Source organism: Lactuca saligna, chromosome 9 (genome assembly GCF_052625555.1).
Source record: "Lactuca saligna cultivar CGN05327 chromosome 9, ASM5262555v1, whole genome shotgun sequence".
Classification (NCBI taxonomy): Eukaryota; Viridiplantae; Streptophyta; class Magnoliopsida; order Asterales; family Asteraceae; genus Lactuca; species Lactuca saligna.
Window position 1 is genome coordinate 48066442 of NC_136425.1, and position 72089 is coordinate 48138530.

General features: G+C 39.5%; 2 protein-coding genes and 1 non-coding gene across 3 annotated transcripts; 1 reads left to right on the top strand and 2 right to left on the bottom strand.

Annotated features, from left to right (window-relative positions):
* Positions 1–24896: 24896 nt before the first annotated feature.
* On the bottom strand, positions 24897–26356 carry LOC145015773 (Putative adipose-regulatory protein (Seipin)). Its single transcript, XM_078974247.1, has 2 exons — positions 25807–26356; positions 24897–25725 (listed from the first exon to the last, which is right to left on the bottom strand). The coding sequence occupies exons 1-2, from the start codon at positions 26323–26325 to the stop codon at positions 25069–25071; spliced, it is 1176 nt and encodes a 391-aa protein (XP_078830373.1). The 5' UTR covers positions 26326–26356; the 3' UTR covers positions 24897–25068.
* A 1466-nt stretch (positions 26357–27822) lies between these two features.
* LOC145015772 (WRKY transcription factor SUSIBA2-like) lies at positions 27823–30718 on the top strand. Its single transcript, XM_078974246.1, has 5 exons — positions 27823–28497; positions 28579–28743; positions 28837–29489; positions 29581–29739; positions 29924–30718. The coding sequence occupies exons 1-5, from the start codon at positions 28120–28122 to the stop codon at positions 30558–30560; spliced, it is 1992 nt and encodes a 663-aa protein (XP_078830372.1). The 5' UTR covers positions 27823–28119; the 3' UTR covers positions 30561–30718.
* Positions 30719–55113: 24395 nt separating this feature from the next.
* LOC145019074 (small nucleolar RNA R71) lies at positions 55114–55220 on the bottom strand. Its single transcript, XR_013667394.1, has one exon. It is a non-coding gene; the product is annotated as a small nucleolar RNA R71 (small nucleolar RNA).
* Positions 55221–72089: the final 16869 nt, after the last annotated feature.

Sequence of the window (72089 nt, forward strand, 5' to 3'; positions counted from 1 at the left end):
ATCAGAGTTAAGTTTACAAAATTGCGAAAAAGAACATCTTCGATGCGTGTGTACAGTCCCGTCGAGCTCTTCTCACGAACGACCTACAAAAATGTTTAATCCACAAATGTAAGTGCAAAACTTAGTGACTTCATCAGTATACCACATATTCCATCATACATACAATGCATCCATACAATATATCGGTTGTAGCTCCATGAAATCAAATTTCCTATCCACATACATATATCATGTGTAACGGGCCCAACCCTAGGGAGTGTACGGGCCCAACCTGACTCAGTACCAACCATGGTCTTTCATACCATTTCCTATCCGATCTGTGATCCAACCACAGTCTTTCTTATCGGTGCTGTAAGCTACCCATAGTCTTTCCTATCGTTGTTGTGATCTAACCACAATCTTTCCTATCGTTTCTGTGATCTAACCACAGTCTTTCCTATCGTTGCTGTGATCAAACCACAATCTTTCATATCGGTGTTGTGATCCAACCACAATCTTTCCTATCGATGTTGTGATCCAACCATAGTCTTTCCTATCAGTGTTGTGATCAAACCATAATCTTTCCTATCGATGATGTGATCCAACCACAGTCTTTCCATATAATCTATAAAGTCATAAGTAGTTAGGGAACATATAGATAATCGAACAGATGACTTACACGAGAGCGAAAAATCAGATAAGAACATTACAATCAGGTAATAGATCAAGAGTTCTCAGGCTATCTAACTTAAACTACATAGGACCCAAACTATCATTATCACATAATCATGTATCATATCAACATAGAAAAATACCAGTATGTTCATACCCTTAGCAACTAGCCTTCCCTAGTTACCTTTCCATTGACCACTTCTTAATAAGTCCTTCGTTGTTCAATCAACATAATCCTGATAACCGGTCTACCTAGTTACCCTAAACAACCGTAACCCTAACAATATTATATAATCAACAAGTAAGACCCTACCTATCTAGCATACAATAACACTAAGTGTCCCACACAATACATATACAAGGAGTTCTCCTAGCCACTAGCATACTTGTACTCTATCATTACCTCTATCCTACCATGCAAAGGATATACAGTTGGATACATATCATAATGAGAAACTCACCTGATTTGCAAAACCAAAGAAGCACAACAACACTCTAACTCCTTGTACTGATCAATCCCCCAAACCGACTAACACTAAAACAGATAAATCCTTAATTAACACCCAAATCCTGCAAGTTTGACCCAAAGTCAAATTGGTCAAAAGTCAACGGGCAAAGTTCCATAAGGTTAACGATCAACTTGGTTAAAGACAACGCCATGTTGTGGGCCCTCCTTAGCCACATTGTGGGAATGCAAGGTCAAACAGTCAACATACAACACATTGCTGCATTGTGGCAATGCTAGGACTAAATAATAACGATTCCGAGCACCGCCACGTCGTGGCAAACCCTATGCCACATCGTGGCTTCTGGTAGAATGTTAAAATCTCCATTAAGTGCTTAATTCCTTCATATTAGGGCTCATAATCTCAGATCTAATTCCTTTTAGTGACTTAATGGATAAAGTTTCCAACTTTACCCATTATGACTCTTTCACAAAGCTAAATCTATAACCCTAAGTACTTAATAACATAATACCTTCCTCAAAACATGCATGGCTTCAAGAACAAGATCAAGATGTAAACTTTCCTAATCCAACAAGATTATGAGATGATAAAATAAGCTCAAGAGGTGCTAGAGTTCACTTAACTCCAAAGCACAAGATGACAAGGAACAAAAGGGATGTGTAAGATCAAACTACAAGATCTAGCAAACTAAAGATCAATATGGAAGATTTTACTCATAATGCTCCATAAATGAAGTCCTTTTCCTAGATCTACACTTGAGATCTTCACCAACACAATTTGCAAGAGTTTGGTCTTCAAGCTCCACACCAAAATATGAGAAATGATCCTTCAAATGGCCATGCACACTAAAAACCCTCAAATGGGATATGGTTTTTGAAATGGAGAGGTTGGAGGCTGAAAAGAATGCCCTAACTTGAAGTTAAGGTGTTCAAGTATGGAAAAGACCCCTAAAAACTCATGGGCTTGGGCTGTTGCGACCTCCACATTGTGGCCACCCTTGTACCACGTCGTATCACCCATCAGAGACATGCAAACCTCAATTGTCATGCCACGTCCTGACACCCTTCATGTCACATCGTGGCAAATGTTTGTCCCACAAAGTCATGCCTTTGAATCCATTTTTATACCATCCACTGATTCATTATGGGGAACGGGTGTTACATCATAAGTGTTCTAGTTTAGAATGCTTCCGTTGTTATCTATTTGTTTATATGTTCTGTCAAGAACATTAATAGCACCTTATAATCCATATATACATACATATATATATATATATATATATATATATATATATTATAACAACAAAGTCAAACATACCACTGTTATTTCGAGTACTCTACTTCCTACCAAGTCATTTGATTAGGTATCTACGAAGCTTGCATACACTATATCAATCTCTCTAGACGACGTAGCTCAAATCGATGCCGACAGCTGGAGAAAATTTCCCAAATCTATATTGTAATGTTCGGAAAATTACAAAGAGACTTTTTCGATTTAAAATAAAGTAACCAATTAAAACCTTACACTTAATATCATTAAATGACATTCATTTGCTGAACAAATAGTTAGCATAGTTGAATTACAAAAAAAACATAAACCAATATCTTCGATGTGCGTGTACAGTCCTATCAAACTTGTAACAGCCGGATTTCCAGGTATATTATTTTATTTAATTATTTTGGAGTTTGTGGAGGAACTCGGCGAATTGGAGCCAAGACTCGCCGAGTAGGGTCGCGGGTGTTCATCCGGGTTCTCGTCCGGACTCAGCGAGTCCATGCTGTTTAATGAAACCCTAATCCCCCGGGTTTGGAGCCTATTTAAGGGCACTTATAGCCTCTCATTTCGGCTACCAATCCCTTGAGAGAACCCTAAGTGAGCCAAATCGTTTTGAGGAAGAAGAAGTCACTTTTGATCCTTGTACCTTTGGTTTAGCAAGAAGGAGGTGAACAAGAGCAAAGGGGAGGTGCGATTCTATCAGTTCCAGAGTTCAGAGACTCCATTTTGAGGTAATAGTTCGAACCTCCTTCAGTTTTGGTGTTGATCATTAGAGTTAGGGTTTTCTAACCCCTTTGGAGAGTGGTTATGTGGAGCAAATGGTCCCTCTTCGAGTTTGTGCCTTGGATCTGAACTCAAAGAGGTCTAGAGACCTTAACCCTTGGAGCTTTATGAATCAGTTTGGGGTTATTGGACTTAGGTTGCCATTTTTTAGACCAAATCTCCTTTTGATGACTTGTTGTTGTTATACAAGCATCTAGTTTCGAAATTTACGTGACATTCATGCTTGGGAAGGCCAGATCTTTGATTTATGGAAACAGATCTGACCTCAGGAGGCCAGTAGAGTTTGTGCATGGCATGAACTCGCCGAGTTGTTCCTGAGACTCGGCGAGTAGGGTTAGGGTTTCACGTAAAATGCTCAGTGAGTAGACTTGCCGAGTTGGGGGATGACTCAGTGAGTCAGAAGGGAGTTAGAGGACTGGAGTTCAAGACGGTACTCGCCGAGTTGTTCTTGAGACCCGACGAATTGAGTCGTGGTGGCCCCACGATACATACCTAGTATGAATTGTCAAGCATAGGGAGGGACTCGGCGTGCCAATCGGGATAAAGTGTTGGAGAGCATGTGTGAACTCGCCGAGTCACCAGGGTGCACTTGACGAGTAGGGTCAAAGTGTGGCCGTTGACTTTTAGGGTTTGGTCAATGGAGTACTTGTGTCGAGAGGGGGGTAAAATAGCCTTTTACCCTCCTGAGGGTGCCAATGGCAGGACGAGTCTTGTTTCGAGAGTTATATTTATAAGAGTATATACTTTATGTGAATAGGCGGAGACTAGGCAATATTTCTACCGAGTCAGAGATTTACCGAGACGCCTGAGGTGAGTCTTCTCACTATACTTTACCTAGTGTGGTAACAGAGTTGTGATAGAGTATTTTAGAGTTATATGCTAGTGTGATTGCATGTTATTTATGTGATATGATATATTGTGACATGTGCTACGTATGATTCAGAGTTAGGACCTTCGGGTCCACAAAGTTAGGGCTAGAGGGCCCATCGAGAGTTGGGGCTGGAGGGCCCCACTGAGACACATAGACCTGCGGGTCAACAGAGTTACATCCTTGAGTGGCTATTATGTGTTAGAGTGGTATTTTGGGGAACTCACTAAGCATTTATGCTTACAGTGTTATGTGTTATGTGTTATGTGTTTCAGGTACCAGTGATGATCACGGGAAGGTGCCGACATGATTCGTACACACGCACACCGCGGTTTATATATATATATATATATATATATATATATATATATATATATATATATATAGATCTGGGGTTTTGTACTAATATAATGTTGATACAATGTTTTATTTATGATTACAAATGATATTTTATGGGTTACAAAAGTGAAAAATTGTTCAAATTTTTACGGTGTTACAAGTTGGTATCAGAGCCTTGGTTTGAGGGATTCGGATATATCTTCGGGCATATCTGAACTCAAGCTGGGGATTTGAGGAAACTTTTAATAATAATAATAATAAAAAAGAAGAGTAAAAAGAGTCTTGAGACAAACAGAGCAGATCCGTGTGTACGATCAGCCAGCGCCTGAACGGTGATTTCCCAAAATACCCTCATAATAAGTGATTATCAGATATGTTATGTATGCTATATGTTGAGTTACGATATGCATGCTAGAATAGACTAGGTATTCTTATTAGGACTAGAGTGGCCTGATATATGATGCCTTAGTCTAGGGGTTTCGCTGCTAGAGATGCTTAAGAGCGATTTAGATAGCAGTGAGGTGCTTATGAGAGTTTTGTTAGTGAGTAGCACATGATAGAGAGAGTAGAGTACTTGGGATTTGAGGCCCAAGGAGGAGGACTTGGGATGAATGCTAACGCGGTATGAACGGTACTATTGGGCCCGTACTACTGAAGATACCGGGTTGGTACACAGTCCAAGTAAGAATCCTTTGGGCACCAAGAAACGAGTAGGGTGGAGTTATTGAGTGTGATTATACTCGAAAAGGGTCTCTAATATTCTTATGTTGTATTTAAGAAGGAGACCATGGTTGGGACGCGCCACACACCAGTGATCGGTAGTTCGGGTGATGAGGAGATTCGTAGGATCATCCAGGAGGAGGTGGCTGCGACCATCAGGGCAGATATACCAGAGATGTTCAGGTCTATCAAGACCAATCTGATGGAGACATTTGATGAGAGATACGCTGCTCTTTTCTGAGGCTGCTGTTGCTGCATCCACCACAACTATAGCTACAACTAGGCCGCAGGGTGGTGATGCGTTGTTGTTCCGAGAGTTCAGCAACATAAAACCACCGGAGTTTGACGGGACCCAGGACCCGATCACGGCAATGAGATGGATTTCAGACATAGAAGGGGTGTTTCTCTACTTGCTCATCTCCAGAGCATTTGAGAGTCCGGTTCGCATTGAACCAGCTTCGCTTGGGAGCGAAGGACAGGTGGAAGTTTGTGATTGCGCACTTTACGCCTGCTGAGCTTGCTGCGGTGACCTGGGAGAGGTTCACCGCTATGTTCTGAGATGAGTACGTTCCCCAGGTGGAGAGGGAACGTTTGGCTCAGGAGTTTCTGATCCTCAAACTGGGTACTGAGTCTGTTACGGTGACCACAAGGATGTTTCATGAGCAGGTGATGTTCTGCCCAGAGCACGTGTCCTCCGAGCAGGCACGCATGATCCGATATTTGAGCATTCTGAGGAGGGATATACATGAGTTTGTGGCGAACTCGACATACTGGATATTTTTCGAGCTTCAGGAAAATGTCCGGAAGAGGGATATAGAGTTGGAGAACCAAGCCAGGGAGGAGGCTGAGTCTCAGGGAAAGGATCGGCGGCCGGCTCAGTCTCAGTCGGCAGCCAAGCGTGTCAAACCCGCTGATTCGAGATTTGGTAACCAGTAGGGCCGCACTTGTGGCAAGTGCGGCAAGAGCCATGAAGGGATATGCAAAGCAGGGTCTTGCTACAAGTGTGGCGAGGAGGGGCACATGGCCAAGGATTTCCCCAAGGGTTTTTCAGTCTGTTTTCATTGCAACCAGACTGGACACCGGAAGGCAGAGTGTCCACAGTTGCGGGGGTCAACGCAGGGATCATTTTCGGGATCAGCCCATGCTGCGATGAGAGCTGCGAATGCTCAACCTGCGAAGGTTGAGGCACCGAAGGCACGCGGGAGAGCCTTCCAGTTGACTGCGGAGGAGGTCCGCACAGCACCCGATGTCGTGGCCGGCATGTACTTTTCATGTATTCTTTTGTATTTGTGATATTGTGCTCATATTATGTTATGCGTAGGTACCTTCCTTGTGAATTTTGTACCTGCTCTAGTGTTATTTGACTCGGGTGCGAGTTGATCTTTTGTATCGTTGGCCTTTAGCAGACACATAGATCTGCGGGTCAACAGAGTTATAGCCTTGAGTGGCTATTATGTGTTAGAGTGGTATTTTGGGGAACTCACTAAGCATTTATGCTTACAGTGTTATGTGTTATGTGTTTCATGTACCAATGATGATCGCGGGAAGGCGCTGACATGATTCGTACACACGCACATCGGAGTTTATATATATATATATATATATATATATATATATATTGATCTGGGGTTTTGTACTAATACAATGTTGATACAATGTTTTATTTATGATTACTAATGATATTTTATGGGTTACAAAAGTGAAAAATTGTTCAAATTTTTACGGTGTTACAAAACTCTTCTCATGTACAACGTGAAAAACTATTTATCCAAGGCTGTAAGCATAAAGCTTATTAAGTTCCCCAATATACCACATATTCCACCATACATACAATGCATCCAAGAAAAGCATCAACTCTATAGCCAAACAATCAGGTCTCCTATATGCATACATGTCGGGCGCTCCCTAGGGAGTATACAGACCCAACCTTGACTCCATTTCCAGGGGACCAACCCTGGCCTTGTATACAATTGTTGTGATCCGACCATAATCTTTTTATCAGTGTTGTGATCCAACCATAATCATTCATATCGATGTTGTGATGCAGCCACAATCTTTCATATCAGCGTTGTGATCTAATCACAGTCTTTCATATCACTTTACAAGGGTTAGATCCTGGTCTTTCTTACGATTCATAAAGTCATACGTAGTCAGGGATCAGATAGACAGTTGAACAGATGACCCATCCGAGAGCGAACAATCAGCCAAGAACATCACAATCAGGTATTAGACCAAGAGTTCTCAGGCTATCCAACTTAAACTACATATAACCCAAGCTATCACTATCACATAATCATGCACAAACTCATAGCAAATACTAACATATCCTTACCCTTAGCAACTAGCCTTCCCTAGTTACCCTGCCATTGACCACTTCTGAATTAAGTCTTTCGCTGGCCAGTCATACATAGTCTTGATAACTAGCTTACCCCAATTACCCTATCCAATCATAACTCCTATAATTACCGTACAATCAACATGCAAGACCCTAACAGTCTAGCATACCAAGACACCAATTATCCTAAAAGATACATACATACAAAGGAGTTATCATAGCCACTAATATACTTCTGCTCTAACAACACGTCTATCCTGTCATGCAAAGGACATACAATGAGATACATGACATAGTGAGAAACTCACATGAATTGTAGAACCAGAGAAGCATAGCCACACTCTAACTCCTTGAACTGTTCAATCCCGTGAACCGACTAATCACCACAAGAAACAAATCCTCAATCAACAACCCAAATCCTCCAAGTTTGACTCTAAGTCAAAATGGTCAAAAGTCAGTGGTCCACAAAGTCAACGATAAACTTAGCTAAAATTAATGTCACATCGTGACAATACATGTGCCACGTAGTGAGATAAAGGATAAAATAGTCGTGATTCCAAGCACTGCCACCTCGTGGCAAACCCTAGGCCACATCGTGGCTTCTAGAAAAATGCCAAAATCTCCATTTAGGGCTTAATTCCTTCAGATCAAGGCCCATAACTTCAGATCTAGTTATTTTTACTGGCTTAATGGATAAAGTTTCTAACTTTATCCATTAGGACTCCATCCCAAAGCTCGATATATAACCATAAGTCCTTAATATCATAAAACCTTTCCAAAACCTTCATGGATTCAAGAACAAGATCAAGATGCAAGCTTTCCTAATCCAACAAAATTGTGAGGTAATAAAATAAGCTTAAGAGGTGTTGGAGTTCACTTAACTCCAAAGCACAAGCTCATAAGAACCAAGGGGGAAAATATGATCCACTACAAGATCTAGTAAGCTAAAGATCAAGATGGAAGCTTTTTACTCACAATGGTCCAGGAATGAAGTCTATTTTCTAGATCTACACTTAAACTCTTCACCAAAACACTTTGCAAGAAACTTGGTCTTCAAGCTCCACACAAAAATATGATAAATGAGTCTTCATGTTGGGAATAAAACCCTAATTGAGATCTGATGAACAAGATGCGGAAAATAAGAAAAAACAAAAATATGAAGATTAGATCGAATGATCACTCGATTTATTCAAACAAGAAGAATAAATTACACTTTCAACATAGGCTAAAGAATCTAACACTACATAAGAAACCTCATGTGGCGGCTACATTTTGCCTCACTCTTAACCCTAATAATGAATAATACATGACTATTTATAGGGAAAAGACAAGTATTGGGCTTTTAACCTACACTTCATCAAAGGGGCCTATTGCCATCATCCATGGAGTGCTTTGAAACCCTACAATCTCCCCCTCAAAGTATGGAGTGGATGACAATGCTTTAACTTCCAAAACAAGCATCTAGCAAATAAAAAGATCTTGGAATGAGGAATAGATGAAGCAATCCACGAATCTTGATTCTTGAATAGTCTTCAAACACGGGCTCTAGGATATATAAATCAAGCACTGAAGTAATGTCTTTAAACTTCATTTTCGAGTGTAATCCCCAAAAAATCTTCATGAAAACCAAGCCCGCCATAAAAACTCATTTCAGAACAAAGAAACCGAATCACTTCTTGTCTTTGAAGAGCTCCCCCTTCAAGTCACAATGATCTTCAAATAAGCTAATAATATAAGCCATCAAAAATATCATGTAACAACCCAAACTTTAAGATTCATAATGCCACTTGATCGAGAAAATACTAGAAGTCGGAGATATAACAAGTCCTTAGCAGAGCTCGATAAAGAACTTCTGCTATAAAGGATACTTCTCTGTAAAAGCTTTAGCAGATCTCGATGAAGAACTTCCACTGTAAAAGCTACCTTCATAATTCTACCACAAACTTTATCAAAAATCTTCAACTTTGAAAAGTTACAAATCCAATTTCGAATGGCCATACCAAATTCTCCCCCGATTTATAATTGAAAACGTGATTATAAATCATTCTTATGGTCATGAGAATGATCTTTAACGGATAAAAAATATGTGCTCCCCCGCGACAAAATGATATATACAATGAAGTATAAATCTGAAAAAGTCATGAAAATTTGACGTTATCACGAAAAACGACTTTTCGAACCGCCAAGACTTGATGAAATCTTTATTTTTCTGTTCACGCAAAAAAATATGTGCGTTAAAAAAAGTCCAAAATTGTTCACCAACCGTCAAATTTGCAAACTTTTTGAAAAATAGGCTGAAACTGTCACTTTTTTCTAAAATTCAGGGGACAAAATTAATAATTCTGCACCATATTCCCCTTTATTTGTAACAAAATCTGGAATGGTCCAAGAATGCCAAACTTTGAAACAACAAGGATCAAAAGTGTCAAATCATTGAAGTTTCAGGGACCAATAACGTAACTTGATAACTTCATCCTCAACGTCTGATTAAAAAGAACCACTAGAACAGTGAATCAATTTATCGTTCGCGTACGAAACCTCAAGCCCAATTCCAATCAACCAATAACATCGTTCGACCCTTTCGTTCTGTTCTTGATGTTCGTGCCTACTGGGACTTCGAATCTGAGTCCAATAGTGTCACCGTTTCGTTCCAAATACACCCAAATCACAGTCAATTTTGACCTTTCGTTTTAGCCCATTGTTCATCCCAGTGAAATTTGATTTCAATCGTCCGCAAGTGAGATTTTCAAACCAATTTTGACTTTCATTCGTTCGTAGAAACTCATCATTGTCTCATTCTTCATCACAATCCTTCTTGTTCCGATTGAGATTGTTTTGCTAAATATGATTCTGAGACCAAGTTCTAAACTGAACACTTTATCAACTCTAAGTGCTGATTTCGATTAAGATATATTCAATTCCGAAACCATTTGCAAGGTTTGATTTTGTGTAAATTGCGATTAACTCCTTCCAGATGAACAATAGAAAACATCATAAATCTTCATGAACGAGCTCGAACAAAAATCTTGATTCCAAACTGCCAAAACACTAAAATCTTCAATAACTTGTGCAGAAAATCATCAAATCAAGAACTGATACTTCAAAAATCAATAGATTTTCAAAGACCCGCTTTGATACCACTTGTTGGGAATAAAACCCTAATTGAGATCTGATGAACAAGATGCGGAAAATAAGAACAAACACAAATATGAAGATTAGGTCGAATGATCACTTGATTTATTCAAACAAGAGGAATAAATTACACTTTCAACATAGACTAAAGAATCTAACACTACATAAGAAACCTCATGTGGTGGCTACATTTTGCCTCACTCTTAACCCTAATAATGAATAATACATGACTATTTATTGGGAAAAGACAAGTATTGGGCTTTTAACCTACACTTCATCAAAGGGGCCCATTGCAATCATCCATGGAGTGCTTTGAAACCCTACACTCCAAATGACCAAGAACACTAAGAACACTCAAATGGGGCTATGGTTTTCGAAATGGAAGATGGAGGCTGAAGAGAATCCCCTAAAGTGGGAATTAAGGTGCTTAAATATGGGATAAACCCTAAAAATCCAAGGGCTTCAGCTACAACTTTGTGAGCCCTTCCTTTGACATTTATGTGAGCATTAAATGTTTAGTTCAAATGCTACATTAGCAAATAAATTGTTAAAAATGAAAATCTTAAATTACTTACTGAAGTACTTAAAATAACATTTTCTCAAATATAATACTACCAAAACCGTAAAAATAACTACAAAATACATATAAAAAATAAAGGGTTATTGACATAAAATCACATTAAGGTTTTATGGTTAGTTTTAAATGTCTATTTACTTTTTTTTTTTTGTTTTGGATCTGTTAGACCATAAATTCGAATGTCTAAAATACCATTTTATTCAAAAAGTATCTAGTTTCCCAATTACATTCCTTATATGTACATTGAATTTGATAGTTAAATGTTTTTACTCATATATAGACCGATAGTCAGGTTTTCAAAGCTAGGAGAAATAGATCCATTGCCAATTGATGTATGATTGCTTAACCTCTTAAGAAAAACTCTACTTGGATCAATGGAAGGACTTCTATCTTCAATAGAAAACTCCGATGAAGACAATGTGTTATCTAAATCACACATCAACAACCATCTGAACCTCTCGTAAATAGTGGCGGTCGTGGATTTACTGAAGATGTTGATCGGAATTTTGATGGTCGAAGCAAGAAACAATGACTCTAATTAATATGAGTAAAAAATGGATGCAAATTTACGCGATTCAAATCTCAAAGGCCAGTTATGGGTTTGTTGTCGAAAGGTATCACCGATTTCACTTTTGACGATTTAGGTCGGTTTGAGGTGCACTTGGATCAAGCTGGTAATTCTAAGTTTGAGAATGAATTTCACTATGATCAACTCATCAGTCAAAGTGTGCCTAAGGTAAACATAACCAACTTATTTTTAACTTTCGTCTAATTTTGACCTTTTTGCTACAGAGTTTGATAATTTAACCACCGATTACAATTTATTTTCAAGAACTAGGAATCTATGTTGGGTAACATGTTCAATTTTGAAAATGCATTTTGATTAAATCTTTGTTGCCATGCGCTTGATTTTCTTGATTAGAATTGGGTGCCAAAAGAATCTTTAAAACATCTGTATTATTTGTTTATTATTAATCAATTAATTGGCTAATCAAAAGCTTGATTGACTTAGTATGCGAAATCTGAAAACCTTAAAAATTACACTTGAAGTAAAATTCTTATCGTGTTTATGATTTTATAAGGGTTATCAAGAAAACTGTGTTCTTGTTTCATTTTTGCAATCTCTAGAGCTCACCAAGCCTCCTTCCTCCACCACTCGATCCCTCTCTCGAAGAAATCCTACCATTTTTCATTTTGTAACTCATCACCAGATGTGGTGGCATCATTGTCATAACCACCGCTGGGGCTTCAACTGAAATCAGATTCACATGGTTATATTCCAGAGCTTCTAATTGACTAGATAAATGATCGATTTTTTTAGGTTTCGAAATCTGGCCTTCTTTGGTTAGCCGATGATACTTATATACGTGCTCAAATTTCTCTTTGCATAGTTTGGTCCATTGATATGCAAACCTTTGACTATCAGAAGTCAATATATACAGTTCTCAAATTTCTCTTTGCAATAGTTTGGTCTATTGCTATGCAAACCTTTGACTTTCAGAAGTCAATGTACATAGGAGGAATGTAAAGATCGTTTTTTGAAAACATAAGAAAAAAAATATATTTTCAAAGCCACAATTACCCGATAGCCATTGAAAAAACAAATATATGTAAACAATATCTATATTGCCTCAAAACAAAAACCAAAGAAAGCTAACCCCAAATACAAACCGTTGATGATTTTGAAACCCATTTGATGCCAAACATTAATTATATTTCAACCATTTTGGTGATTTCTCAATACCATATGCAAAAGGCAAAATCATGGTTCTAAATAACGTAAGGCGTGACCTGATGGCAATGTCAAGCCTCAAGCTTTTCTGAGCCTTGGCGAGCCATGTTGTTTGTAAGGCGTGACTTAAGGCCGTAATTTTGTATATAATTCATATTTTTATATGTATTTTCTACTATTATTCATTTTTATACACATATATTAGTCAAGATGGTGTTTTGGTAAGGTTGGCGGCACATACAAGCCTTGGAGCCATGACATGCCATGGTGAACTTTTTAGAACCTTGGGAAAAATCAGTTATAAACCTTCCGTTTCTCAATTAAATTTTAAAAAATAATAAATTGAATGTAGCACCTAGTTCCTGGTATGTATTTTATTCTACTACTTTGCATTTTGGCCTTAGACTCGGCGAGTTGAGGTCCAACTCGTCGAGTTGATGCGTGTTGGACGCAAAAGTTTAATGACCTATTCGACGAGCCCGCGTCCGGACTCAGCGAGTAGGCGTTGTCCGGACAAAACCCTAGATGAGGGTTTGCACCCTATTTAAACCACTTATTTCGTCCCCAAACCTTCCAGAACTCCCCATAGCAAACCCTAGCTGTTTTTGAGAAGAACTAAGGCATTTTATGTGGATCTTGCTAGTTCTGACCATAAGGTGGAAGATGAAAGACTTGAGGAAACAAGTGGAGACCATGGGAACCCAAGTTTGTGCATCTTCCATAGTCCAGTGGAGGTATAAAGCTGTTACCTTGCTCTTTTATTTGATAGATCCCTTTTTGGGGAGATTTCGGGCTTTTATAAGCCTTTTTTGTGACCAACCATGATTGCAAACATGGTTGGGGGTTAAGGCTTCAGAATCAGGTCATTAAGGGAGTCACAAGGTAGTTGGGGGTTGCTTTTGCACCTATGTAAGGTCCCATGCATCATAAGAGCTTATTTTATGTTCTTTTGAGCTCAAAGTCCCATGCATGCACGTAAAGTTTGTAACTTTACATGCTAGAACGATTGAAGGAACTTAGATCTATATTTTGGTCAAGAGTTGTATGCGGGAAATCGAGAAATAAGACTTGGGCATGCTCAAATCGACGATTCGTTCTTGGGACTCAGCGAGTCCGAGGAAAAAAAATCCCCTTTGCTGTTAGGGTTTGAAGGAACCTAGTAGAGCGTTAGAAGGTTTTTTAGAAGGCCCAAGGGAGTGACCCAACGTATTGGACTTAGCCTTAAACCTAGAGTTCATGGGACTCGACGAGTGCAAGAACAGACTCGGCGAGTCCAAGGCAATCTGCTTATAGTTGAAGATGAACTCGACGAGTTGTTCATACAACTCGGCGAGTCAAGGACAGGACTTGTTTATCAGATGAAGGTAAACTTTACGAGTTGTTCATACAACTCGGCGAGTTGGATGAAGGTTCATTCGATGTTCATATAGAAGGGGAACTCGTCGAGTTTTGCTAAACTCGACGAGTAGAGTCGTGGATAAGGACGGGTAATGAGTTAGGGACTCGACGAGTTGGCGGCCCAACTCGGTGAGACGGGTCAACTGGAAGTTGAATTTGATTTGGACTTGGTTAGGGGTAAAATAGCCATTTTACCTTAAGAGTAGATATCAGGTTCTAACTGAGTGTTTTGTGGGATTATAGCCGGAGGGTTACCGGAGCAGCAGTCAGACAGTTTCCGAGCAGTTTTCTAGCAGTCAGCCTTATGAGGTAAGTTACCTTCCAGTAGCGGTGGGTCTACAGCCATAATGTCGGCCCACTAATAGGAGTTGTATGTGAGATGATTGTCTTTGTGATATTCATCTAGGCTTGCTGCTACTTGTTATGTTTTATGTGCTAGCATATTATGATATTATGTGACAGTAATAGGGGGTGAAATAGTCCCCGGTTACCGGTCGACAAGACCAAATGGGAGGCCAGCACCCAGATATGCTAGGCAGTATCCGGTCGACATGCCCGAAGGGGAGGCCAGCACCCAGATATGCTAGGCATTATTCGGTCGACAGGACCGAAGGGGTAGGTCGGGCACCTAGATATCCCTGACAGTATTTGCATGTTATGTGATTTTATGGTATGTGGTACGATGGCGGAACTCATTAAGCTTTGTGCTTACAATTTTCAGTTTTGTTTCAGGTACCTCTTCAGTGAAGGGGAAGGAGCCGACGCGGTAGTTGCACATCATACACACACCTCAGATTCCGCACTATGAGATTCCTTAGGATTGAACTCTGACATTATCACTATTTTATGATTTGGATTTTATACATTATGCAAAGTTTTATGAGATGTAATGATTCGAAAATGTTTTCCTACGAATGTTTTAATTAAAGTAATTTATAAATATGAAATTTTTGGTCGTGAAAATTGGGTTGTTACAAGTTTGTATCAGAGCCCTGATTTGAGGATTCAGACATACCCTTGGGGGTGTCTGGACTCAAATCGAGGGATTAAAAGCTTTTTATAAGAGAATGGTTTTCTAAATGATAAGTTGAAGGAGTTTTGGGAAAGAATGAAGTGTGTGATGTAGTATTCCCCAAAGTACCCATACAAGTTTATGTTGTGTTTATTAGCTTCCGTAGAACAACATGCTAGAATAGGACTAAGGATCTAGGAATGATGCCTTATGTGCCTAGTTTAGGTGTTTCAGCTTATGGGAATTGCATGCTAGTATTGAGTAGACAACAGTATGATAGCTTGTTTATGTTATGTCTGATAGTACGAGCTTAGCATTGTATGCTAGTACAGTTTCCTGTTATGAGGATAGGATTGCTTGAGAACGTTCCTTTGTATGAATGTTGCTTGCTTTGTGCTTTATGGGACTCTGAGTGACGGGAGTTAGCTATTAGGTGAATACACTAAAGTCACATGTGATCAGGGTTGGATAATCGTAGAGGATTGGATTTGACCATATTTCGCAGCTCTTGTTTGAGTCCTAAACATTGTAGGGATGAGTCCCTTACTCGAAGGATTATCCGGGCCTCATTGCATGTGATTGTATTCAGGTAATGGCTAATTGGCATTACAAAGAGGCTTTCAACAAATGAGGACTGGTTTGGGTGGAGTTAGAGGTACCCTAGGGCGAGCCTAGGATGAGAGTAGCAGAGATCAGCAGTAGTAGTGACTTGGTAGATTCAAGACGGTTCTTGAGGAAAGTATGGATATATGTGGAAGGTAGTATGGGATCGTACTACTGAAAGTAGAGGATCCGTGCTTGAATCAAACAAGGCTGAGGCAAGACCAAAGATCTTGTGATGGATGTGATCCCTCTAGATGTATTAGTATCACTAACAGTTGTCATTATGTATTGCAAAATGGTGGTGCTACGTCCGAGGCTCGCAGTTGGCAGCTCAGGAGAGGGATCGGGTTCGAGTTCAGGTACCAAACCAGTGGATGAGAGGCTACGTGATTTCATCGCGTCCAAGATCACTAGAGGCATCCTTGATGCGAGCCCGGTCATCTTTGGGTCAATCAAGGAAGGGATTGTTGAGCTGATGGAGGGTCGCCTTAGGGCGTTCAGGAGTGACATGGCTACCACCCAGTAAGGATCACGCACACTGTCCTTTAAGGACTCTAGGGGAAGTGGTGCACCGGATTTCCATGGGACGAAGGACCCCATTGCTGCCAGACGATGGATTGCAGACATTGAGTATGCACAATTGACTAGCTTCTGCCTCGAGGGGTCGAAGGTGAGATATGCAGCAGGGTGCTTGAGGGACAGGGCCATAGATTGGTGGGTGTCGGTTGGTGACTCTATGGGAGCCTCGACTATTGAGGCTATGACATGGTCGGATTTTATGACCCGGTTCAGAGCTGAGTTCGCGCCTGCGATGGAACTCCATCAGTTGGCCCGAGAGTTCCTGGATATGAGACAGATGACTGAGATAGTGGCGGAGATCACTGCCAAGTTCCGGGAGAGGGTGTTGCTGGTGTCCCAATATGCGGGAGATGAGGACATGAGGACATGAGGAGGACCTGCTACCAGACATGCTGCGAGTCGACATTAGCGAGCATGTTAGTTTTTCAGCTTTCCCTACCCTGGATTCCATGATTGCTAGGGCTAGGGAGAGGGAGATTGATCTGGAGCACATCCGGAAGAGAAAGGTAGAGGAGTGGCAGGTGACTGCGGCTTCAAGGAAGAAGCCCAAAGGATCAGATGCTAGGCCGAAAGGCCAACAGAGCCGTAGCCGCTGTAGTAGATGCGTCAAGTCGCATGAGGGAGTTTGTAGGCTGGGAGCGTCTGGCTGCTACTAGTGCGGCAAGATGGGACACTTCAACAGGGATTGTACCGCCCCCACACCCACTTTTCAGACATCAGACATGTTGTGTTTCCACTGTAATCAGAGGGGCCACAAGAAGGCCAATTGTCCCCAGTTGACAGCAGCAGCAGCGCCAGCGGCCCTACGGATTACTGATGGCCGACAAGGCAAGTTGGAGGCTCCAGTGGTGAGGAGCCGGGCCTTCCAGTTGACTACCGAGGAGGCAGGCTCCGCACCCGATGTGGTGACGGGTATGATTCTTCCCCTTTGATCTATGTATATGATGTTTATGATATTGATATATGCTCTATATATGCATGTTTAGGGTCGTTCCATGTGAACGATATTCCAGTGCAGGTATTGTTTGATTCAGGTGCCACTCGATCTTTTTTTTTCTCTTGCGCTTAGCAAGAGGTTTCCCGAGTCTTCGGACATGTTGGACTGCCCTTTAGAGGTAGAGATTGCCGATGATCGATCGGTGCGAGCATCAGCAGTATTCCGAGATTGTGTGCTGAGATGATTCGAGGAGCGCTACCTAGTAGACTTGGTTCCCAAACCTTTGCGGGGGAACAAGGTTATTATCAGCATGGATTGGCTAAGCCCCAATGGGGCGGTGATCGACTGCGCGCAACAGTTAGTGTGGATCAGGACCCTAAGTGGGGGAGAGCTGGTGATTCAGGGCGAGAGACCACATCGAGGGCCAACTTTATGTTCGACAGCGAGGGCTAGGAGTTACCTTCAACATGGTTGTGCAGGATATGTCGCCTATGTCATTGATACCCGGGAGGCGGGTAAGGCGACGATGAGTGACGTTTCGGTGGTGCGAGACTACGCAGATGTGTTCCCAGAGGAGCTTCCGGGGATACCTCCGGAGCGATAGGTGGAGTTCAGGACCGAACTAGTCCCTGGTGCGGCTCCGATAGCCACGGAACCATATCGGTTGGCCCCCGCGAGATGCAAGAGTTGTCTACGCAGCCGCAGGAGCTGCTAGACAAAGGATTTATCAGGCCGAGTAGTTCACCTTGGGGAGCCCCGATTATATTTGTAAAGAAGAAGGATGGGTCACATCGCATGTGCATAGACTACCGGGAGCTGAACAAGGTAACGGTGAAGAATCGTTACCCACTCTTGAGGATTGATGACCTCTTTGACCAGATTCAGGGAGCATCTTGGTTTTCCAAGATTGATCTGCGCTCGGGTTACCATCAGATGAGGATCAGAGAGGAGGATGTGTAGAAGACTGCGTTCCGGACTCGCTATGGCCATTATGAGTTTGTGGTGATGCCCTTCGGGCTCACCAATGCTCCTACCACGTTCATGGATCTCATGAACCGTGTATGTAGACTGATGTTGGATCGGTCCATGATAGTATTTATTGAGGATATCTTGGTTTACTCCAAGATGCAGGAGCAACATGCAGAGCACTTGCGAGAGGTTTTGGATACTCTGAGGAGGGAGAGCGTGTACGCCAAGTTCTCCAAGTGTGAGTTCTGGTTGAACGAGGTGCAGTTTCTTGGGTACCTTGTCAATCAGAAAGGGATTCTGGTCGACCCGGCCAAGGTGGAGGCCGTGATGAGATGGGAGGTTCCGAAGTCTCCTTCTGAGATTCAGAGTTTCCTGGGATTAGCCGACTACTATCGGAGATTCATCCAGGATTTATACAAGATAGTCGTGCCTTTGACTTGACTTACGAAGAAGGCCGTAGTTTTCTGTTGGGGACCCGAGCAGCATGCCGTATTTGAGAATCTGAGACAGAGGTTGTGTGAGGCGCAAATCCTAGCCCTTCCTGAGGGCGTAGAGGATTTTTTGGTATATTGTGACGCGTCTATTGTGGGTTTGGGTGCGGTTTTGATGTAGAGAGGGCACGTTATTGCTTACACTTCGAGGCAGCTGAAGCCTCACGAGGCGAATTATCCGATGCATGATTTGGAATAGGGGCTGTTGTTTTTGCCCTCAAGATTTGGCGTGATTACCTCTATGGGGTTCATTGTACCATTTATACGGACCACATGAGCCCGAGGTCTCTCATGGATCAGCCGAAACTGAAAAAGAGGCAACGTCGGTGGTTGGACGTGGTGAAGGATTATAATTGTGAGATACTTTACCACCCGGGGAAGGCCAACGTGGTGGCCGATGCGCTTAGCTGCAAGGCAGTACTGATTAGAGATATCTACATGAAGATGACAGTAGTGATCCCATTATTAGAGTAGATCTGAGAGGCCCACCAGGAGGCTATGAAGGAGGAACATCGAAAGACTAAGCGTATAGTGGGGCATGTTTCCTCCTTCGACTATGATAGTAGGGATTATTGACACTACACCGCAAAGTGTGGGTTCCATACCTCGGAGGCGTGTGCCAGGTTTTGATGGAGGAGGCGCACAAATCCCGATTCTCCATTCATCTCGGGGCGACGAAGATGTATAGGGATCTTCGTCTTGATTATTGGTGGTCCTGCATGAAGCGGGATGTAGCATGGTATGTGGAGCGGTGCTTAAACTGCAGGAAGGTCAAGGCCGAGCACCAGAGGCCACACGAAAAGATGCAACCATTGGATATTCCCATGTGGAAGTGGGAAGATATTACTACGGATTTCAACACCAAGCTTCCCAAGATCGAGCGGGGAATGGATTCCATATGGGTCATCGTGGATCGGTTGACCAAGAGTGCCCATTTTATACTGATCCAGGAGAGCACATCGGCCAAGAAGCTGGCCGATATCTATACTCGAGAGGTGGTGGCTCGACATGGGGTGCCGGTCTCCGTGATTTCTAATAGGGATGTTCGGTTCACTTCTAGGTTTTGGAAGAAATTCCACGACGAGTTGGGTACTAGTCTGCATTTCAGCACCGCTTTTCACCCACATGCGGATGGCCAGAGCGAGCGGACCATCCAGACTCTGGAAGATATGCTTAGGGCATGTGTGTTAGACTTTGGTGGTAGTTAGGATACTTATCTTCCATTGGTTGAGTTCTCCTACAACAACAGCTACCACGCGAGTATCAACCGTCTTCCCTTTGAGATGTTATACGGGAGGAAGTGCAGGACCCCGATATGTTGGGGTGAGGTTGGCTAGAGGGTCATGGGGAGCACCGAAGTGGTGCTCAAGACGACAAAAAGGATTCAGCAGGTCAGGAGCAGACTTCAGACTGCACAGAGTCGGTAGAAAAGCTATGCCGACAAGCGTCATTCAGACCTGGAGTTCCAGGTCGGGGATATGGTTCTCTTGAAGGTGTCGCCTTGGAAAGGCGTCATCTGATTCAGGAAGCGGGGCAAGTTGGGCCCCAAGTATATTGGACCTTTCAAGGTCATAGCCCGGGTGGGCAAGGTGGTGTACCGGCTGGACCTGCCAGGCGAATTTAGTCAGATTCATAGAACCTTCTACGTCTCCCAACTTTGGAAATGCCTGGTGGACGACTCGGAAGTGGTGCCACTAGAGGATATTCAGGTTAGCGACAACCTGAACTACATTGAGTGACCTGTGGTGATCCTCGACCGGAAGTCGAAGGATCTAAGGAACAAGAAGGTCGAGCTGGTGAAGGTGCAATGGCAGCATCGGAAAGGATCGGAATGGACGTGGGAGCCGGTAGACGAGATGATGGAGCATTATTTAGAACTCTTTCAGGATCGAATAGCAGACTTCGAGGACGAAGTCTAAAATAAGTGGGGGAGACTTTTAGCACCTGGTTCCTGATATGTATTTTATTCTAGTACTTTTCATTTTGGCCTTAGACTCGGCGAGTTGAGGTCCAACTCGTCGAGTCGATGCGTATTGGACGCAGAAGTTTAATGACCTAATCGATGAGCATGCGTCCGGATTCGACGAGTAGGCTTTGTTCGGACAAAACACTAGATGAGGGTTTGCACCCTATTTAAACCACTTATTAAGCCCCCCTTTTGTCCCCAATGCTTCCAGAACTCCCCATAGCAAACCCTAGCCGTTTTTTAGAAGAGCTAAGGCATTTTTGGTGGATCTTGCTAGTTGTGACCATAAGGTGGAAGATGAAAGACTTGAGGAAACAAGTGGAGACTATGGGAACCCAAATTTGTGCATCTTCCATAGTCCATTGGAGGTATAAAGCTGTTACCTTGCTCTTTTATTTGATAGATCCCTTTTTGGGGAGATTTAGGGCTTTTATAAGCCATTTTTGGTGACCAACCATGATTGCAAACATGTTTGGGGGTTAAGGCTTCATAATCAGGTCATTAAGGGAGTCACAAGGTAGTTGGGGGATGCTTTTGCACCTATGTAAGTTCCCATGCATCATAAGATGTTATTTTATGTCCTTTTGAGCTCAAAGTCCCATGCATGCACGTAACGTTTGTAACTTTACGTGCTAGAACGATTGAAGGAGCTTAGATCTATCTTTTGGTCGAGAGTTGTACGCTGGAAATCGAGAAATGAGACTTGGGCATGCTCGACTCGACGAGTCATTCTTGGGACTCAGTGAGTTCGAAGCAAAACTCCCCTTTGCTGTTAGGGTTTGAAGGAACCTAGTCGAGCGTTAGAAGGTTTTCTAGAAGGCCCAAGGGAGTGACCCAACACATTGGACTTAGCCTTAAACCTGAAGTTCATGGGACTCGACGAGTGCAAGAACAGACTCGGCGAGTCCAAGGCAATCTCTTTATAGTTGAAGATGAACTCGACGAGTTATTCATACAACTCGGCGAGTCAAGGACATGATTTGTTTATCAGATGAAGGTAAGCTCAACGAGTTGTTAATACAACTCGGCGAGTCGGATGAAGGTTCATTCGATGTTCATATAGAAGGGGAACTCGTTGAGTCGTTGCTAAACTCGACGAGTAGAGTCGTAGATAAGGACGGGTAATGAGTTAGGGACTCGACGAGTTGGCGGCCCAACTCGGTGAGATGGGTCAACTGGAAGTTGAATTTGATTTGGACTTGGTTAGGGGTAAAATAGTCATTTTACCTTAAGAGTAGATATCAGGTTCTAACTGAGTGTTTTGTGGGATTATAGCCGGAGGGTTATCGGAGCAGCAGTCAGACAGTTGTCGAGCAATTTTCTAGCAGTCAGCCTTATGAGGTGAGTTACCTTCCAGTAGCGGTGGGTCTACAACCATAATGTCGGCCCACTAATAGGAGTTGTATGTGAGATGATTGTCTTTGTGATATTCATCTAGGCTTGCTGCTACCTGTTATGTTTTATATGCTAGCATATTACGATATTATGTGACAGTAGTAGGGGGTGAAATAGTCCCCGGTTTCCGGTCGAAAGGACCGAAGGGGAGGCCAGCACCCAGATATGCTAGGCAGTATCCGATCGATAGGACCGAAGGGGAGGCCAGCACCCAGATATGCTAGGCATTATCCGGTGGACAGGACCGAAGGGGTAGGTCGGGCACCCATATATACCTGACAGTATATGCACGTTATGTGATTTTATGGTATGTGGTACGGTGGGGGAACTCATTAAGCTTTGTGCTTACAGTTTTCAGTTTTGTTTCGGGTACCTCTTCAACAAAGGGGAAGGAGTCGGTGCGGTAGCTGCACATCATACACACACCTCAGATTCCACACTATAAGATTCCTTGAGATTGTACTCTGACATTATCACTATTTATGATTTGGATTTCATACATTATGCATAGTTTTATGAGATGTAATGATTCGACAATGTTTTCCTACGAATGTTTTAATTAAAGTAATTTATAAAAATGAAATTTTTGGTCGTGAAAATTTGGTTGTTACATTGAATGTAGTAAATACAAAAAATGAATTTCCTTTTTATCCATGGCAGGTCCATTTCATAACCTAATACCCTAATAGGCCATTATTGCAAAATCGCAAGTCATAACCAATATGATTTTTCCTTAGCTTAATTATTCCTTAGCCCCTTTATGGGCTATTTGTTTACCACTTAATGCCTCTTAAAAGTGGCTATGCCTGAATCTTAAGGATTCAGATTGTTTGTTTAGCTCTTAAAAACGATCTGAAAATTAAAAATGCATCTAATTCGGTAAGATCTAAAAGGGCATCTGAAAAAAAGACATGCTTATCCTCGTGCCCTCCCACACTCGTTCATCTCTTCCTCTCCTCCCACAATTGCCTCTATTTCTGACGCCAATCACAACCCTTTCCGGCTGTCGCTATCCTCTAACACCTCCTCGCATTGTCGATCCCATACTGCATCGTCTCCCCCATTGTCCTCAGATCTCCTTTATTGTTCAGGTACGAAATTGATGCCTCCCCTTTTTGCGTTTAGTTCTTTCCTGTTCCTTGAATCCGATCGACACCCACCCCATCATTCTCTCTCTAAAATTGGAGAGAATTCACGGATCGAGTTATGCAGAATCTTAAGTATGTTTGCTTGAATCGAAGGTAATTTGATTGATTTCTCTGTGTTATAGATACTGCAACCTTTGTGTATCTGTGATTTGCAACTTGTAGCGCAAATTTTGTGAATTTCTTCCTCCTTTCATCTTTGTGTTTATTTGTTGAATCGAGGTTTGGCACTTGTAACTGGAGCACTCGTTCATCTCTGTGTTTATTTGTTGAACAATATTGTTGAAAATGTGCTCTTTGTTCTAATTTTTCTTTTTTGTTGACATATGTGTATGTATAGCTGAAATCTATTGTTGAATCTTGCTGATTTATGCTGAAATATGATTCTTGATCTTGCTGAATTATGTGTTTATTTGCTGAGAATGTGTTTGTAGTTCTTTATTGTGCCGAATTTTGTTATGTGATCGAATCATTTTTGAATTCATTTGCTAAAATGGAATTATGAAATTGAAATATTTATGGCTTTATAGCTGAAATTGAGTTCATTTGTTATGGGTTGTTTGTTCATGTGAGCTTTTTTTTTTTTTTTTTTTTTTTTTTTTTTTTTTTTGGAAAAAATTTGGGTTATGATTAATGGTTAAGATGATGGTTTAAGATCATGTTTCCAGTTTGACGGATTTCATCACATATGTTTTTAAGATGTGGTTTCACTGGTTACAAAGATGTGGTTTCACTGGTTACAAAAATGGGAGAAAGGAAGAGAACATATTTTCCTAATATTAGAATTGAAAGGGATAATGAGAATGAATTGCCGTTGGAATAGAATTCCACTTGTAGAGATTTTCTGTTTGTATGTAATTAGATTCATGGCTAGATAAAATTATAATTCCACTTGTAGAGATTTTCTGTTTGTATGTAATTAGATTCATGGCTAGATAAAATTATAGATTTGTACATAAATTAATAATTAATTATTCATACATTTAAGTTTATTTGAATTGATGTTTAATTTTGATTTATTTAATTTGGATTTTTTCCCTACATAATTATTTAAGAAGTTGATTTGGTTATTTTATAAACAAAAATATTAAATTTAGCAAAAATAATACAAAAGGGCAAAACGATCATTTTTATAATTCAATACTTCCAACTAAATAACAATTCAAAATTTAGATCTTAAATATTCAAACCCTCTCTTAAATATTCTGACTCTTAAATATTCAGACAAGGCGGTGATTCCCACCTACCATATCATATGTAAAAAAATCATAATTTGTAGTTTTCTCACTTTCAAAGATATCAAACATTACAAAACAATACATATCTAATATACATAGCACATTCACTGATTTCATAGATTCTTGAAACCAAGTTTTGTCAAAGACCTGTTATCGGATACGAGGCTCCATATGTGCATTTAGAAAGGGGTAATGGTAAGTCGACCATAACAAAATGATACAAAACCATGTAGGCATAAAACATAACTACACGCATTATACATAATCATACAATATAGTATATAATGGTATCGAACTATCTAACGATCTCGATATATAATGTAATCGTACGACATGGTGCAAAATAAAAACAACACAAAAGATATACAGTTTCTAACAAACCAACCATCATTTGAAAGTCAAGAAAATTTAGTCCTATAACTTTAACCACAACTACTTTTGATTTTTGAACATACCTCAGTGACAAACCGACTCCGAGTCCCCAACCTCTTCGGTAGTAACGCTAGTATCCTCATCCCTCGTTACACTCATACTTGTTGCATCCGATTCGCCCAAAAGCATAGCCTTCCTCTTGCTTCTACTTTGTCTCCATCGTCTAAGCGTCTCCGAAGTCGGCCCATCTTTCCCACCCACCATCTCCTCCGCAGGAACATCAGAAAGCGCCGGTCTTTCTTCCCCAGAAACCACCGTCATGGCCATGGCGGGGAACATAATCGATCTAAACCCACAAATCAGAACTACAAGAAGCATAAGGTAAACATATAAAGATGTCCATACGTAAAACGTCCATTTCCATTTTCGAACCAATTCTTTCTTCCATGGTAGCTCCGAGGTCACGATTACTTTTGCTTCGTATAGCTGCGGAAGGAAGGGTGTTCCTGCCCTAGGGATTAAAGAAAGTCTCATGGATCGTGTTCGTGGGTAGTAGTGTTCCTTGTATCTTAGAAGCTGTAGATTTACTGTTTGGACTTCGTGTGTGATCCCTAACAATAATGGAACTCCCATTAAGAATGTTTGCATCAGCCGAAGTGGTCGACTTCGAAACCGTAGCATGCACGGCCGGCTTGCGGTTGTTATGACTTCTCCGGTCATCGTCAACGCCTCTGCAACTACCTAAGGATCGAAAAAACAGAACAAATTAGAATCTGGAATAGAACTCTTTATGGCAACAGAAGTGTTATCGATGGTGGATGCCTGAAAATTTCCGATTTCTCGATTATAATCCGATTCCGGCATCACGAAAGTCAAACGGACGTTACAGAAGTGACCAACGGGTATATTCTTTACTGTTTTACCAGGTGCATCAAACCCGAGATCCAAAATTGCATAAGGATGAACGTCTGTGTAGTCGAAGTACAAGTTCTCTTTGATGTAAACAGGTTCTTCCACCCATAAGTTAACCAGAGCCACCCCCACAACTACCGATACCACCATCACTGTAATTAGAACCCAGCAGACGTAAGCAGCTCCGAGAAAACCTAACAGTGCTTTTTTCAAAAGGATAATGCTTCCTTGCACAGGGCTGGATGGGGCGTCGATGGGTTCTTTGGTGGAGTCGATGCGGCGGAAGGTGGAGGCGAGGGAGAAGATAGAAAGGAAAGGGGATAAGAGAGAGAGAAGACAATCGGATAGGAAGTCTGATTGTAGGGATAAGAGTTTGATGAACCAGAAGTTTGTATGGTGGTGATGGCGATGTTGCTCCGGTGGCTCCATTAAGCTGTTCGAGAACGGTGGCGGTGGTCAATTCAACTTGATAAAGGATGGAGAAGAAAACGTCGGGATGATATATATGGACTGGTGGCATGATTTCTCTGTAACGATGGACACGTGTTTTATTTGCTTCATTTTAATTATTTAAATAATTTTAGATTTTAACGTACAATTTTTCCTTTTCTTCACAAAATTATTAACAAAATTAAATATCCTTTTTATTCATAAACATCCTTCTATCAAATTAACTATTTTTAGTATATTTAAATATCATTAAATATGTCATCATTTAATTAAATAGAAAGATTTGCAGGAACAAAATGTAGAAGAATATTTAATTTCTTTATTTTTTAATGGGGTTGATACTTATAAAAACTTTATTAATTATTCATATATGTTTGATAAACTAGCTCAAAGTTATAAATTACATCAGGTAACAAATCCTACTGTTGTATGCTGTAAAGAAGCTCCTATCAAAGTTCTAGGAATCATATGGAGGGCAACTATGGGTCGCATCCCCACAACAATGGCTTTGGCGCGTCGCGGAATCACCATCTCTTCCTCGGCATGTGGTTCATGTGTCGGATCAGATGAACATGCGGACCACCTGTTAGTTAGTTGTCCATTTACAGCCTCTGTCGGAGAAAAGATACTTAGTTGGTGTGGAGTAACTTCCCTCTCTTTTAATGGTGTTTGTGATTTCTTCCTATTTGCTACCACATGGGGCATGTCCGAAGAAACGAAGGAGATTTATTGTCATATGTTATGGCCTACTACGGGGGATATGGAAATTCAGGAACGACATAATTTTCCAAGGAAAGGTCACAACTCCTAGCAGGGGAGCTGAACTAATAAAATTATTTACGTTCGTATGGATGAAATTTACAAGCCCTGGTGGTTTTTGTAACTAGGATGAGTGGAATACATCTCCCTTCTCTTTTTTGTAATGTCCCTTAATTTTTTCTGTCTGTTTCCTTTTTGCCCCTGCCTTGTCACTTGCTAGGTTGGGGTATCTTTATAATATATGACCATTTTCTAAAAAAAAATGGAAGATATACGAACTTTTATTTATGGAGAGGTGTTCGATAAAAATATTCGTTAGCTTTTAAATATATCAAATCCAAATAAAAACTAAAAGTTAAAAGCCGTGAAAAAAATAAAAACTCTCTAAAGTTTTCTTTAATTTTAAGGTTTTCTTTTTTCTAGTTTAATAACCTCTAGTTATCGAATGAAGCTTTAATTTTAAGGTTTTCTTTTTTCTAGTTTAATAACCTCAAAACACTCAAAAAGCTTCGTTATGTTAAACACACTTCAGTAACAATATAATGGGCCAAAATAGTACATAATAACTTTTTAGCTAACCATAAACTTTGTAATAAAAAAGGTTTGTTAAAAATATAACCCATAAACCATCACATGTAACATGCACAAAAACCATCCCTACAAAACTTCTGACGTTTCTAACAAATATTTTGTTCTTATATTATATACAAATAAAAGAGATTTTTGTATAAATCAAAATCCAAACCTCCCCTGAATACTTCCCGGGCAGCCAATATATTCCCAATTTTCACGCTAACTGACACTCGATTCTCTCTCTCTGATGCTTATTAAGATCTGATCAATCAGAAGATCAATTTTAATCCAAGTCGCCGACTTTAATTTTAGCTTAAATCACAAGTTTTTATCGATAATCTGTTTAGATTTGCAACACAGTTGCAGTCAATTCTGTATTATCAAATCATGCTCATGCCCATGCTCTGTTGTTTCGATTAGGGTTTTTCAGTTTCAAGGAAAATGTCGGAGAAGGAAGACAACGGAGGTGATTGCGGTGAAGATGACGATGAGTGGAGAGATCTGATCGCGACTCCTAACCGTTTAATTTCCGACGACTTTTTTGTTTTGAAGTCTGAACAATTAGATGATCGTGAGGAAGATATCGGAAAAGGTAACGATGGAATTAGTTCCGAGGATAGAGATAGAGTTCGGGGTAGAAGAGTTAGTATTGCAGAACGAAGGGCTGCAATGCGTGGTAATTCTGATACCAATGCTTCAAGTATCAGAGTTTCAGTCTCTTCTTCACGAGTTACTGCTTGGCCTCCGATTCTTACAATACCTTGTGGTATTAGTCCCACTTCATTGCTCGATTCTCCAGTTTTGCTCCCTAATTCTCAGGTAATGTAAAGCAATTTTCCAATTTAAACTGATTAAATCATGATTTTGATGTTTACTATTGTGTGTTTTTTCATTTCATAGGTGTCGCCTACTACTGGATCCTTTCAATATCCTCCTCTGAGTCAAGAAGAAATTTTAGGCATGAAATCAGAACTTGACGACATGAACTGTGACACTAGCTCTTTTATATACCAGACTGATGGTGGTTCACTATCATGGCCAAGCTTTTCACAAGTACAAAATCAGGTGAACATTATGTATGTAACCCTCTTTTCATGTTTATCGTAATTCTTTTGACCCGATTTCTAAATGATTTGGAGCTAACATTACCATGCACAGCCGCCATTGATGTGTGAACATCCAGGGGCATTAATGGAAGAAACAGTCACAAAAAGGTCTTCCGATGGGTTTAAAGTTCCAAAAAGTACAATTGGTGGCGTAAAACAAGATGATGATTCAAAACGACATATGGATGGATACGCAAAAGAAACGAGCTTTTCTAGCATGAGGAACTCAGAAGATGGATATAATTGGAGAAAATATGGACAGAAGCAAGTAAAAGGCAGTGAATACCCTCGAAGCTACTACAAATGCACACATCCAAATTGTCAAGTCAAGAAAAAAGTGGAACGTTCCCATGATGGGCATATTACTGAAATCATATACAAAGGCGCTCATAATCATCAAATCCAAGGTCATCGCAGCAACATTAATGGATCTCCAGACGCTAATGGATCCTACGTCAAGATCGAAGAAAGGGATAACATTTCGATTCGTCCAGAATGGAACACAGATCGTATGGATCGCTCATCTTCAACCTCAGTTGGCATCGATAATCCTGACCTAATTTCACCACCGAAAGGAAAATCCGTTGGAATTATCGAATCAAACCCTAATTACGATTACAAGGAAGAAGATGGGATGAACATAGGTACACATTCACCAGGAGAAGGAGACGACGCCGATGACGATAAATCCGAATTGAAAAGGAGGTGCGTTGATGCACTCTCTCAGTAGGTAGTAATCCTTTTGTTCATACATGAAAATTTTCGCAAATCGATCTCCTGATGAACGTCATTTCAGGAAGAAAGGGAATTACTTGCTGGAAACAAGTTTGGTAACCAGAGCTATGCGTGAACCAAGAGTAGTCGTTCAAATCGAGAGTGAAGTTGATATTCTTGACGATGGTTATCGCTGGAGAAAGTATGGTCAAAAAGTCGTCAAAGGAAACCCAAACCCTAGGTAATTAATTAACGGCATCATCTTTTGAAAAAAAAAAAACCATGTAATTTTAACTAATACAAATATTTTAAAAAAGATGTTTAAATGGTAAAATAAAATGTTTTTTTAACCAACTCCATAATTGACTTTAAAATTTCAAAATTACATTTATTCAGTTAAGCAACATAGTTACCGTTTCTTGTAGGAGTTACTACAAATGTACGAGTAACGGATGCCCGGTGAGAAAACACGTGGAAAGAGCTTCTGACGATTTAAAATCAGTACTGACCACGTACGAGGGAAAACACAACCATGAAGTGCCAGTAGCTAGAAATAGTAGCCATGCTACTATGGACGTGGGGACCACCTCAAATGCTCCGCCTATACCATTATCTAGAATTCCTACCATCCCCAACTCCGAACCACAAGTGCAAGATCTTCCTCTTCGTTTTGATCGAAAAATTTCCAACGGATATATTCCGTCAAATTTCGTTGCTAATTTTGACACTAAACCTACGAAATTTGAATCTTCATCTATGTATCAGGAATATATTCCTTACCAAAATCCAATAACTTTCAATTCAGTTTTACCCGATTTTCCTATTTCGTTACCGATGAGTATGCCAATGGCTCATAATTTTGGTTATAATAATAATGGAAAACGTGGACGAGAGTCTTTTATAGGAGGACAAATGCAACATTTGAGGGACAATAATGGTAGATTCCTTAGACCCAAACTGGAGCAGGATGATGGTTTTTATGACACTTTTATGTGTGCACCGGATCATGTAAACGATGCTCCTTCGAGATATTGTCGCGTGATTCCTAATTTTCCTTCATAAGTTAGAAACAAAATTTTGAAAAAGAATTCTTTTATAGTTAGAGTAGGACATAGTTTCCTGCTTAATAGGTTTGTTATTTGTTGAAGTGAAGGAATTATTAACCCCTTCGTATCCATAAAATCTCTTTTTGTGCAATTTGCACAAGATTTAGTTGTTTATTTCCATTGAATTTAATCAAAATAGCAATTCTTTGAAAATGATGGTTTTTACTTTGTAGTTGAATCGTGCATTGCATTTTATTAAGGATAATAGGCGTTAATGTTGTGGATTCTGTCATGAACTAATTTAGTTGGTTTGTTGAATACACCGTTGTGTGTTGGAGGACTAGTCGTTAGGGTTTATGATTTCAAATTTCAATAGTAGTTTTGGCTTCATTTTAATTTTGTCAAAGTTCCTTTATAACTATTCAAAATAATAGATAGATGTGTCAATAATTTTATGTTATTTTGTATGATTAAATAATAATTGGATGATCGATTTGATTTTAATTGAATATTCACATTTTGGAGCTGATTAACTCCAATGATAATAGGATACACAATATTGGTCGGTCGGTTTTAGTCGGATTGACGAGTTTTAATAACAAACACAAATACCATGTTTTTGTTCGTTCTAATTACGTTTTTAGGTTGTTGATGTTCCTAGGTAGATGATCGGTGAGTTTTGTATCACTTTAATTAGCTATTATTTTACCAAAAAAAAAAAAATCCTATTCAACTTGGGAATCAGTGTCGGTGATAGGGGCGGGGGAAGAAGAAGGACCTCTGCATAGTGCCTTTTATTTTCTGAGGCCCAAATTTTTTTACTTATATTTTATGCAATAGAAAATTAAATCAGATTTAGGCCCATCTTTCACTAGAAGTCCAACTCCAGCGATCCACAGAGGCAGAATGTTGTCCGGTTTTATGTGATCGTGAGCGTGAGCGAACAACAGCGTGCAGAGAGCGTGCGGAAGGGACATATGAGTTTTCTGCGATTATAGAGTATTCTTTATGCATTCAGATTTCAGAAATCAAAAGGGCAACATCGGTATTTTCAATTTATCAATCGCTATTTTTTTATTTTTTTATTTTTTGTTCCGGAATCCACTTCCAATCGATCATTCTTTAAGTTTTGTCATTGCACACTTTTCAGAAACAACTTATCAAAATTAGTGAATTACTTAATAATACTTATGATTAATTGGATGTGAATGTTACGAGATTATATATTATCAAAAATCGGGGCTCAAAATGTTATCATTGACCATCTACACAAAATTCATTATAATGCATAGTCCTTAAGATTTTGATATGTGATGGAAACCTGTGAGGGACTAACTATCAGATACCCTTTCTCATGCTATACACCTCAACTTTGTAATCAACAATTTCTGTACCAATATCGATTTCAAGTGTTGGATATAGAGACAAGGGTGGTTGGGGATCTCTTGTAAACTTAACAACTTTGTAGTCATATGATTTGGGATCAAATCCAAACCAAGGAGGAATTCTGTTGTAGTCAATATCATGGGAGGGAAATAAACTAGGCGGGAGAGTTAACACGAAGGATTCCATATGTAAAAACACTTATCAAATTAATAATGAACTTGAATGTTTTCTACTTTTTTTTGAATGTTGAACAGTTAAACTAATGAACGTGAAATTGAATCACATAATCAGATTAGTAAGATTATAATTTATCAAAAACTGAATGTTGAAATAAGAAATAAGATTATGATAATTGAGAAATTAGAATATGTTAATGTATGTTGAAAGCAGAAATCATATTATGAGAAATTAGAATAAGTTAAGTGTTAACTGTTTATCGGAAATTGAAATTAGATTATGAGATTATCAATTATGTTTATCGGTTGATGTAACTTGAATGTTGAAAGTTGAAAGTTTGAAACTATTGAACTTGTAGTGATGAAGTCTAAACAACCATCCGACTTTTAAAAACGTAAAAAGAGAAAATTTGATGAAGAAAAGATAAAGGCTGACGTTGGTTCTCTAGATAAGTTTATCCATAGAAAATCTATTGACGAGCATGTTGAAGAGCACATTGAAGACCATGTTGAAAAGCAAGAGCATGTAGAAGTAGTAGTAGAAGAGGCAGAAGAGGTAGAACCTGTTAAAGAGCTTATTAATATATGTGATTCAAGAAGGTGGGAAAACTTAATTATGAGGAGATAAAACTTTTGGTCGAGAGAGGTCCTAAAAGAAATACTAGAATTTTGTATGGTCCTTACGATAAAAATGGTAGATGATTTTCTGCAACATTATATACAAGAACTTTATCAAATTTGGAGAAGTGTGATAGAGAGTGGCTAGTATATTCGAAAGAGCTTGACAAAGTATTTTGTTTCTGTTGTAAAGTGTTTAGAAAAGAGATTTCTAAAGGTAAATTGGGTGATGAATGTCACACCCCCGAACCAGACGGCGGAAACGTCTGGGGGCTGTTGTGACTCAATTGAATACCATCACAATGAATATACATGAAACATAACATTATACATCACCAATCATTGGAATGATACAACTGGCAGCGTTTACATCAATTACATTGTTTCAAAATATTACATTCCAAAATACATGGTTCATTGTTACTTAAACAACCGCAAAACAATCATAGAGTACAGTCCTTTCTTCACTTATCTGTTACCTGAGAATACAAGTATTTTGAAAAACGTCAACATGTGAAATGTTGGTGAGTTCATAAGTAATGTTTGAAATCCAATGTTTGTAATGTTTTGAAAAACCACCAGAAAATCCGATATTTTCTGAAAATAGAATAGCGTAAAAATATGTGAAGATCCGTGAGTATGCTTGTTTGAATTCTATAGATGTAAGCGTAAGAGTTGTGAAATTCGACATGTAGTTCATAAGTGTACTTGTTGAAAACCCTAGGAAAACCCGACGTTTTCCTATCACTTTGCTTTACTTAGTTTGTGTACTGTTATTTCGTTACGTTAGAGGTGTTCGTTGAGCTCCGGAGGCATTGAGTATACAGAGGGTGGTGAATTGTTGTAACGTACGTTAATGAAAACGTCCAGTTGACAACCGTGCTAGCGATCCCTTAGGCGTCACTCGCAGTTATTCACGCAACTCAATCCTCCAGGACTTGTGTAGTCCCACGACCGAGGAGAAAAAGTGAAGGTGCGTAACCCTCGGTATTTCCCTACGTCGTTCAAGACCATTGCAATTGCGAAGGGCTCGGAGCCCAACCCGCAATCGTGAGTTCCCGACTTTACTAGCAGCACTGAAGGACCCTTGGGGACCAGCAGCATGTTTGCCATTGAAAGTCCTTTTACACGCGGTCGAGTCGTATTAGACCCAACTACATGTAAGCAAGTGTCCTTTGGGCCGAAAGATCATGTTATCGGGCTAGCTAGGCTCGACAAGCATGATTTGCAACTTTTGGGCCTAAGGAGTGCACGTCGACGTATTGAGTAATTCCACGAGAGTAAAGAGTTCCAAGAGTTCCATATGTGTATTGAGCGTTGTAGTGTTAGTAGTTTTGGATTTGTTATTGATTCGAGACCGAATCAATTCGTTTGGTAACGATTGTTGGTGATATTGTGTATTTTAATCCATCGAGAGTCGTAGTGTCAATCTTTGTTCACAACGAGTGTATTGAATTATCATTGAAAATTTTCTGTTTACAACCCCTCTTTATTTTGTAAACTTACTTTTTCACCCCTTTAGGTAAAATAATTTCCGGTTTAGTCCTTAAACCATTTTTCTTGACATTTAACACCAAAAAAAATTTTGAAATTAATATTTTTCAGCATATTTTTCATTGAAAACAGTTTAAGTCCCTGAAATTGTAGTTTTCTCGGTTGTAACCCCTCTTTTTCGCAATCTTTACATTTTTGGCCCAAATTGGAAATTTTTTGCAACTTTGGTCCTTTTTAAATTTGAAAAGCATTTTAAACCTTTGAAAAGTACTTGTGACACTAGTGGTCCATTGTTTTACAGAAAAACACAGTTTTTGTAGCACCTGGTTTCCGGTATGTGAATTTTATTTGAGCATTGCCCTATTTTAGCCTTGGACTCGGCGAGTCATAAGGTCCGACTCGCCGAGTAGGGACGAGACTCAGGACACGTTTAAGTGGGCGACTCGGCGAGTCCATATCCTGGACTCGACGACTCACCGCTGCTGGATGAAACCCTAAGTTTCAAGGGTTTGCACCCTATTTAAACCCTCATTCCGCCCCAACTCGTCCCCATTCACTCCCAGGACTCCCCCAACATCGTTTTCCCTTAATTCCTTGAGAGATTGAAGTGTTCTTGGTGTGTTCTTGAAGGTTTTGAGGAGAAAGAGGAGTAGATCAAGAAGAGGAGAAGGAGATCAGCCATCTTTGTGTCATTTCAACATTTTCCTTGAGGTATATCTCGTTTTTCCCCTGTTTCTATGCTTAGGATTTCATTTGGGACACTCTTGAGCAATTCTTCAAGCTTGTTTGTGCTTAATGTTTCGTAATAAGTGGATTAACCTTTAGATCTAGGCAAGATTGAGCTCCAGGAGCTCAGATCTGTTAGCTTTATGGCCCCATGTGGCTTGTTCATCCTAGATCTACCCTTTTGAGGCATTTTGCACCCTAAAATCCACATTAGTGAATATCCACACGCAAAGTTGGAAACTTTACGTGTGATTTGCGTCCTAGAAGTCCAGATCTATGAATGGCATGGACTGAAATCGAGTAAATCGGTGTATTTGGTGGATGCATGGCGACGACTCGGCGAGTTGTATTGGCGACTCGGCGAGTCTGGTCGCGAGTCACCGATTTGGTCCCTTGATGATGTATCGAGTTGAGCCGTGAGTCACAGGGGGTGACTCGGTGAGTTGGGAGCTGAACTCACCCATGTTAGGACTCGGCCAGTCAATGCCCTGACTCGGCGAGTCCAAGGCAATCTTCATAGATCAAGAACAGACTCGGCGAGTTGTTCATACAACTCGGCGAGTCTTAGCATAAAGTGTTCTTCAGATGAAGATGAACTCGATAAGTTGTTCATACAACTCGGCGAGTAGGATGAAGGAGTTGAATGACAGCTAGAAGATGAACTCGTCGAGTCATAGCCCAACTCGACGAGTAGAACCAGGGACCCAGGACAATAGTTTGCTAGGGACTCGGCGAGTGGAGATCCACTCGGCGAGTCGGGTCAACTGAAAGTTGACTCTAGTTTTGGCTTAGAGCTAGACCGGGGGTAAAATGGTCATTTTACCTAAAGGACAGTTAGCAGTGTTTGATTGAGTATGTTGTGGGAATTGCAGCCGGAGGACTCCCGGAGCAGCAGCAGTCAGTTAGTTCCCGATCAGTTCAGCAGCTACTTTGAGGTGAGTTACCTTCCAGTAGTGGTGGGTCTAAGGCCACAATGCCGACCCACCAGTAGGAGACGTATGATAGATGATTGTCTTTGTGATATCATCTAGGTTTGCTATTACCTGTTATGTTATATGATCTCATGATACGTTATATGCGATAGTAGTAGAGTTCGGTTGTTAGGACCGCTGGGTAGTCAAACACCCCAGAATTATCTGACTGTATGTGATGGTATGCTTGTATGTTGGTCTGTTATGTTATGCGATAGAGGTGGCAAGAGGGGACCAGTCCCCGAGGATCGGTTGTTAGGACCGATGGGTAGTCAGCACCCCAAAATGGCTTGACATGGGTAGTCAGCACCCCAGAATGGCTTGACACGGGTAAGACGGCACCCCAGAATGGCCGCATGGGTAGGTCGGCACCCCAGAATGGCCGTACCGGGTAGTCAGGCACCCCAGAATAGCCTGGCAGTACGTATGTTATGTGTTTATGTGGTATGTGGTACGTTGGGGGAAACTCACTAAGCTTTGTGCTTACGTTTACAGCTTTGTTTTCAGGTACCTCTGCACCGAAGGGGAAGGAGCCGATGCGGTAGCGGCATGTCATACACACACTCTTCGGTTTCCGCATTTACGAGATTTACTGGGATTGTACTCTGATATTTTGATGGGATGTATGGTTTGACCTTTTGGAACATGGTTGCGATGTGTTATGGTGTGATCAAACAATGTTTTTATTTATTAATGTTTTCTAAAGTAATATTTTAAAATGAAATTTTCGGACGTAAAAATTGGGTCGTTACAGTTTTGGCCCTCCAAAACAGAAAATTTCGCATAATGGGCTCTATTGGGCTGAAATTGTCATTTTTAGCCCATTAAGCTTGAAATTTATGCTTTTAATCCTCCAAATAGTATATTTTCAGAAAATACATTATGGAAACTGTTTTGACTCATCTCACCCATCAGATTTCGAAATATTTCATTTTAGGCCCTTCAACTTTGTATTTTTAACATTTTGTGTCAAAAAAAATGAGTTTTTAGCCCAAAATAAGTGTTGTCAAGCCCTTTGGCTATTTTTCTTGGTATACTTTGCATGTAGTAGTATATTTTATGCTAGTATAAAATATATCTCGGTTTTTAGCAATTCATAACTAGATCTAGCATCAAAATCATACAAAACATACATATAAGCATAGAAATCAACCAAAACATACACATAATGATGGATCTACACCTTTGCTTGTATTCTCCACCACAAAAACTTATAAAAACCGAAAATAAGGGGGTATGAAGCTCACCTTGGGTGTTGATTCGGTTTTTGAAGAAAGGATGGAAGAAATGAAGTGATTTTTGGCCTTAGCACCCTTTTCTTGAAGATCTCGAGTTTGGTGACTTCTAAGGTGCATGATCACAAGTTGGAATAGATTTAGAAGAGATTTTTGATGAAATGAAGTAGCTAGATCATGGATTAGTCATCAACTTACCTTAGATGATGATTTTGGTGATGGATTCTCCTTGAAAGCTCCTTAAATCTCGAAATTATGGAGAAGGAATGAGAGAGTATCTTTGAGAGAAGAATGAGTGAATTTTGTGTGTGTGTTTGAATATGGCCGAGAGCAAGAGAGAGAGAGAGAAGAAGAGAGATGCATGATAGGATGGTGCATGGAAGTATGGGTCTCTTGCATGGAAGTCCTTTGGTTACTAGTGAGGTGGCAAGCAAATAGTCAACTCTTCCATTTCTTCTTGGACTTGGGCCTTGGGCCGAGAGTTTGGAAGGGAAAAGGAAAATTTTGGGCTTTTTGCCCCTAAGCCCAATATTAGAGTTTGTTTGGGTATGTTTTAAGCCTAAAAGAATGTGGTAGGATTTTTGCATTTTTATTGGACTAGTTTAGGTTATTCATGGATCTAAGCTTTTAATTCCTTTCATTCTAGGCCCAATATGGCCCAAAATATTGAAATAAGTAAATGTGGTTCCAATTAGAGCCCATTTAAGGGTCCTAAGCTCATGATAGTCAAATTGGAAGCTTATTGGTCCATTTAGGTCCAGTAAGGAAGTCCTAGTCCAAAATGGACCTAATCAAGAACTTCTAGGGTTTCCAATTGCTTGATGTAGTGAATTGGGGTTTAGTTTTCCATTGAGTAAGCATCATACATGCTCTTGAGTTTTTGAATTTAACATTTACTTGAGTATAGTGATTACAAGACACAAAATTTCTAGTTGTGACATCATCCCCCCGTTAGAGGGAATTTCGTCCTGAAATTCTGTTTGAAAGCTAGATTTGAGAATGCTAGAATAGGTGAGGGTACTTTTGCTTCATTTGGTCTTCGCGTTCCCATGTGAATTCTGGCCCACTCTTTGCGTTCCACCGTACTTTCACCTCCCTGTCCATGATTTCAATTGGTTCCTCAACGAACAGGAGATTCTCATTGATTTCGATTTCGTCAAGAGGAATGACGAGTGTTTCATCTGATAGACACTTCTTCAGATTAGAACATGAAACACGGGGTGTACACCGTTTAGCTCTGCGGGTAGTTGCAGTCTGTATGCTACTGGACCAATTCGGGCGATGATTTCGAAAGGTCCAATGTATCGTGGATTTAGTTTTCCCCGCTTCCCAAAACGAATAACTCCTTTCCAGGGCGAGACTTTTAACAGTACTCGATCACCGACCTGAAATTCTAAGGGCTTTCGCCGCTTATCAGCGTAGCTCTTTTGTCGGTCACGCGATGCTTGCAATCGAGCTCTGATTTGAACGATCTTTTCCGTGGTTTCACGGATGATCTCCGGTCCCGTTAGTGCTTTGTCCGATGTATGTGTTTTTGCTAGCTGGGTGTCACCTACTTCAGCCCAACATAACGGTGATCTACATTTACGCCCGTACAGTGCTTCGAAAGGAGCCACCTTGATGCTCGAATGGTAACTATTGTTGTATGAGAACTCGATTAAGGGTAGGTGGGTATCCCAAGACTTTCCAAAGTCTATCACGCATGCGCGGAGCATATCTTCGAGCGTTTGGATGGTTCGCTCGCTTTGACCATCCGTTTGTGGATGATAAGCGGTGCTCATGTCGAGGTTTGTTCCCATCGCCTTATGGAGTGATTGCCAAAATCGTGACGTGAACCTACTGTCCCTATCCGAGATGATAGATGTTGGTATTCCGTGGAGTCTCACGATCTCTCGAATGTATAAACGCGTCAATCTCTCCATCTTGTAAGATTCTTTAATTGGCAGGAAATGGGCAGATTTCGTCAGTCGGTTGATTATTACCCATATGGTGTCTAATCCATCCGATGTTTTGGGTAGCTTGGTCACGAAATCCATAGAAATCCCCTCCCATTTCCACTCAGGGATTGCCGGTTGCTGTAACAATCCTGAGGGTTTCTGGTATTCCACCTTTACTTTGGCGCACGTAAGGCACTTACTGACGTAGGTCGCGATTTCCGCCTTCATGTTAGGCCACCAATAGTGTTGTTTAATATCCAAATACATCTTATCGGAACCGGGATGAATGGAGTATCGCGTCTTGTGGGCTTCCTTCATGAAAACATCTCTAAACCCTCCAAGTTTAGGGACCCAAATACGGTTCATGAAATAGTATACTCCATTCTCCTTTGCCTCCAGGTTCTTTTCCATTCCGCGCAATACTGCGCTTGCTCTATTTTCCGTCTTCATGGCCTCTGACTGGACTACTGCAATTTGAGTGGCCAGGTGAGATTGAATGGTTATCGAGAGAGTTTTCGTACAACGATTAGAGTACTCCTTCCGACTCAATGCATCAGCTACCACGTTGGCCTTGCCTAGGTGGTACTTAATCTCACACTCATAATCGTTTAGCAATTCAACCCATCTTCGTTGCCTCATGTTCAACTCCTTTTGGTTCAAGATGTGTTGGAGACTCTTGTGATCCGTGAAGATGGTGCACTTTGTACCGTAAAGGTAATGCCTCCAAATCTTTAGGGCAAAGACTACAGCTCCCAACTCTAGGTCATGGGTCGTATAGTTTACTTCATGCGTCTTTAGTTGGCGGGATGCGTAGGCTATCACTCTCCCACGTTGCATGAGAACGCAACCTAAGCCCTGATTTGACGCGTCGCAGTAGACTACAAAATCTTCCGTTCCTTCAGGCAGAGATAGTACAGGTGCGCTACAGAGAGCTTGTTTCAAGGTTCGAAACGCAATCTCTTGTTTGTCTGTCCATTTGAATGGTACGCCCTTTTGCGTAAGCGAGGTAAGTGGCTTGGCGATCTTAGAGAAGTTTTGAATGAATCTCCTTTAGTAGCCTGCTAAACCCAAGAATTGATGAATTTCTGTGGGCGTTGTCGGGATTGCCCATCCTTCTACAGCTTTGACCTTAGAGGGATCCACATGGATTCCATCTTGGCTGACTACATGACCTAGGAAGTTCACACTCTGCAGCCAGAACTCGCACTTGGAGAGTTTGGCATAAAGCTTTTCTGATCGCAGAGTTTCTAAGACTTGTCGAAGATGTTGGCCATGCTCTTCCTTGCTTCGAGAATAGACGAGGATGTCATCGATAAAAACAATGACAAAGTTGTCGAGGAACGGTCGGCAGATTCGATTCATTAGGTCCATAAATGCGGCAGGGGCATTCGTTATACCGAAGGGCATTACGACAAATTCATAATGTCCGTAGCGAGTTCGGAAAGCGGTTTTTGGAATATCCTCTTCCCGGACTTTGAGTTGGTGGTATCCGGACCGTAGATCTATTTTAGAAAAATAACTAGCTCCTTGGAGCTGGTCAAATAGGTCATCGATTCGTGGGAGTGGGTAGCGGTTCTTGATTGTGAGTTTATTTAACTCTTTGTAATCGATGCACATTCTAAAAGATCCGTCCTTCTTTTTGACAAAGAGCACCGGAGCTCCCCATGGCGAGTAACTAGGTCGAATAAATCCCTTGTCCAAAAGTTCGCTGAGTTGGCTGGATAATTCCTGCATCTCGGCAGGAGCTAGCCGGTAGGGTGATTTAGCGAGAGGAGTTGCTCCTGGAATGAGGTCGATTCGAAACTCAACCTGTCTCTCTGGGGGTACTCCCGGAAGATCTTCAGGAAACACGTCCGGAAATTCACACGCTACGGGAATGTCTCGAACGTTAATCTCCTCCTTGGTTTTATCCACCACGTGAGTCAGGAACGCCAGATTGTTCCTTCGTAGATATTTTTGTGCCTTGATGCACGAAATGAGGCGAAGGTTCATGCTAGATTTGTCTCCGTAGATTACTAGGGTTTCATGATTTGGAAGACGAAGACGAACGGCCTTCTCGTGGCACATAATTTCAGCATGGTGGGGGCTTAACCAGTCCATGCCGATGATCACATCGAAACTCCTAACTGACACTGGCATTAGATCTATTCGAAAGACGTGTTGATTAAGGGTTAGGGTACATCCGGTGTAGATTTCCCCAGTGGATTCGGTTTTCCCATTGGCCATTTCCACCGTATAGGTTTCATTTAGCTTTTGGGGCAGTTGTTTTAATAAATGCTTAAACTTATTGCTTACGAAACTTCGCTCCGCTCCGGTGTCAAATAAGATGCATGCATAAGTGTGGTTTAAGGGAAACGTACCGGTAACAACAGAGGGGTCTTGAATAGCCTCACCCTGACCCATGGTTAACATCCTTCCTGTTCCTCCATTTCTTAAATTGTTGTTGTTAGGACAGTCTCGGCGGATGTGTCCAGTCCTCCCACATCCGAAGCAGGTGTGGCTAGGCCCTGCGTTATTGCTGCCGGCATTGATGTTGTTGTTGCTGCGATGGTTGTTGTTGTTGGTTCCCTGATTTTGGTTCTGGGGAGGGTAAGTCTTGCAGTACTTTGTAGTGTGTCCCCTTCGGTTGCAACTGGTACATTGAAAATCCTTGCATTCTCCATTGTGATGGAAACCGCACTTGTTGCATTTGGGAAGATTACCGGAATAAGGTCTGGAAGCATTTGAAGTGGCTGAGGTTGGAGCATGTGGTGCGGCTGGAACCGGTGCGGTAACAGCATTAACCGCCACTGTCTGCTGCTTCTTGGAGGTGTCGGGACCCTGGCGCCCCTTCCTCTTATTGTTCTTTCCCCTCTTGCCATCACCTTCCTTCATCTTCTCAGCCTCCACTCGCTTCTCTCCCTTCTTGTTGTTATGGTCATACAGCTTCTTTGCCAATCTTTTCGCACTATCAAATGTTTCGGGGTTTGCAGCTATCACATTCCCTTGAATTGGTATTGTTAGTCCCCAGATGAATCGCTCAATCTTCTTTCCTTCCGAGGTGATCATACCCGGGCACAACAGACATAGTTCGCTAAATCTCGATATGTAGGCATCGATATTCGCATTCTGCATAGTGAGGTTCCATAGCTCTTGCTCCATCTTCTGTATTTCGCCTCGTGGGCAGCACTCAGCCATTAACATTTCTTTCATCTCTGCCCACGGCATAGAGTTGGCTACAGGGAGCGTCATGGATTCTACATGTCCGTTCCACCAGGTGAGCGCTTGATCCACAAAAGTGCAGGCTGCGAACTTCACCTTCATGTGCTCAGGGCAGTCGCATATCTCGAATACCGACTCCACCTTTTCGATCCATCGCTTCAGAGTGATCACCCCTCCAGTGCCATTAAAAGTTCGTGGTTTGGCGTTTGTGAAGTCCTTGTAGGTACATGTCTTGGTGGGTCCTTGATTCATTCCGTTGTTCGAACTTCCGGCTCCTTGCCCATTGACTCCTCCATTGTTCCCTTGATGAATTTGCGCAATCGCTGCAGTGACTGCTGCAGATACAGCTTCCTGGAACGCGGCTGAGTCAACTTCAGGTGGGGTTGGTCCTGGGTTTCCGCGAGTAGGTCGGGGAGGCATCTTTCTGTCACAAAACGGAAAGATGTTGAGGGTATGTTGTTTCTGTGAGGTCGTGATCCTACTGACTAGGTGCTTGGTACGAACTTAAACACTACTACCATTGACCAATCAATCATAATTTCTCAACACATAGCAATTTGTGATATCGTAACAAAACACATAAAAATTTATTAATATTATCCGCATTTGATACATGAAAATTTTGCTCGTAAGAGCATACATGAGTGATACTAGTTCGACAGCATAACGGCTCCATGAGTAGTGTAGTCACTTAAAAATAGAGTCGGAGTACATAGCATATTTCCTAACGACCTACTAAGATAAGTCTATCCCTAACCACGATGAGCTGCGTCCTACTATAACGGTGAAATCATATGCCGAAGTGCTGAGCCAACAGCTGAGCCATCTCAGTCATGTCTACAATGACCTCATCCCTCTCATGCTCTGCTTGCACGGCACGTGCTTCCATGGCGAACAGTTGTTGCTGCAAGTCGGCAATCTCGGCTTCTGGGGAGCGATTCTCCCTCGCGGGATTCACTGGTGGGACGTGGTGATCCTGTTGCACTTCGCTAACAGGAGATGCGACGTGATCTATGTCCGGGGCCTGATCCTCCTCCATGTCATCGTCGGTCTCCTCGAACTCGTAGTCGGTGTCCATGTACTCGTCAGGTTCAACGCCGTGGACTCCCTCCTGATTCCCCTCTGGTTCGTCTTCGAGTATCCCGTGTGCCCCTAGGGCTTGGTGAAACTGAATGCCCTGATGCTCTCCCTCCATGAAGACTGGGAGAAAGTATACGAATAAGCTATCACTTTCCTATGACTCTACCGCTATTGCACAAGCTAAACAGGCGTTCTCTTTTCGGTATTCCCTAGCTATCCTGATCTCATCAGGACATGTGTTAGTTATACTTTGGAGAGAGTGTATTTGATCAGGCTACATCCACTCCTTGGTACCACTAAGAACAGTCCTGAATTTAACCGAGACACTAGTATTATTTTTGTTTGGTTCGGCGTTATGTTCCTATTCCTAATGCAAGCAAGGGTGTTTTATTTACTTGTTTTGTTCAGAGTTATGTTAGTCCCTCTTTTTGGTTTATAGTTGCATATCAATGTGTGGCTAGATATGCTAGTTCACTATAAACAAAGCTCTGACACCAACCTGTCACACCCCCGAACCAGACGGCGGAAACGTCCGGGGGCTGTTGTGACTCAATTGAATACCATCACAATGAATATAAATGAAACATAACATTATACATCACCAATCATTGGAATGATACAACTGGTAGCGTTTACATCCATTACATTGTTTCAAAATATTACATTCCAAAATACATGGTTCATTGTTACTTAAACAACCGCAAAACAATCATAGAGTACAGTCCTTTCTTCACTTATCTGTTACCTGAGAATACAAGTATTTTGAAAAACGTCAACATGTGAAATGTTGGTGAGTTCATAAGTAATGTTTGAAATCCAATGTTTGTAATGTTTTGAAAAACCACCAGAAAATCCGATATTTTCTGAAAATAGAATAGCGTAAAAATATGTGAAGATCCGTGAGTATGCTTGTTTGAATTCTATAGATGTAAGCGTAAGAGTTGTGAAATTCGACATGTAGTTCATAAGTGTACTTGTTGAAAACCCTAGGAAAACCCGACGTTTTCCTATCACTTTGCTTTACTTAGTTTGTGTACTGTTATTTCGTTACGTTAGAGGTGTTCGTTGAGCTCCGGAGGCATTGAGTATACAGAGGGTGGTGAATTGTTGTAACGTACGTTAATGAAAACGTCCAGTTGACAACCGTGCTAGCGATCCCTTAGGTGTCACTCGCAGTTATTCACGCAACTCAATCCTCCAGGACTTGTGTAGTCCCACGACCGAGGAGAAAAAGTGAAGGTACGTAACCCTCGGTATTTCCCTACGTCGTTCAAGACCATTGCAATTGCGAAGGGCCCGGAGCCCAACCCGCAATCGTGAGTTCCCGACTTTACTAGCAGCACTGAAGGACCCTTGGGGACCAGCAGCATGTTTGCCATTGAAAGTCCTTTTACACGCGGTCGAGTCGTATTAGACCCAACTACATGTAAGCAAGTGTCCTTTGGGCCTAAAGATCATGTCATCGGGCTAGCTAGGCTCGACAAGCATGATTTGCAACTTTTGGGCCTAAGGAGTGTACGTCGACATATTGAGTAATTCCACGAGAGTAAAGAGTTCCAAGAGTTCCAGTATAATATGAATTAGGATTCTCTTATTGGGCCTAATGGACCAATAAACTTTCAACTTGAGTATTTTGGGCCTAAGAACCATAATTGGGCTCTAATTGGACCCATATTCATAAGATTTTAGCATTTTGAGCCATGTGAGCCTAGAATGATGCATCTTATCTCTAAGGGCCTTGTTGGGCCATAAATGATTTCATTTGCCCAAATGGGTCGTAAATCCTTTTGATTGGGCTTCATTGGGCCGATAACTTTAATAAGGGCCCAATGGGTCGAAAACTATATTTAGGCTTCTTAAAATTTCGAATAAAACCTAAAATGGGCCCAAATCACTTCATCCTCATCTCTCTTAGCCCAAATCTTAGCCCAATAGAAATATATACATATATGTGTAAAAAAAAAGAGAAGAAGAATTATGTGCACTTGACACCTTATGTTTGCATGGTGGATTTCCATACAAACATCACTTTAATTCCTCTCTCTTTATCTCCTCTTCTTCTCACGGCCGAACCATCCTCCCTCACCATCTTAATTTCTTTCAAAAAACTCTCAATAAATCCCTCAAGAACTCCTCCTTCCTTCTCTAAATTTTCTAGACTTTAGGGTGTGTTTTAAGAGGGTTTTCATCAAAGTTCATCACTCTTGGTATGTCCTTGCTTAAATCTATGGTTTAAATTCAATATTTCATTAAAAATCTCTTCTTAACCCATATCATTTCATGATTCATACTCTTTAATTCATAGAGTTCAAAAACTATCTCAAAGAGCTTGCTAAAGCCGAGATCTCCTCACTTCTTCATCAAAAACTGAATCCAAACCTCAAGGTGAGTTCATACCCCCTTGTTTTCGGTTTTTAACATGTTTTGGGGGAGAGTACAAGTTACATATGTGGTAGATCCATGTATTTATGCATGTTATGTGTGTTTTACTTAATTTAAGTGGTGATTTTGTGATGAAACACTATAGATCTCGAAAATTCTAACCAAAAGTTATGATATTTGTAAACTATAACACTTCATAAAACTTACTATAAAGATTAACGTGTTAAACATGTGAAGATTTATAAGAAACTAAACAAAATCTTAAAGATGGGCCATTTTTTACAAATAAACAAAAAAATGAGACCTTCTTGACATTTACGTTTTTTGCAAGGGTCAATAGAGTCATTTTATTTTAAAAAGTGGGTCTTTATGATATTTGTGACACATAAGGGGCAAAAAGTGAAATTTTCGCATAATGGGCCATATTATGGGCCTTTACAGTTTCTTGGGCCTAATTTGCAAAAATCTAAATTTTGTTGGGCTAAAATGTCATTTAATACAAAATTTAAGCCAAAAATGAAAACTTACGGTTTTATGGGCTGAGAATGACACTTTATTTAAATTTGGGCTTAAAATGTTAATTACATAAAAATTTGGGCCGGAAATGTCATTTTTATCAAATAAGGGATGAAAATGTATATTTTTACAAAAATGGACCGAAAACATCAATATATATTCTTGGGCCGAATTTGTCAATTAGGAGAGAATTGGGCCGAAAATGTAAATTTCATGACTTAATGGGCAAAAAAAAGTATTTTAACCAAAATGGGCTAAAAGTGTTGCTTTAATTAAAATAAGCCCATAAATGTATATTTTAGGTTTTTAAGGGACCTAAAGTGTCAATTTTGCTAAGAATAAGCCTAAATTGTAAAGTTACGGTTTAATGAGACAAAAATGACATTATTACAAAATGTGGGCCTAATATATTCATTACATGTTTATTTGGGCCTTAGTGGCCATTTACATGTTTTTGGGCCAAAGTTATTCATTACATGTTTATTTGGGCCTCAGTGGCCCATCTACATACTTTTTTGGACAAAAAATATACAATACATATTTATTGGGTCTTAGTGGCCTATGTACATGCTTATTGGGCCTAAACTATGCATTACATATTTATTGGACCTTAGTGGTCCTTCTACATGTCTGTTAGGCCTCGTTTATTCATATACATACTCATTGGGTTCTTCAATCATAAAACATACAAGTATCTGTTACATAACATAATACAATATTCGCGTAAACTCAATCAAGGATGCTAGTGAGACATGTCGGTTGACACCTCTAGAGTGTATGATCGTAGCATGTAGTTATAACCAGAGTCTCCTGGAGGGAGAGCAGGAGTTTGTGTATAGATCTATACGGGATGACACCCCACACCCGAGCTATTCGCTACGGTTAGACTAGACCAGTCCAGGGTGAAAAACCTTACCTTAATCAAATCGGCGCCTAAAAACGCCACGATAGGCGAACTCGTCATAATCAAGTATGGTTATAATGACTCACATAGAGATCCACCCCAACATAATTTTATGGAACTCCTATAAAATATTGTTGATACGAAAACATACGTGTACTGATATTCGGTCTTAGGGTTGACATCACAACATTTTTTTTATAAACAGAAAATATAGTATTTTCTGGGAAAAATACACTGCTAAACAATACATTCTATTTACAATGGAAAATACAAGGTCTTTACTGGGTTACATTTTTATATACATTCCAAAAAAACAAAAAACACACATGCATTAATACTTGATTTGTCACATCACATTCAATCCGTTTTTCAGAAAATATCGAATTTTCTGGTGTTTTACTAGCCATGCAAAAACTTTTATTCAAATATGCTTATGAACTCACCAACATTATATATGTTGACATTTTCAAAATAACTTGTATTCTTAGGGAATCGTTAAGCGGAAAGGTCATTAGGGAATGTGGAATTTATTGTATTTTTGTTATCATCATACATTGAACTTTCTTTTTGGCATGTAACTTATGATATTATATTTGATGTAAACAATGTTGGTTGTATTTTGATATGTATGATGATGGTGTTGTCTTGTTTCAATTATATACATTGCGATGATATTAGAAGATGAAGTCACGCACAAGTCCCCGGACGTTTCCGCCGTCTGGTTTGGGGGTGTGACAAACTTCATGTGCATTATCTTGGGCATACGATCCAAAACGAACTAATACTTCTGATAGCTCAAGAAATTAAAAAAGAACTTATCAAGAAGATAAAGGAAGCAAAGTACTACTCAATCATACTCGATTGTACTCCTGACTCAAGTCACCAAGAACAGATGACTATAGTTGTGAGGTATTTAAAGTTATCATATAATTATGTTACTGTAGAGGAGTCCTTTTTAGGTTTTTTTGAATGTTGATGATACCACCGGAAAAGGAGTATTTTATATTACACTTGAGGAGTTAAAGTCTTTTGGTCTTGAAATTGATGATATGCGTGGTCAAGGCTATGATAATGGAGCAAACATGAAAGGAAAGCACCAAGGAGTGCAAAAGAGATTTTGAGATCTAAATCCTAGAGCATTTTACACTCCTTGTGGTTTCCATTCTCTTAATCTAACATTATGTGATATGGGTAACAAGTGCGTTAAAGGAAAGAACTATTTTGGACTCATCCAACGTATTTATACTATCTTTGCGAATTCTACTAAGAGGTGGGAAATTTTTAAAGATAATGTTCAAGCTTCGAGTCTTAAGTCATTGTGTCAAACTCATTAATAAACTCGGGTTGAGAGTGTAAAGGTTATTACACTGCAACTTGTTGATGTACGAGAAGCTTTACTTGAAGTTTGAGAAAAGGGTAATGATGCTGCAGTTGCAAGTGAAGCAACTTCATTGGTAGAAAAAGAACTTGGTGACTTTGAATTTTTTGGTATCAACAATTATCTAGTATCAAGTATTAAACCATGTGAATACTGTGAGTAAAAAGTCACAGTCAAAGGATATGCATGTTGATAATGATATTAAAGAAATAAACAAATTGATTGAGTATTTCAAAGATTATAGAGAAACTGGTTTTTCTAAAGCGATTATTAAAGCTAAGGAGATTGCTATTGAATTGGGTATTGATCCAATATTATACAAAATCATTTGATTCAAAGGGAAAGAAGGTTTGATGAGAGTTCAAGTAGCGAAGAAGTTTCATTTACAGCCGAAGAGAATTTCAGAGTCAATTATTTCTTATACATTGTTGATCAAGCCAGATTTTCTCTTAAGACAAGATTTGAACAATTTAAAGAGTATGGCAAATTATTTGGTTTTTTATTTCCACATAATTTGAAGGGAATGGAAGATAAAGATCTTAAGTCGTCTTGTCATCATCTTGAAAAAGCAATCAAGTTTGAAGAAAGATCGGATATTGATGCTAAGGAACTTTATATAGAATTGAAATTATTTGAGGCATTGGACACCAATTAATTTAGCAACCCTATAGATGTTTTGAAGTTTTTGAAAGAAATTGACTATTTCCCAAAAGCAAGCATTGCATATAGAATATTGTTGACTATTACAGTTACAGTGGCATCTGTAGAAAGGATTTTTTCGAAAGTGAAGTTGTTGAAATCTTACTTATGATAAAAAATGAACCAACAAAGACTTAGCGGTTTGTCCATGATATCTATCGATAATGACATCTTGGAGAATATAGAGGATGATGAGTTGATAAACCAATTTGCTATCAAGAATGCTAGGAGAGCTTCACGTATCGTCAGTTAGCTGTTACACTATGTAATTACTCATTAAAATACTATGTTTTTGCTTTGTTTATTGCTATAAAGTTTATAGTCGTTTTTAAAAAATAGTTTATTTATTCTTAGTCGTTACACGTTAGGGCTTAGGAACTTTTTTTACAGTTCGTCCTGGGAATTTAAATCCTCAGAATCAGCCCTGATGGGAATGATTCTATTTTGATGTTTTTTTATTATTCGTGTAGGTGTGATGTAACACCCTGTTCGGGATCATTCGGTGATTCAGGGTTGTAGGCTGGAATTCGATTATGTAAAGGCTTTGGGCCTTAAGGAGGCTATGTTTAGACCTTTGGAAATGAGGTAATGATGGTTATGAGATCTAAACATTTGAATTGTGTTTTGTAGTTAAAAGGTAAAACGGGGAAAGTCATAGGCCAAGTTCTTGCATGAAATATGGATTTTTGATCGAGAAGTTTTTAGTCCAAGATATTTAGATAATACTGTAGAGATCTTCAATACCCTTCCGTAGATATAAAGATCTTCAAAAACGGAATTGGAACGAAGAAGTTATGACAATTTGAAGTTAGGGCGGTTTTTGGTTGAGCCAAGTACGTTGGGCATAATAGGGCGTCCCTAATACGTTGAACGTAAATTAATTATGTTTGGCATATACGATCATATCCTAAACCCTGTTTTCGTGGTTTGAGCCCTATTTAAGCTTCTTAACTCCCCCAAACCCATTCCATTCTCAACCTCCACCTCTCCAACACCCTCTCTTGTAACCCTAACCCTAGATTGAGCCTTGTGAATAAAAACAAAGTGTTTTTAAGTGCTTTGGAGTGTTCTTGGTGCACCTTGGAGAAGAAGGAACTCATTGAAAAAGTATTGGTTGCATTGGAGCTTATAGATCCATACTTTGTTCACCTTGATCTTTATTCTAGAGGTCTAAAGTTTGAATCTTGATGATGAAATTGTTAGATTTAGCTAGTTTTGGGTGTTATGAGCTTTTAGTCACTTTAAGTGCATAAAGTTTAAATCTTGAAAGTTTATGACCTTGTTAAGGATAAAGTTGGAAACTGTATCCATCTAAACATCATTTTGATTCAAATATGAAGGTTGAAGACTTGTACTTAATGGATTCAGTTGAAAAGGTAGCACTTTTGGGCCCCTTTGAGACTTAAAGATTAGATCTTGTTTTTTGAGACCTTTCTAATGGATAAAGTTGGAAACTTTATCCAATATGGAGCTATCAAAACCCATAAAAATGTGATCTTGGCCCTTCTATCTCTTCCATACAAGAGTTGTGTTGTCTTATTGGTTTAGAACTTAGGATTTTGGATATTAAGCACTTTATAGACATGTAAGGTCATAAAGTTGGAAACTTGATGACTTAAGACATCATTTTGGGCTTGGAGCTAAGTTTTGAACGTAAGGGCTTAATGGAATAAGCTCTTAATGGATTTTTTGGACTGAGTTGCATATGTTGGGCTTAGGTAGTACGCTATACGTACGCGATCAGCACCCCACTTTTGGTCAACAACAGAGTACACTGGGTGTACTCCGCTAAGAAGAAATATTGACTTTTGGACCTTGATCGTTGACTTTGACTTTGACTAGGTTTGACCAAGTTTGACTTAAGGGCATTTTGGGTAATTTGATTTATAGTTTGAGATTTGGGCCCCTGTTAATTGTATAAGTGACTGGTAGAGATAGCTTTTAGAGTAGTGATCGGTGCAACTATTCTTTTAGACAGTGAGGTGAGTTTTCTCACTATATCTATGGGTCGAGGGCACCAACGCCGACCCATTACTTGTTATGTGGAATGCTAATTGTCTCTGTGATGCTTGCATGAAAGACCAGTATCTGGCCCCTGACATTTGCATGAAAGACCAGGATCTGGCCCCTAGCGCTTGCATGAAAGACCAATATTTGGCCCCTGGTAATTGTATGAAAGACTAGGATATGGCCTGTGACACTTGTATGTAAGATAGAGATTTGGCCTCAACATTACAAGGAAATACCATCAACTTTATTTTGCAGAATTTTGCTACAAAAAGTCTGAAAATAAAACACATAGTAGCTAAAGAATCTCACGAAACCAATGTATCATTTATTAATGTTGTAAAACTCATCGATTTGGCATATTACTTGGTCAAGTATGCCCTATTTGGCCCCTTACCGAGTGAGTTATAGAATCTGCATAATCTCCGATCGACCCTTTACTGAAAGAGCAGTGTTGTAAAACTCGGCCAACTCGGTGATTAATATGAATAATATACTTAATGATTTATTATTTAATACACTAATAATTTATTTTTTTAATTAGAAAAATGTAGTTCAATGCATATCGATTGAAAGCAAACGGGCAACTAGTTGCGCCGCTAACACACATACATATGATTATATATATATATATATATATATATATATATATATATATATATATATATATATATATATATATATTAAATTTTCAGTAATTATTTACGAAGTGAGACCATTGTGTATTTTTTAGTTTTTGTGTATTCAAATGTATCTAATTTTATTATATATTTTAATCAACTTATGATTTTAACTTATGATTTTGATATATATATAATTTCTAAAAAAATTCTACATGAATTAACGAATCCGAGTACTTGCTACTCGATAGTCGACCGAATAGGTACCGAGTAGCGAGTTCTACAACCTTGTCATTTATAATAACACTCATAAAAGGAGTTAGTTCATGAAATGCCTTATGTGTTAAGCCTTTATAGAAGACAATACATGCTATCATTCGATTGGTTCTCATGTGTTATATCGAAATTTGTCCATCATGAACAAAAAACTTTATTATAATAAACCTAATTCAAGTGACCAAACATTAACAAAGTAAAAAAATGTTAAAATAAAAAAAAAACATAAATTACTAGATTAAAAACAAGTCAAAACATCAATTATATGAAGTCAACCACATATAAATGAGTGTCAAACAAGGAACCGGAAAAATAAAGTTTTTAGTAGTTTGATGCTAGAAAAAAGGAACAATCAATAGTGTAATTCAACAAGTGTAATGCGTTAATTAAACTGAAAAATACCAAAAAGATATTTCGAATGAATTCTAAAAAACTTCTCGAAATCGTTGTTGCGTGCATCCAAAGAAGAGATTTTATATAAATTTAACATAAGAGGAAAGCCCACTCGGACAAGTAACACTCTGTTTGGCATTTTCATCAAATTTTGTTGTCTTTGTCAATTGTGCTCCAATATTCATGAAAGTTAAATGCAACACCATCTCCCTTGCCCCCCCCCCCCCCCCCCACACCAAAAAAAGCATCCTAAGCATGATCTAATTTTCAAATGCCCTGAAAATCAATCAAAAGATTCCAACAATTCACAAATAAATTCTTGAAAATGTCAAAATTCATGAAGAATATTTGCATTCCCACAAGGATATCACATCCGAGTTTCTTATCATAACCACGTTGTTGTTTCTCGAGCTATTAGAATAGGAGGAAGCCATTTTGCGGATGATATGCACACACACACAGACACACACACACACACACATATATATATATATATATATATATATATATATATATTACATCATATCTTAATACTTTTAGCTATAATTATGCTTATTATAGAACAAAAGGTACTTAATCTATTATATGTTGTTATGTAGCGTGAAAGACTTGCTCAGAAGCAGTATGGAAGCTGGAAGCAGGAAAATGCGAGCTTAGGCAAGTCGAAGATACAAAAAGAATGTTGCTGGACAACTTTACCACTTGTCAGCATTTTAGCCATATCTCATGACTCGTAACTCTGATTAACGTGATTCAAAATGATCTGAAAACTAGACATAGTTTCGAACAACTTTCATGTTTTGAGAAAATGTTGAATCTCGATAACCACAACATGGTGAATGGAATCTTCTCATTTCTTGATGCTGACTTGGAGAATAGGGGATAAACTCAAGAACCACGACGTGCTGCCATTACCACGAAGTGGTGTCTAGATTTTAGGCAAGTACATATATCCGAACATTATGACAAATTGAGAGACTTGGTGGTGACTTTCTGGAGAAGTATTGCGACAAAAACCCTCTGGAAAACCCTTAGAAGAGGAGGAAACAATTGGAGCTCAAGAGTTGAACCGATCTAGAGGAAAACATCATCAATTCATTCGGTTTGATCATGTTTAGCTTTATTCCAGTTGAGTTTTTCTATTTGATTACTGCCATGAGTAGCTAATTTAGTAGAGTTTTGTTTAGTTAGGTGAAACTCTAATAACTATGGTAAGTTTATTAGTTTATGGATTTATGAAAGTTGGTTTGGAGATTGTGATTGATTAACTTACCTAGCATGTTAAAGTGTTTATCTTTGTAACTTTAATTCAAGTTAAGTGTAGCTTAGTGACCATTAAATTAGATGAACTTGTTTACCTAGTGATTTAGTGACCATTAAATTGCTAGAGCTAGGATTGACCACATCATAGTTAAGTGATAAAAGTAACAATTTAGCTGTGTTGGAGAACATAATTGTGACCATAATTTTGTTTAACAAATCTTACACAGCCCAATTATAATTAATAACTAATTATGTGTTTGCTTGTGAAGGACCTTATAAGGTAGTACATGAATTGGTAAAAATATTAGGACCAAATCATTAATTACATAATAATTGGTAACCAACTTAATTAATCCATAGATAATAACTAACCATAGGAAAAAGGTGGATTCAAAACTAAACGAAAGTGTTTTTATTATCTTGATTACATTCGTTTTTAGTTAAGAGTTTGTTTTAAGTTAATCTGAACTTGCAAAATCAGATAAAACCCCCCATTTTAGTTAATTGTTTTTAGATTAATTTTTAGTAGTTTAATTATTAGCTAAATATCTTCCCTATGTTTGATACCGAACTTACTTTACTATACTATATACTATGTACAATGTATATAGGTGCATTAGTAGATAAGTAGCTAGATTTATAAATTCAAAGTTAGATATGTGTAATTTGCACCGCATCAAGTTGTTGGCATCGTTTCCGGTGAACGACTTATTTGATTTTTAGTTTAATTGCTTTAAGTTATTCAATCCTTTTTGTGGGGTAAAAACCGCAAAAAGTTAATTTTTCTGCATTTATTTTTCTGTCTGATCAGCAACTACGTCATGGGTATCTTGGCCACATCGTGGTCATGTTATAGTCATTTTTTAGTTTAATTATTTTTTGTTTGTTTTACGTGTTTTTTTTAAGTTTTGTTTTAGCAGAAAATGGGGGACATCATGACCATGACAATGGAAGAGTACAAGCAGCATATGAGGAACGGAAATAGATGGGGTCTTGATCCATTAAAAATCCTAACCACGACAAAGTTTGAACTACCAGGACATATTCTTGGCATGCTAAAAGTGATACATTTTTAAGGGAAGGATCACGGGGATGCCTACGAGCACATATAAGAGGTGGTTGAGGTTTCAAATTGTTTTAATGCTCCAAACATAAGTAAATATGCGGTGATGCTTTGACTTTTACCGGTCACATTGAAGGGTGAAGCAAAATAATGATTAAAATCACTTCCCTTTGGAGCAATCACGACATGGGCTGATTTTAAGATTGAGTTCACAAACCAGTTTACCGCTCCTTCAAAAGTGGCAAAGCTTAAAAGAAACAAACACAATTTTCAACAATTAGAAGGGGAGTCGTTATATGAAGCTTGGGAGCGTTATAAGAGATTGTTATGACATTGCCCTCAACATGACTTCAATGTGCAACAAGAAATCTCTATATTTTATGATGGAGTCAATGTGTGCACTCGCCAACTTCTAGACTCCCAAGGGTCCATGACAAAGAAGGATCCGACAACAAATAAAACTTTAATTGAAGAATTCACCAAGCATTCAAGGGAGTATCACAACCTAAGGGGTGAGGATATCACAAGAAAAAAAGCGAATATAGATGGAGTTTCTGAAGTCTTAATGATGGTAATGACGAAACTTGACACCATGGAAAATAGGCTCATAAAAATGGATGGATCAATTATGGTGGTACATGATAGATATGAATCTTGTAGAGGACCTCACTCTATAAGGGATTGTGAATTGGAATACAAGAGAGCTCAAGACACGAAAAAATATCAACAACTCGAGCATAATCTTTACCAACTAGAATGAGTCCAATCCGAGAAGATAGATGCTCTTGAGTCGATGCTATTCAGATCCATGAAAGCTAGCGAAAAAAGACATGATGCAACACTTAGAGATCAACAAGCATTTATTTTGAGCATACACACACAAGTTGGTCATTTAACAAAACTTGTACAAGAAAAGCTATTAGATCTTCTTTCAAGAAAAGTTTATTCAATCCATATGGCTCAAGACATGGACGCTGATAGAGAAGAAGAAGATGAATTTGTATATATGAAGGACATTGAAGAGGAGTCTAACTAGTCACTCAAAGTAGAAAAGACAAAGAATAAGAGTATCGTGAAGTTTCCCATCCGCCACGATGTGGAGGCAATAGTGCCACGTCGTGGGCAATAAAAAAATTATGATTTTTCTGTTGTTGAGCCGTATCAACCACCTCTTTCTTTCCTATCTTGTGCCAGAGAAAATCTAGTGAAGCAAGGAAACACAATGTTCATGCAACATAAAGAACTTAAAGAGAAACTGGAAAAAGAAGAAAAGCATTTGAAACCTCTAATGTCAACGCCAATGATTTTTGAGGTGTTTGCTTTTACAAGGCCACCAGATCAAGTCACAAAGGTAGTTGAAGAAAAAGAAGAAGAATATGATGAGCCTCATTTTGACAAGAGAAACCCGGAAAGAGATAAGACAAAAGCTAAAGACATGGGAATGAGGAAAGAGCCCAAGCGAAAGCACAAAGAAGATGTCAACCCGACAATGTAAGAAAGATCAAGAAAGGAATTCAACAGACGGGTTGCCTAATAAAGAACAAGACTCAAGATGATGGAGAACGGGGATGTTACACTTCCACCTAACATAACATATAGTGGGAAGGATTCCGACTCACGACTCTTCAAAAAGAAGCGCTTCTCGAGAGGCAACTCGATGTTTTTAGAGTTTGCATTTTATTTTCTTTTTGATTTAGTTTTAGATTTAGTTTTATTTTTTGTTTTAGTTTTATATTACCGTAACCGAATGATGATGTGTTTCTCTAGTTCTTGATCTTATTTTTTAGTGTTGAACGAAAGTGAAGCAGTGAATGAGCTTAATTTGAAGAAGTCGTGCGATTTTCGAAGATCATAATTGAATAACAAGTTTTTGAATAAGTGTGGGGTTCCCATATAGTGAAGAGAAATTTTTTTTGAAGCATATTTACTGAAAAGAAGAGTGAGAATGTTCTTACACACTACAAAGATTCGATGCCCACCTATTTCAATCTTAAAAGATTCTCTGAGAAGACACCACGACGTGGGCATCATCAACACGTCGTGGAAAAAACTATAATCGCGACCGAATCTGACTACACCTCGATGTGGCATCCTTAAACCACGTCATAGAGACATTATTTTGCTTGACCTTCATGACCATTTGCTCGACAACACGACACGGTGTTGCTTTCCAACGTCGCGGTAGCGGTTCAACACATTTTTCAAGAATGGTTCTTTGATTTCATTCGATCCGATACATTTTCATTCACAAGAAGAAGGTCTAGAAGTATTGTTTCCAACATTTATTCGAGAAGTCTAAGATTTCCAAACAAGTCTCTGAGTTTGATCTCGCCACTATTACCCAAGGGGAGTCTGGTCTAATTCTTCCTTTTTAGTTTTATGTTCTTTAATTGTTTTAGTATGCAATGGGGACATTGCATCATTTAAGTGTGGGGTAGGGGGTTGAATTTGATGGGTTTTGAGCATATCTACATTCCTATGTGATCATGCAATCCTAATTGCTATGGATCTAAGTTTTACTCTATTGAACATGCAGATAGAACACCAAATTAATAAACCTAGATCTAGAATACAAGATTCGAAATTCATATAAAATTAGGGTTAGAATATTTGCTCACTTGCTATATTGTAATAACATGAACACCTTTGAAGATCCTTAACTCTTGAGAGCTTAGTGCCCGAAGTGTTGCACCTCTAATGGAGTCACAAACACCCAATGCAAAGGATGAGAAGGAGAGACACGGGAATCGGTCAGGGTTTCAATCTAGAGTGCATGAGCTAGTTTTCTTAGGGTTTAGAGGGTTTATATATGGCTAGGTTGCTTAGTCTTTAAGCTGGACTTGAATAAGGAAACCCTAGTTCCTATCTTAAGTCGAAAGCAACCCATGGACCTCCATAAGATGCCTTAGGAAAAATCTTATAAGCCCAAACTATAAATTTCGTCCACTCCTATCCAAGGAGTTCCTAGGCCCAATTTCACAACTATCAATGATTTGCAAAACAATCCTTCCGCTATTAATCAGTTCCTTTAATACCAAAATTAATATCCAATTAATTTCAGATTAATCGCTAATTAATAATATGATTTCCAAATAATATATTAATCTTATAATATATTAATAAAATCATTTGAGTGCCAATTTATGATATCACATAATAAATTCTACTCTCTCTCCACTAGTCATCATGTCAAGTTGCATGAGTGAAGGCAACCTAAAGGACCATGCTACATATCAAATCAAGTACATACCAATTATAGTTATGGGCTTAGACACCAAATCCAATAAAATTTAGGGAAAAAGCATTCTATTAAAAAAAATTAAAAAATTACTAGGATTTAAAATTAAATCTAGTAATAATTAACAAATTAAATGCTAGTATTGTGTGGGATAATCGAATGAGAGCCCAAATGTTTACCTGAGCCAATATATTTTATAGTGTATTTGTGGCTTCCCATTCTTAGTGAAAATTCGTATGATATGAAAGGTAATCTGGTAGTTTATATGACATAATAAGTTTTGCAGCGTGTACCTGAAATCTATCTAGGAGAACTTATGTAGTCATTGCATTTAGAATAATACCTCTAACCAATAAAGGTTGAAGTTAAGCTCCCTTGCTTAAGCATGTAGGAATTGAGCGAAAAAAGTGAGTTATATATATATATATATATATATATATATATATATATATATAGAGAGAGAGAGAGAGAGAGAGAGAGATTGTAAAAGTTGTTAGAATTTTGGAGCTATAATAGTATGAAGATCAAAAGATCAAAATTCTAAAGAATCAAAAAGTTGAAGATGCCAAAAATCAACAAAAATGTGGTGAATTCAAAGAAATCAGAAAGCAAATATCAAAGAAGAGATGAATTCAAAGAGCTCCATTGTGGTATCAAAGTTGTAATACTTTCTAGATCATATGGATGCTTAGGAAGCTTAACCAAAAATACCTTGAGGTTAAGAAAGATTTCTGAGGATGGATTCGGAGGGTTGAAAAAATGAGTGTCGTATAAACTAAGGGGTGAATGTTCATAAGGATTTTGAGTATTTAGTATTGGGAAGTGTTTACAAATTATAGACATAAATGCATGCATTTCAGTCTTGGGATAATGGCTGGGTTTAAAATGGATTATTCTATACGATATTTGTAACAACTCAAATTTTCATACATTTTTTTTAAAAATTCTCCAAAACATAGTTCATAGCATCAACCCATGCCAAAATGTGCTTTTCAAATAAAAAAATATTATGAAACAAAGTTAAGTATCCCATAATCCACATAAACTCTAATCATCAAGCTGGTGTGTACAAGCATGCTGGTGCCTTCCCGCAATCTTGTGATGTACTTGAAACACATTTAGTCAACACTATAAGCAATAAGATTAGTGAGTTCCTCAAAATACCATATACACAAATAATTAGCCTCTCATGGCTAAACCTCGATAAGGACCCTGCGGTCATTGTCTTAGTGAAGAACCTCTCATCTCATGTCTCGGAATGGACCCTCTGGTCATAGCTCAATAGATACACAGAATAACACAACAACATAAGTCTAAAAGATAGAATGCATAATAACACATAAAAAGATAAGACCCTCCGATTAATGATACAATTAAGATCCTCTGATCCGTAACATGAAGAAGACCCTCCGATCACACAAATGTTATCACACAGGTAAGTATAGTTAGAAGACTTACCTCTCGTTGGGAAGCAATCAATCTCGCAACCGAACTTCCGGTCTAGACTCCGCCTAATTATGTCACATTCATATCTAATTAATAAATAATACTAATAACCTCAAAATTCTAGACCGTGTCTCTCTACAAAATCATATGAGGGTGAAAAGACTATTTTGCCTTCCTTGGACCAAAGTCCACAAATTGACCGAAAGCTCAAAAGTTAATGAAATTCATTACCCAACGAGTGTGTTGGGTGTACAACCCTCTACGCTAGGCGTACAACCAACCATGCATGCATCGTACGCTGTGCGTAGCTAAGAGTATGCACCATGTACTCCTCATATTTCCACTCCTCACTTCACTTAGTCTTAATCCGTTAATACAAATGCTACAACTATAGATCTGAGTTGAATAAGACCTATTACTTCATAAAGTTGGGGACTTTAAGCCTTAGCTTGGCTGAACAAGTCCCAAACTCACAAACTTTAACCTTCTCGATGCAAAAGTCCACATAAGTCATTCATGGAGAGGTTTAGACGATCAAGATCCCATTTTTATGAATCTAGACAACCAAATACACTTAAAAGGACAAGAGATATGCTCTGGAGTTCACCAAACTCACAAAGCTCCAAACATGGGATATGAAACCCTAAAAATGGACGCAAAACATGAAGTAACACAACAATGAGCAAGTTTCGAACTTGATACCCTCGGAAGATGCACCAACAAGAGTAGAACTGATATCCAAGAGCTAGAAGCACAAGCTATCCTTCCTTCAAGGGTCCTTATTCACCAAAAGCTTCACAAGAACACTCAAATGAGCCACAAAGACTCACACAAGCTAGGAATACGAAAATAAGGATTGAGGGAGGTTGGATGCTGGAAATAGTGGCTGGAAATGAGACCATCATGTTACTTAAATAGGGGCACAAAAGGGCATTAGGGTTTTACTATGATCCTAGTATGCCCAACGTACCCTATGGTATGCCCAACGTACTAGGTGGCCTCTACGATCATGCAAAGTGCTTGAGTACGTTGCGCGTACACATGTGTACGCCCCACGTACTCAGTTGCCACCTTTTCTCAATAAGGACTAGACTTGACAAATACATAAAAGATTAAGGTCAGAGAACTATACCTCTTTTCGGGATGCTACAATTTTCCCCCACTAGGATCAAATTTCGCCCTCGAAGTTCATCCTCCAGAAACAGCTCTGGATACTGCGCACATATCTCAGACTTCGGCTCCCACGTCCACTCCAAGCCTCTACGATGATGCCACTGAACTTTAACTAAGTGTATTAACTTGTTCTTCAAGGTCTTTACTATCTTATCCAAGATCGCCATCAGCCTATCAATATAATTCAGGCGATCAAGAACCTGAATGTCCTCTAAAGGAACCATTGTGATCTCGTCGGCTAAACACTTCCTTAACGGGGATACATGGAAAGTGTCATGAATCTGACTCAGTTCCTCAGGCATCTCTAACTAATAAGCTACCTTACCCACTCGAGCAATCACCCTTGAAGGACCAATGAATCTAGGGCCCAACTTTCCCCGCTTCCTGAATCTGATCATCCCTTTCCAGATACCTTTAGGAGAACAACGTCACCAACCTAGAATTCTAGCTTGGAACGTCGTCGATATGCCTAACTTTTCTGAAGACTCTAGGCCGTCAGTAACCTCTATCTGAATTGATGTATATGCCCTGTTGTCTTGACTACTATCTCGGTGCACCCTAAAACTCTCTGTCCAACCTCTCCCAACAGATAAGAATCTGGCACCTCCTCCCATATAAAAGCTCAAAGGGAGGCATCCCTATGCTGGAGTGATTGTTGTTGTTGTAAGAAACTCAGCCAAGGGAAGGTAGGAGTCCCAACTCCCACCAAAATCCATAACACAAGCGTGAAGCATATCCTCGTGTGTCTGAATCATCCGCTCGCTCTGCTTGTCCGTCTGCAGATGGTACGCGGTGCTAAAATGCATCTAGGTACCCAACTCCTCATGAAATTTCTTCCAGAATCTGGAAGTAAAACACACATCAAGATCAGAAACTATGGATGTCAGCACTCCGTTCTGAGCCACCACCTCTCGAACATAGATCTTAGCCAGCTTCTCCGCGGAAGAGTTCTCACTTATAAACAAGAAGTGAGCACTCTTTGTCAACCGATACACTATCACCTAGATAGTGTCCACACACCTTGTAGTCCTTGGTAACTTGCTTATGAATCCATAGAAATTTGTTCCCACTTCCAAAGGGGAACCTCCAGAGGCTACAACTTTCCATGAGGGCACTGGTGCTATGTCTTGACCTTGCGATAGATCAAACATCTTTCTACAACCCATGCCACATCTATCTTCATACAGGGCTACCAATAATTGTGATTTAAATCCAGATACATCTTTGTGGCCCCCGGGTGGATAGAAAACCTTGACTTATGGGCCTCCCCAATCAAAATCCATCGGGCTCTACCCATATACGACACCCATATTTGACCATGGAGAGTTATAAGCCCCCTACTATCTGTCTCAAAAGCCGAAATCTGCTTGATCACCCGCTCTTTCTTGCGATTTTCTAGTCTCATGACCACCGATTGGGCCACCCTGATGAAATCTAAGACTGTAGTCATCACTATCATCCTAATACATACATCTCGAATTGGGGCACTCGCTGCTCTACGACTCAGGGCATCAGGTACCACATGAGCTTTTCTTGGATGATACAAAATCTTACAATCGTAGTCCTACTACATCCAACCACCTCCTTTGCCTCATATTTAGGTTGGGCTGATCCATAAAGTACCTCAGGCTCTTATGATCCGTGTATATGGTAGATTAGACACCATAAAGATAATGACGCCAAAACTTGAGGGCGAATACCACCACCCCCAGCTCCAAATCATGGGCGGCATACCTCATCTCATGAGGCTTTAGCTGCCTCGACACATATACTATCACGTGCCCTCTTTACATCAACACAACACCCTACCTAACTATGGATGCGTCACAATAGACTATGAAGTCCTCCACTCCTGCCAGGAGAGATAGCACTAGAGCCTCTCACAACCTCTGGTGAAGGGTCTCGAATGATGCCTACTTCTCATGCCTTAAATAAAAACAACATCCTTCTTGGTTAAATTGGTGAGAGGAACAACAATCTTGGAAAAGTCCTTGATAAAACTCTGATAATAACCTGTAAGACCAAGGTAGCTCCGTATCTCGGAGGGAGATCTCGGCACCTCCCATCGCATAATTGCCTCAATTTTGGTTGGATCAACCAAAATAGCGTTTTGATTAACGAGGTTCCCCAAGAATTGGACCTCTCGTAACCAGAAATCGCACGAATTTGGCATAGAGCCTCTACATCCTCAATAGCAAAAGAATCACCCGAAGATGCTCCTTATGTTGTTCCCTAGACTTCGAATAAACCAAAATATCACCAATGAAAACGATCATTAATCGGTCCAACATGGGTCTACACACTCGAGTAATGAGGTCGATGAACGTTTCCAGTGCGTTGGTGACCCCGAAAGGCATCACCACAAACTCGTAATGCCCATAACGATTTTGAAAGGCTATTTTCCGAATATCCTCCTCATGGAGCCTCATCTGATGATATCTAGATCTCAAGTCAATCTTGGAAAACCAAGACGCCCCTTTAATTGGTCAAATAGGTCGTCAATCCTCGACAATGGATAGCGGTTCTTGACCGTCAACTTTTTCAAATCCCGGTAATCGATGCACAACTGATGTGAACCATCCTTCTTCATAACAATAAGGATCGATTCTCCCCATGGCAAACTACTCGGCTGAATAAATCCCTTCCCAAACAGCTCCTGAAGTTGCGAGGATAACTCCTACATCTCGGGAGGCTCAAGACGATATGGTGCCTTGGCGATTGGCGCCACCCCTGGAACTAGATTGATCTAGAACTCCACCTGTCTCTCAGGAGGCATACTTGGTAACTCCTCATGGAAAACATCAGGAAAATCACATACTACCGAAACATCAGAAACACAAATCAACCTTCTTTTATAACCCGAGTATCCACCACATAAGCCAGGAAACCCATACATCCATGCTGCAGACTCTGTTTTGCCCTGGCGGTAGAACAGAAACTTGATCCCGATCTATTACCCTCGTCATAAATAGTAAGCACTCCCCCACTAAAGTCCAGAACCGTCAGTAACTGTCGCTCACAACCAATAAAAGCCCCAAATCAGCTCAACCAATGCATGCCCACTATAACAAAGACATACCCCATCGCTATTGGCACCAAATCAATAGGAAACTCGACACCACAAATCTAAAAAACACAAACATGAAAGACATCGGTAGAAAAAAACCGCATGCTCATCAACTATAGATACCCTTAATGGCCGACTCAAGGCCTCGCGCCTGGTGCTAAAACAATGACTAAAGGATAAGGGTACAAAGGATCGACTCGAGCACGAGTTAAATAACACTAAAGCAGACATATAATTCACAACAAAAGTACCTAACAAGAAGCACAACATAAGCATAAACAATTCAAATTAGCAATATAAATAAGAGATACATACAAGAAACGATATCATTTGCTGAACGAGCCTCTTCCGTAGTCAACTGAAAAGCTCTCCCATGAGTCCTCGGAACCTCGACCTTCCTCGATTAACCATCAGTAATACGCAAGGTAGCAGGAGCAGGGGCCTGAACTGAACCATGAGTGAGCTGAGGACACTCGACCTTCCTATGGCCAGTTTGGTTGCAATGAAAGCAAACCGAAAATCCCTTGGGGAAATCCTTGCCATATACCCCTTCTTGTTGCATTTGAAACAAATTCTCAATTGCCAAGGTCCCTTGTGACTCTTACTGCACTTGCCACAAGTGCTTCCCTTCTGGCATCATGCTCTTGAATCAACAGACTTGGCCCACTTCATCGACGGCTGTGACTGCACTTGTCTCATGTCTCTCTCGTGAGACTCTCCCTCTTCCCTCGTCTAAGTCTCTAGCTCGATCTCCTTCCTCCTGGAACTAGTCTATAGCTCGGCCAATATTCGATGTGATAAGTTTGCAATGAACTTCTGAATATCCCTCCTCAAAATGCTCAAGTATTGGCTCATACGTGCCTGCTTCGTAGACACATGATCAAGGTAGAATAATGCCCTTTCGTGAAACATCCTCATGATCTCCATCACCATCTCTGTGTTATGCTTGAGTGACAGAAACTCATGGGCCAAATGTTCCCTCTCCACTTGGGGAACGAACTCATCTCGAACCAGCTGGGTGAGCCTCTTCCGAGTCACTGCAGCATGCTCTACATGAGAATAATCAGTCGGCACAAGCTTCCACTAGTCCTTCGCTCCCAAGAAAAGTTGGTTTAAGGCAAATCAATCCTTCAGGTTCTCAGGGCATGAACAGGTATAGAAACATCCCTAAACATCATAGATCCATCACATCGCAACATTCGGGTCCTGGGTCTCTTCAAAATTTGGTGGCTTCGTGTTGCTGAACTCTAGGAACACCAAAGAATTACCTCCCTAAAGCCTCACAGTTGCAAGAGCTGCGGTGGCTACGACCACGGCAACCTGAGTGACGGAAGCATAACTCTCATCAAAATTCTCAACATTGTTGTCTTAATAGACCCAAACATCTCTAGGATGGCCTTCCTGATTGTTGTGGCCACCTCGTCAGCAATGATCCTGTAGATCTCATTGTCACTGGTACTCGGCCTCTCGAGGTTGCTAGAGCCCGAACCTCGGGTAACCACCATATTCTCTGAAACCTAAACAAGGAAATCATCAGGGACAGGCTAAAATGCACACACAATACTTATACGTACCTGCAAGCTCCTTAGCATCCTAAGATTCCTTCTTGAGTTGTGTATAGATCCAATGCTTTCAGTAGTACGGGCCCAATACTACCTTCCACACCAACCTGTGTTTTTCCAAAGTTGTCCTCTTAAGACTCTAAGTCACAAGTACTTTATCCCACATGTATATCTAAATAATTCATCAACGAACTTCTCAAATAGATATCTAGGAACTCAACCTAGACTATTCCTCAATGTAAATCACCTCTCAAGGATCTCCACCACCCTCACCATCTGCTCCACGAACACCAATTGTACATGATATAGGGCTCGATAGTCAGTAGAATAAATGATTCCTCCTCAAGTCCACAACCAAACAAGGAACATGAAGAAATGATAAATGATGCATTCTAAGGCTATAAAGTCTTAACCATGTACAACTAAGCAACATACCTAGAGCAATTAGCAAGGATGGGTTCAATCAAAGAAACGACTTCATAGGCTAAGGCACCATAAATCAGGAAACTCTAGCCCATACTCATGGAGATACCTAGCCTACTCTCTAAAATGCAGTTCTAACAACTCAGGAATAAGTCATTCTCTTAATATAATCAACTAAGGGTATTTTGGGAAATCACCGCTCGGGCTCTAGCTGATTGTACACTCTGCTTCATCCTGCTTTTCTCTTAAAGTTCTTTACTCTTATAAAATCTTTTTAAGAAAAAAGGTTCATTTCTTTTTGAAAATTTTTAATCAATTCCTCGGTTTTAGTCCTGACATACTCGAGGGTATGCCCAAATCCCTAAAACCAAGGCTCTGATATCAACTTGTAACAACTTAATTTTTCAAACAATTTTTTTTAAAAAAAAAATCCTCCAAAACATAGTTTATAGCATCAACCCATGCCAAAATGGATTGTCAAATACAAAATATCATAAAACAAACTCGAGTTACCTAGAATCCACATAAACTTTAATCATCAAGCTGGTGTGTACAATCATGTTTGTGCCTTCCCGCGATCCTGTGATGTACCTGAATCACATTTAATCAACGTTGTAAGCATAAAGCTTAGTGAGTTCCCGAAAATACCATATACATAAATAATTAGCCTCTTGTGGATAAACCTCGATAATTACCCTCCATTCATGTGCCTCAGTGAAGACCCTTCGGTCGCACGTCTCGGTAGGGACCCTCCAGTCATAGCTGTAAAGCCTGCAGATTCAGGCTAGTCAATTTAGAGACAATAAGCATAAAAAATTATTTTTTGATAGAATATTATTTATAATAAATAATCTTAACCAAGTTACAATATATGTCACAAGGGTTCCGTTCATATAAAGAATGCAAAAATCCGAGTTATAACGAAGAAGTTAAGATCCGTCGAAGTTTTACGGCAAAACCGGTACAACACCGGGAATCGTAAAAAGTGAGTTTGTGATAAAATAATTTTTTAGCATCAACGATATAAACAAAAGTCGTAATATGCGTTAAACTGAGAGCATGCATAAAAAGAACGTCAAAATCAGACTTCGTATGGGGAAATTATGATTTTTCTAAGATTTAGCATAGAAGTGCACAACCTGAAATTTGAATTTTAGATCGATCGGTTTTTAGTTGGCACAACCTAAATAAGAATTGAAGATCTCATTAATACAAGCTGAACGGTAAAAAGACAGTATAAAATGGAGTCCATATGTTGAAATTATGAATTTTACATAGTCGTTAAATAATGTTATCTTCTCATACTATTAAATTTAAAATCGCTCGAGAATTAGATGATGGAATCAAAAGAAGAGTTGTAGATCATGTCAATACCTACGCGTGGATATAAAGAACGTCAAAAAAATGGACCTCATATACGAAAGTTATGAGTTTTTTAAGATTGACTGTTTCATCTGTGTCCAGCGCCACGTGTCAGCATCAGGCGAAGCCTTGGTGCCCACGCAAGTTCACGATGTGATTATAAGTTTCACGCCATGAATCGCCCCCAGATAACCTATAAATAGAGGCACAAATTATCCATTTTCTTCACACCGTTTTTATTCTTTCTCTCCTAATACCCCTAAACCCTCTCTTCCATCCCTAACACTTCCTAAGTGTTAGAGGCGAGTCCCAGAGCGCCGGGAAGCTCCAAGAAGAAGAGATTTCAGCTTGGAAGTTCTGCCTCCATAGATCCCGATTCCTAGCCAAGCCCCTGGTAAGTGAGATATGATTACCGTACTCTAAGTATAGCTTATGTTTAAGTTTATTATTGTTATTATGAACTTATAAACGATATATATATATATATATATATATATATATATATATATATATATATATATATATATATATTATAAAATATAATATACAAAGTGTTATTATAATATCTTTTAACTACTCGCGGTACGGTAGATCTGGTTTGAAGGATCGCATAGGGTTGTTGGATTTCAGAAGTGCTATCATGCCAAAACGGTCCTACCCTCCGGTGTTTCATGTCTAGCCTCTGTCCGTACATAGTGGTTGAAAAGTATTGTTGAATACGTATAAAACAATATCGCTCGTAAATAGTCGCAATAAGTATTAAACTAAAATCTAGCGGTAATGATATCAGGTTTCGTCGAAGGAAAATAGAATTGTTAGAAGCGAAGCGCTGCCCGAGTTTGGAATCATCACTTTAACAAGTGAGTGGATAGTTACTTTCATCTTACACATAGATATGAACTATTTAATATAAATTATGTTCTATGTGTGTATATTACCTGTGTTCTTGATATTTATGCTCGATGAACCAAATATACATGTTTTATTTGATGTAAACTATATATGTATTCTATACCTATAAAAATATTGGGTAAAGATGGGTAGATAAATGATGAGGGATGAAAGATGATATAGATAAACATTGGCGGCAGCCGCGCCTAAAGGATAATATCGACAGTTGCGCATAAATAATAATATCGGTAGCTACACCTAATAGAGAACATGATAATCATTACAGCTACACCTAAATGATAATATGTGTAGTTGTGCCTAATAGATAACATTGTCAGCTATGCCATTAGTAGCGATGGACTTCATGTCTATTTCTTAGGACAATCCTTAGGAATGCATGAATGAATGATAGAAGATTCTTAGGGTAGAACCTTAAGAAATAAAGAAGATAACGGGGATGGGTAATTGGGTTAATTTCTGGTAATGAAACATAATAACTTTATTATTGTGAATTGAAAATTTTATGTACTCACCAGGTTTCCCAACCTGACCCACTCAGTTTATTTATATCGCAAGTGTCGATATGAAACTACATTACACTCAGTGATTAAAGGAGATGTAAATCAGTAGTGTAAAATGAATGTAAGGTCTGTTTATGCTTATGTTTCTGTATTGATGATGACATCCCAAAGTTTTTATATAAAAAATACATTTCTTCTGGGAAAACATTTTGCAATATTATTCTTTAAAACGAATACTCTGATTTTCAAATAAGTATAAATAAAATTTTTAAAATGACCTCGAATTTGGGGATGTCACCATTGGTTTCAGAACATTAGCTTAAGCGAACTAGGAATAAGGATTTATTTTTAGACATAAACTTATAATGCTAAATGATGATCGTGAGGAGTATGTCTAATATATTTTTGGAAGTACACCTGAATAAGCACGAGCGCTAGCTTATTTAAGGAAGATGCCTAAATAGCTTTATGTGCTAAATGACTTGTGATGCTTTATGATGCCATAATTTGATCGGATCTATGGTCTGTTGCCGACCGGATCTGGGAACTTTATGTGTTCAGATTTCTAAACGTTTAATTATAGTATTAGAAATGACATGTAACTTTTCATAGTGATAAAGAGATTTATACGTTTGATTCCCCTGTCTAAATTATCGTTACTGCACATCGAACATTTGATTTGTTGTATAGATCAAAAGGGTGAGAACTTGTAGTGAATTAGGAAATTCTAATGGAAACCAACAGCCTTGAGTGATTGAGTGTGCACCAGAGGTAGCAACTGCACCCGAGCCAATCACGATGGCAGGAGTCCAAGCACTGATTCAGGATATAATGGCCGAACCAAGGAAGGAGATGAGGCAAATGTTGCTTAATAGGGACGAACCTATTGTTCCTATTGTCCAACCCGAACTAAATGAAGAACTATCAGAGGAGGGAAATTACAGTCGTACTGTGAGTCAAGTTGGACCCTAAGTGGTCAGGAGGAACGACCCGGACATAAGGATTAACAGAGATGGGAGCATGTATAAGAACTTCTTGGGTGTCAAACCACCAAGCCTTTCTGGAATCCCAAAGCCAGTGGAAATTACGGACTAGATCTCTAAGATGGAAATGGTATTTGAAAGCTACAACTGCAGCAATAAGCAAAATGTCATCTTTGCAGTCAGACAACTAAAGACCGGAGTTTTAAGTTGGTGGAAGTTGTTGGCAGATATAATGCCACGGGGAGAAGCCATGCAGATGTCTTAGGAAGCATTCATGGAGTAGTTGAAAATTCAATACTGCTCAGAGATAGATCTGATAGACCTAAACAATGAGTTTCAAAACCTGAAGAAAGGGAAGATGAGTATTGATGAGTATGCCACAACATTCACCGAGAGGATGAAGCTCTTTCCTTACTTGGTACCTACTAAACTCTACAAGATAGATAGGTTTGCTAACGGAATGCCAAAAGACTTTGGCCAAACGGTCAAAATGGAAACTACTTTGAAAACATCCGTTAGAGCAGCTAAGAATGTAGAAACCCAGATAAGAGAAAATGGTCTAGAAAAGATAAGCGGGAGAAAAGTAGAAGATTGAGGTATCCTCAATATTTGTTAAGACAGGAAGATTCTCGAGGTCTAACCTGGATGACTAAAAGTATGGATCCAAGTGGTGTGAGAAGTGCCAAAAAAACACTATGGAAAATGTGGCGAGGAGGTGACTTGTTTCAAGTGTGGGAAGACTGGGCATTACGCCAATTAGTGTACATTCAACAAAAGGTTGTGTTACAGATGTAATGGAGAAGGGAACTTCAAGCAAGACTGCCCAAAGAGGGAAGGAGCTGCAATGCCAAACGTACCGACAAAGCCAAAGGTAAGAGCATTCCAGATGATCCTTGACGAACCAGGTCATAATGCAGGGGATCAGGAGTGAGGAAACATAATAACATTATTATTAGGGTTGAAAACCCTATGTACTCACCATCTTTCCCAGCCTGACCCACTTAGTTTATTTGTATCACACGTGTCGATATAAAGCTACATCACACTGAGAGATTAACTGAGATGTAAATCACTAATGTAAATGACTGTAAGGTCTGTTTATGCTTATGTTTCTGTATTGATGATGACATCCTAAATTTTTTATATAAACAAAATACATTTCTTCGGAAATGATTTGATAATATATTTATCATGTTTTTCTAGGAACAAATTCTGCAATTTTATTCTTTAAAATGAATACTCTGATTTTCAAATAAGCAAAATTTTTTTTTTATAAATTGACTGCAAATTTGAGGGTGTCACAATAGCTCAAAAGATACACAGACTAACATAACACTATAAGTCTCAAAGATAGAATGCATAATAACACATAAACAGATAACACCCTCCGGTCAGTAATACAATTAAGACCCTCCAGTCCGTAACATGAATAAGATCCTCCGGTCATACAAAAGTTACCACACAGGTAAGTATAGTGAGAAGACTCACCTCTCACTAGACAACAATCAATCTCGAATCCGAGCTGCCAGTCTAAGCTCCGCCTAATTATGTGACATTTATCTCTAATTAATAAATAATACTAATAACCTAAAATGCTAGAAAGAGTCTCTCTATAAAATCTCAGGAGGGTGAAAAGACCATTTTCCCCCTCCTTGGCCCAAAGTCCATAAATTGACCAAAAGCTCAAAAGTCAACACCCAGCGAGTACGTTGGGCGTACAACCAACCATGCATGCATCGGGGGATCTCAATGCTACGCTACGCATCCTTAGATTTCCATTCCCAACTTCACTTGGTCTTAATCCATTAAGAAAAATGCTACAACTACAAATCTGAGTTGAATAAGGCCTATTACTTCATAAAGTCGTGGACTTTAAGCCTTATCTTGGATGAACAAGCCCCAAACTCACAAACTCTAACCTTATCAACATAGAAGTCCACATAACTCATGCATGGAGAGGTTTAGACGATCAAGTTCCCATATTTATGAATCAAGACAACCAACTACACTTAAAAGGACATGAGATATGCTCTGGAATTCACCAAACTCACAAAGCTCCAAAGGAGAATACGGAATGAACTCAAGAACCACGACGTGGTGTCATTACCACGAAATGGTGTCTAGATTTTAGGAAAGTATATATATCCAAACATTATGTTGAATTGAGAGACTCGGTGGCGACTTTTTGGAGAAGTATTACGAAAAAGAACCCTCTAGAAAACCCTTAGAAGAGGAGGAAACGATTGGAGCTCAAGAGTTGAACAGATCTAGAAGAAAACATCATCAATTCATTCGGTTTGATCATGTTTAGCTTTATTCCTATTGAATTTTTCTATTTGATCACTGCCATGAGTAGCTAATTTAGTTAGGTGAAACCCTAATAACTATGGTTTAGTTTATTAGTTTATGGATTTATAAAAGTTGGTTTGGAGATTGTGATTGATTAACTTACCTAGCATGTTAAAGTGTTTATCTTTGTAACTTTAATTCAAGTTAGTGTAGCTTAGTGACCATTAAATTAGATGAACTTGTTTACCTAGTGATTTAGTGACCA

What these genes read in the sequence shown, in the direction of transcription:
- LOC145015773 (XM_078974247.1), bottom strand. Translation starts at nt 26,325, where the DNA reads ATGGAGCCACCGGAGCAACATCGCCATCACCACCATACAAACTTCTGG. An exon ending in GAGAAATCGGAAATTTTCAG is followed by an intron (nt 25,726 to 25,806) that starts GCATCCACCATC and finishes TTCGATCCTTAG; the next exon opens with GTAGTTGCAGAGGCGTTGAC.
- LOC145015772 (XM_078974246.1), top strand. Translation starts at nt 28,120, where the DNA reads ATGTCGGAGAAGGAAGACAACGGAGGTGATTGCGGTGAAGATGACGAT. An exon ending in TTTCACAAGTACAAAATCAG is followed by an intron (nt 28,744 to 28,836) that starts GTGAACATTATG and finishes TACCATGCACAG; the next exon opens with CCGCCATTGATGTGTGAACA. An exon ending in AAAGGAAACCCAAACCCTAG is followed by an intron (nt 29,740 to 29,923) that starts GTAATTAATTAA and finishes CGTTTCTTGTAG; the next exon opens with GAGTTACTACAAATGTACGA.